This window comes from Notothenia rossii (genome assembly GCF_949606895.1).
Source record: "Notothenia rossii genome assembly, chromosome: 9".
In the NCBI taxonomy this organism is placed as follows: domain Eukaryota; kingdom Metazoa; phylum Chordata; class Actinopteri; order Perciformes; family Nototheniidae; genus Notothenia; species Notothenia rossii.
The window spans coordinates 4,281,317-4,353,405 of NC_136907.1; the positions used below are offsets into that span (position 1 = coordinate 4,281,317).

General features: G+C 40.4%; 3 protein-coding genes across 5 annotated transcripts in view; 1 reads left to right on the forward strand and 2 right to left on the reverse strand.

The window, feature by feature from the left end:
• Positions 1-2,681: 2,681 nt before the first annotated feature.
• vps37d (VPS37D subunit of ESCRT-I) lies at positions 2,682-40,238 on the reverse strand. Its single transcript, XM_079651678.1, has 3 exons — positions 39,985-40,238; positions 27,568-27,739; positions 2,682-3,883 (listed from the first exon to the last, which is right to left on the reverse strand). Exons 1-3 carry the CDS (start codon positions 40,105-40,107, stop codon positions 3,744-3,746), a joined length of 435 nt encoding a protein of 144 aa, XP_079507804.1. The 5' UTR covers positions 40,108-40,238; the 3' UTR covers positions 2,682-3,743.
• Positions 40,239-41,658: 1,420 nt separating this feature from the next.
• Positions 41,659-47,257, reverse strand: scimp (SLP adaptor and CSK interacting membrane protein). 3 transcript variants are annotated; one of them, XM_079651675.1, is made up of 5 exons: positions 47,104-47,257; positions 46,307-46,425; positions 44,224-44,275; positions 43,576-43,637; positions 41,659-42,625 (listed from the first exon to the last, which is right to left on the reverse strand). In XM_079651675.1, exons 2-5 carry the CDS (start codon positions 46,416-46,418, stop codon positions 42,078-42,080), a joined length of 774 nt encoding a protein of 257 aa, XP_079507801.1. In that variant the 5' UTR covers positions 46,419-46,425; positions 47,104-47,257; the 3' UTR covers positions 41,659-42,077. The 3 variants fall into 3 exon arrangements, with proteins under 3 accessions (XP_079507801.1, XP_079507802.1, XP_079507800.1); XM_079651676.1 differs by having other exon boundaries at positions 46,307-46,428; positions 47,104-47,256; XM_079651674.1 differs by lacking the exon at positions 47,104-47,257 and having other exon boundaries at positions 46,307-46,604.
• A 2,281-nt stretch (positions 47,258-49,538) lies between these two features.
• rabep1 (rabaptin, RAB GTPase binding effector protein 1) overlaps positions 49,539-72,089 on the forward strand; it is a 44,483-nt gene continuing 21,932 nt past the window's right edge. Inside the window, exons 1-12 of the mRNA XM_079651673.1 lie at positions 49,539-49,680; positions 52,680-52,808; positions 54,397-54,600; positions 56,913-57,073; positions 60,364-60,495; positions 60,664-60,799; positions 61,428-61,606; positions 64,205-64,315; positions 66,270-66,725; positions 68,687-68,791; positions 69,427-69,543; positions 71,758-71,856. Coding sequence (XP_079507799.1) covers positions 49,635-49,680; positions 52,680-52,808; positions 54,397-54,600; positions 56,913-57,073; positions 60,364-60,495; positions 60,664-60,799; positions 61,428-61,606; positions 64,205-64,315; positions 66,270-66,725; positions 68,687-68,791; positions 69,427-69,543; positions 71,758-71,856 — 1,875 coding nt within the window. The 5' untranslated portion in view covers positions 49,539-49,634. The remainder of the gene's footprint in view (positions 49,681-52,679; positions 52,809-54,396; positions 54,601-56,912; positions 57,074-60,363; positions 60,496-60,663; positions 60,800-61,427; positions 61,607-64,204; positions 64,316-66,269; positions 66,726-68,686; positions 68,792-69,426; positions 69,544-71,757; positions 71,857-72,089) is intronic.

Below are 72,089 nucleotides of genomic sequence, written 5' to 3' on the forward strand. Positions count from 1 at the left end.
GTGTGTGTGTGTGTGTGTGTGTGTGTGTGTGTGTGTGTGTGTGTGTGTGTGTGTGTACAGTAATCTTAAGAGTAATGTTCATACACCAAATGATGAGATGTCGAGTAAAGGCACGGATGAATATTTTATTAACGTTTCAGATTAATATTTAATTTAAGACCAACATGAACTTGTCGCTGCCAATTTTCACTTGTTTTAATAACAGGTTTTTTTATGAAGGAGACTAACATGGCAGATGTAACGAGAGGGAAAATGAATAGTAGTCAATTAGTCAGAAATGAAATGCCAACCAGTTGGATAATTGATTAGTCCGTTGAATCCGTTCTGATTCCAGATTTTTAAAATGTACTTTTGTCTTTTTATTTGTTTTGTCTTCAAACACCTGAATATCTGGGTTTCTTACAATTATTCAGGTATGTACACACAAACAATTTATGATTGAATCTCCAAAATAATTACAGTAATGCCCCCCTAAATGTATCAGAAAGAAATCAAACCCTCAATCAGTCGTCCAAGTTAGTTCGTGTTGTAAAAGGGTTTAATTGTGTCACAGTTTTTTTAAAAGTACAATTTCATTTAGTTATTACCGAGTTTATTTGATCAGATAATGTCCAAAACGATATCATATTTAACAGATAATTAGTATTTACTTATATTTGATGTGCTCTCTACTTCCTCAGTTGACTTTTTATTGCAGTAAATTGGTCCTTGACGCATATTAGAAACAAAAAACCTGGTTTCCTTGACATTATAAAAGAGAAAAAGAGAAATCTGGTGGAAACAGCAAGCTCTCTGCAGGAGAATCGTTCATCATTAAAATATAAGTATAGGGTTTTTTTTGTGCATGACAAAAAGCACGACGGGGGAAAAGATCATTTTGGCAGAAGAGCAGGCCTGACAAAATAATTTCCCTTTTGGCTTCAACCCGACATAATAATCAGAAGGGAAAATAAATCTGTGACTGGAGTTAAAACCCCAAAACGCTCTGCCCTCGGCTCAGCAGATACTGCATCTGCACACAGTCAAAACAAGCTTTCTTTAAAAGGCTGGAGGGACATTTGTACGACTGCAGACTCGTACAATGACAACAACATGTCAGATATCTGTTTTCATGTTGGTACCTGAATCTTAGCAAGAGAGCCGGTTTGACTTTAGGCCACAGAAGGAGAAGCTTGTCTGACATTGAGGCCAAAAAAGGGGAAAGCGTGATTTACCAGATTTTCAAGGTTGCAGTTCATCTCAATTCTGAAAGATGTTTTGCAAACGGCTGCATTTTTCTTGGAACTATCTGCAAAAAATCAGGAGGTTTTTTGTCCACTGAAGCAAAGCCCCTCTGAGCGCCGAATCCCAAACAAGATCAGAAGACAAGATATATCTTCGTATTGATTCAGGTCTTCTAAATTAAACATAGAGCTCTGGTAAGGCGTACATATATTCTAAAGTCTTTGTGTATTTATCCGGTAAATCGAAGGCGAAGATATAGCACACCTGAGGCAAACATCTAGTGAGGTGTGACACTAATAAACGAATGTACCGAGGCGGAGAGAGGCTGTTTGGAATGAGCTGGGTGTTGCTTAATCAATCAGTGGGACAGCAGCTTTAATGACTGAGTCATGGAGGTATTGATCGGAGCCTTTGAGGCGGGGGAGGTGATCAATCCCAGCTTGAAGCAGCCGTGTGGGAAAGAGACTCCTCCGCTATCCAGATTAAAGGCTAAAAGAAAACAAAGGACTTACAAAGGGACTGTGTGTTGATGCACCATGTTGACTAAAGTGTTTTTATTATAAGGGACTGTAATATTATCATGTTCAGGTGTATATCAGTATGTAGTGTCTCTACTTTAAAGAGTCCTCTCCTGCTGATGTTCAGGTGTATATCAGTATGTAGTGTCTCTACTTTAAAGAGTCCTCTCCTGCTGATGTTCAGGTGTATATCAGTATGTAGTGTCTCTACTTTAAAGAGTCCTCTCCTGCTGATGTCCAGGTGCATATCAGTATGTAGTGTCTCTACTTTAAAGAGTCCTCTCCTGCTGATGTTCAGGTGTATATCAGTATGTAGTGTCTCTACTTTAAAGAGTCCTCTCCTGCTGATGTTCAGGTGTATATCAGTATGTAGTGTCTCTACTTTAAAGAGTCCTCTCCTGCTGATGTTCAGGTGTATATCAGTATGTAGTGTCTCTACTTTAAAGAGTCCTCTCCTGCTGATGTTCAGGTGTATATCAGTATGTTGTGTTTCTACTTTAAAGAGTCCTCTCCTGCTGATCTTCAGGTGTATATCAGTATGTATTGTCTCTACTTTAAAGAGTCCTCTCCTGCTGATGTTCAGGTGTATATCAGTATGTAGTGTCTCTACTTTAAAGAGTCCTCTCCTGCTGATGTTCAGGTGTATATCAGTATGTAGTTTCTCTACTTTAAAGAGTCCTCTCCTGCTGATGTTCAGGTGTATATCAGTATGTAGTGTCTCTACTTTAAAGAGTCCTCTCCTGCTGATGTTCAGGTGTATATCAGTATGTAGAGTCTCTACTTTAAAGAGTCCTCTCCTGCTGATGTTCAGGTGTATATCAGTATGTAGTGTCTCTACTTTAAAGAGTCCTCTCCTGCTGATGTTCAGGTGTATATCAGTATGTTGTGTTTCTACTTTAAAGAGTCCTCTCCTGCTGATCTTCAGGTGTATATCAGTATGTTGTGTCTCTACTTTAAAGAGTCCTCTCCTGCTGATGTTCAGGTGTATATCAGTATGTATTGTCTCTACTTTAAAGAGTCCTCTCCTGCTGATGTTCAGGTGTATATCAGTATGTAGTGTCTCTACTTTAAAGAGTCCTCTCCTGCTGATGTTCAGGTGTATATCAGTATGTAGTGTCTCTACTTTAAAGAGTCCTCTCCTGCTGATGTTCAGGTGTATTTCAGTGTGTAGTGCTTATGTAAGTTGCATTGGATAAAAATAGGCTAAATTAAATGTAATTTAATGCATTGTAGAAAAAGAGACAACGGTCAGGAAAAATAATCTGCAGTAAAACAGATCATCCAGACAAAAACATTTCTTACATTTCTTTAAGAGATACTTGCTGGAAGAACGTTGCTTCATACCCTTAAACAAACAAACATGTCGTAGTCATATGCAGAGAGTGGTTGCTAGATACAGCTTGTACCAAAAGCCTTAAGGTGTCAAATGGAAATGCAGGATTGTGAGAACACGTGTACATTATGTGGAGGGATTTGTGCAGAGGTTGTGATGGTGGGAGTGGGTTGAGCTGCTTCAGATGTTGGACAGCCTCACTGCAGGCTTTCTAAAACCCTGTGCTGCCAGAGTGATGAAACACAGCTTGATTCTGATGGGAAAACACTGAATGTCCTCCTCCAATCTGAGAGTCCACATGATATCAAAGGTATCCCAACTGTAGCTGTGAACATGACAGGATGTGTGATTACCTAGAAGAGCATCAGGACTGTTTGAGGCATATGATAGCTATGTGATTAACATGATGATTCAGCCTCTATGGAGAGAGACATATGACAAGCATGCTCATTTCTGACGTGGAGCTAATCTGAAGTAAACATTGAATACTGCTTTCTATTCCTCCATCTTGTGACTGTGTAACTCCCTCTCTTGGATATCAGCATGTGAAGGACACTGTTCAGGAACTAGTTGATGCTCTGTATGTGATGACTACTTCCATTCTGGAGAGGATCACAGATACATGGATCCTGAGATTCAAGCTCAAGCCGGAGACCAGGGAGATTTTTCTAACAATTCTCCAAGAACAAGAGCTCCACATTAGGTGTGTTTTGATTTTTTTTTACCTCTGACTGCTCCTCCTCTCGGTCCACTTCTTCCTGCAGGAGGTTCTGCGCCGACTGCAGGCTGAGCTTCTGGCCACGAGTTCCTGCAAAGAGACAAGAGGAAGATGAGGCACTGGAAAGAGAGAATCCAGTAAACAGGAAACCGCAGCTGAGAAAAAATAATTTTTGAATTACAGAAGAGCCTTGAGGGCATGTGCTGACGAGGAGACGTTGGGGATGGGACGGACAGTTGTTGGCTAGAAAATAAGGGGCCGAGAGGGGTTGTGAATATTAAACTTTAAGCTATTCTTAGTTCGGTTTGACCACGAAACTGAAGTCTCATTTGTGCCTCCTACTCAGATTACACTCCGTCTATAAAACTTAAACGAAACACAATCCAAGCTCTCTTTCACATCTTCAACAGGAGAGCTCGGTGCTCATGTTCACACACACAAATCCTTTGTTTGAATTATTTATCTTCATGTCAATATGATACAAAATTCAACGAGCCTTCACAAATAGATTGCGGCAGGCAGATCTCAGATATGCATCGAACATAATCTTCCAGAGGAGATTGAAACAAGATAAGAATCAGCATTGCATGAGGATAAACAAAGCTGTGTTTTGTTCTTGTGAAGCATTTGGTCAGCAAACTGTCAGATGGTGCTCAGCTATGGAAGCTTTCAAGGGACATTTTTAACTGTTAACCCTTATTTTCTCTTGTTAATACAAAACAGAATGGTAGTCAAAGCTACCAAAAGAAGAAATCTGTCCAACCTTAACAAACAGCACGCAGATTTCCACTTAGTGTGGTTTCTACTTTACAAGATTATCAATATCTTAGTTTTCCTTCAGGCTTAAACACCCATACATCTGCTCAGACACAGAACAAGAAGCTCCTATATCCCAAGTGTTTGATATTTACTAGGTATCAAAGTGTTTCAATGTCAAAGTTGGGGTAGGTAAGTTTGAGAAACCGGCTCGAGGTACACTTTTTGTTATATTCCATGGAATGCTCTTAACATCCCGATAGCAATGAATATCTGAAGTGCTTTGAGAAACATATCATCTGTGGAAGCCGTGGTACTGTAAAAAGCACGACCAATCATCTGAGCCGGCCCGGCTAAAGTAACTGGATGTCCTACCTGCCTGTCAGCCTTCCATCTGTGCACAAACTTATCTCGTGCCCTCATTGGTCATGTGCGCGTTCGTGTGTGTTGGAGGAGGGGCTCTGTAAGGAAGTGGCAGATTTGTTCCGGCTGTGTATTTTCAAATTTTAGGGCATTCGAGCTGGTTTCTCCAAAATTACCTACCCCACCTTTAATGCATGGGTAAAATGCAGACAGGAAGTGATAATAGCCATGTTGGCATTCTTTTATTGGCGCTAAGTTTTAAAAATGCATCCAAATATCTGCTTTTTTCTTCAGTTTTATTGCATATTTTCTTTCTTATAAGCTGACCTCTAATCAATTATGTTTTCTTATATTCATCCCCTACACTGTGGAACACCCTCTTATTGGATCTTACAGTAGAACAGCAACCTCAATTGGCATTTCAAAAAGTAAATTAAAGACCTGTCTGTTTAAGTGTGGCTTATAATTTGGGATAATTGTAATATGTTTAGTAGTGTGGGGGAAACTTCTGTGTAGCAGCTGACCACCTGCTGCTGATAGTGCCCAAGACCAGGCTCAAAACCCGAGGGCAGCTGGCCCCAGGCTCTGGAACACTCTGCCCCTCCACGTGAGGTCGGCCCAGACAGTGGGGTTTTTTAAATCTACTCTTAAGACACACTTCTTCTCCCTGGCCTTCTAGTCAGAGCGGAGCACGACTCCTGACTTTTCCCTGTTTTTTTGATATCTGTTGTAATTTATTGTCTTTCATTGTGATTGTAGTAATGTGTTTTTAGTCATGTACTGTACAGCACTTTGGCTCAACCAAAAATTTCATTTAAATGTGCTTTATAAATAAAACTTGATTTGATTTGGCGATGCAGGAGGAGTCACCGACTCATGAAGGAGACACGGGGTGAGCTTTGATGTCAAACACTGACGGTTTATTTAGGACCCTCGGCCGGAGAATTCACAAAACAAGTCAAAGAGTCAGAGGTTCTGACTTCACGGTAGAGTTGCCACGTCAATTCTGAAGAACTCTACCCCAGACCCGTGTATTTAGTTCAGACAGAATAATCAACATGCTGCATAACAAGATATAATCATAACACCTCTATCAGCTGACGCCAGCAGGCAGGAACAGGGAGACAGAACACTGAGAGCACATCAGCCCAGGCTACAGGTGCGTGTTCTCAGTCAGGACAGTTTGAACTGAGGTCACAGTTATGGGCCTTGGAAAATATTTCCCCAACAAGTAGTATCACTGTTCATGTTTTATTGTGTTACGGTTCAGTGATATAACTTTCTGTTTGTTTATACCCTCACTTTTTATTGTCATTTTCTGTCGTACTCTGTAAAGCACTTTGGGCTGCGTCAAGTATGAAAGGTGCTATATAAATATTATTATTACTTATGTCTGTTCTACTGCTGCTGCAACAACAACCGTATTTCCCCTCTGAGGATCAATAAAAGCCTAACCTAAAAACAAACTGGCTCAAGCAGTAGCCACTATCTTCCTTATTGTATCATAAACACAAACTAAATGACCCTTGCTTACACACAGGAATGTTTACATACGAGGAGCCCCTCTAATGCAAAGTGACGAGCAACAGTTCGAGGCAGTAAAGGCTGCAGCCGGCTATGAATTGAGTTGCAGCGTGTCATTCGCAGCATGTGTTTCCCTCCTGGGGCTCGTGGTATGTGCTCATTGTGACCCAGAGTGTGTGTGTCGCTGCTGGAGACAGTGTGACAGCTCTGAATGGATTTAGCAGAGACTGGGGGGGGGGCAAACAAAGGTCAGAGATATGACTCTAATAACGCTAAGCCTCCGAGGGAAAATCTGTGCAGAGAGAGAGAGATAAACATCGTGAGCAGGCAGATGCGGCTACCATCACTACAGCGCCAATACATCGATATTTTGCTTGTATTTAAGGTGATAAGATGTTTTTATTTGAACAGATTTGCCGGTGGAGAATGAGATTTTGATGCTAACTTGTACTACTAAAACACATTGAGCAAATAAAGCCCAGAGTGTAATCTGGTGGATGAAACAACTTGTTTATGGAGTTTCAAAAGAGAAATGATTTAACATTGTAACTGCATTTTGACTTGTGTTGACAGGATATTCATTAGGATTTAATTCATTTATATTTCATTCATTTCCAACATCGTGTGCAGGCAGCTGTAGGTCTGGTTTCTCCCTTCTACCGTCACTACAGCGCCAATACATAACATATGTTGCTTGTATGAATGTCATTTATGGCGCTAACATCTTTTAGTTTAAACAGATTTGCCTGTGGAGAATGAGATATTGCTGCTAACTCACAAATTAAACCCCATTTACATCCATTGAGCAAATAAAGCCCAAAGTGTAATCTGGTGGATGACACCAGGTTGATTTGAGTCATCATTTCAAAATGAACGTAAATGCGTTCTTACTAGCGTTAACTGGATATTAATTAGGATTTAAGTACTTTATATATCACTTTCATTTCATTTTGTCCTAACCTTCTGTGATTATATAAGAATATATTTGCAAGTAGGACTGTTGGTGTGTAAAATACAAAATATTTGAAGACGATTTATCAACTTATCTATAAAAAAAACTGAATTATGGTGCTAACATCATTTTGTGTGCAACTAAAATGTTGTTTTTGAAAAGCCTAACACTAACAAATATCGATCGAAGCAGAACAAATGGTTGGATGAGAACATGTTGTGATTTTTGGAAATGATTACTTCCATCTTTTTGCAATAAATGTGGACTTTTGGACTTCACAATGCTTTGGAGGACATATTGGAAATGTTTGGATCGCAGCAGTAGGAAACAGTCCTACGCAGGAACCACTGGAATCTGATTCCAGCATAATAAAACTAATAGAAGTCTAGACTGATCTTTATCTGGAACTGTGAAGAAACTCAAGGTTGGAACAGGATGAATACACAAAGAAAAGATGAATAAAGTATTTCTGTTTTACTCTGTGTTTTCCTGTTTAGATGCTGCCCTTGCTTTGTGTGTATTTTTAAGTGAAAGCACTTATATGTGTGTTATATACATAAAGGTTATTAATATTACTAAAGCTCCAGCAGTTTGGCATCATTACATAAATGCCCTCTAACACGAAGATTTCTGAGGAAATAAACACATTTGCTCGACCAAACCTCACAGTACGTTGTGCTTCCTATAGCATTAATGTTCTGCTTTCTATAGCATTAATAATCCACGATGTGTTTCATGGTTCTGCCCATCATTGTGTGAACATCGAGCTGTAGAAAGCAGGCATGCATTAACTGGCCTCGTTCATGACCCCTGAGCAGGAGTAGGGGGAGCTGGGGGTGTAACGAGAGGTGACAACCAGGCAAACAAACACTCCTACAGCAGCTGGAAGTGACCTACATTTGAGGATGTGGAGAGTGATGGAGTAAAGGGGGGGGTTGGGGGTTGGGGGTTGGGGGATTGGACCTGGAGGCCACAGTAAGCGTACAAAGCGGTGAATGGTGGTGGTGGTGATGCAGCTTCACGTTTTGTCTGGGAGCCGACATGAGATGATTGGCGTCATCCAAAGTTCACGTGTGTGTGTCACAGGGCACAGACTGTTTATAGATGGACGCTGATGTCACCCCTATGTTACTGAAGAGATGCAATATTGACAATTACAACTAGAGATGTCCCGATCCGATCACGTGATCGGGGATCGGAGCCGATCACGTGATTTTCAAAAGATCGGAAGAAAAAAATCGGGGATCCGGATTTTTTTTTTTTTTTAAATACTTTTTTTTAAATAACTTTTTGTTATTTTTTATTAATTGTTACAAAACAAAAATGCTCATGTTCAAGTCTTAAAGTCATCCTGAGGCCTTAGTTTTGGTTTCAAACTACACAACATCATGTATGTGTTGCTTCTTTGGGGCTTGTTTTCATAGACCTGCTTATTTCTCTCAAATCTGGCAACAGAGTGGGCAGGGCGCAGTGTCTAATTGTAGCAGTAAGCTAACGAGTACTGAAAGCTTTATTTTGATCCAATGCTGCACAACTGAACTGATCCAATGCTGCTGTGAAAAAAAGAAGCTATATCCATGTTGGATAGAATATACAATTTAAATAAGAAAAAATAACCTTAAGGGACAACTTGAATGCTTTTTTTCTTTTTTCTCTCTTAATGCATTGCATAGCGATCGGATCGGGAAAAATCGGTATCGGCAAATTGTCAAAATCAAATGATCGGAATCGGATCGGGAGCAAAAAAGGGTGATCGGGACATCCCTAATTACAACACCGTTTTAACGCCTAGCTATTGTAAAAAAGGGTATTTTCGAAAAAATGTATGTGGGATTTTATGACAAAGTAGCTTCCTGTCCCGAATGCAAACAAGCCTATAATAACGTTTTACTTTTCGCCTTAAAAAGCATATAATTCGAATGTTCTGCTTTGAGATGTCCCGCCCCTTATCCTATCACGGACAATGTGATGGAGCGCTAGCCAATAGAAGCGTGAGTGTTACATAGGAAGTAAACAAAGGGGTCGTATTGAGGCGCTCCAGGTTGTGTGTGTGTGTGTGTACTTTTTGTAATTTTTTGTTATCAAATAACTAATCAAGAAAATACGTGTTAGTTGTGGGATTACATTACTTATTTTTTAAATAATTTAACAAGGCTAAAAGTGCTTATCCCCTGTTATGGCCCCTTGAAGCCTTAATGCTTATGGTCACTACAAAATAAACGTTTTGGATGGAACAAACATCACGTCATATTTCCACTGAGGTTAACAGATATCTGCAGCTCATTTCAAGCAGAAATGGAGAAACCCTGCCAGGGACCAGAGTGATATTCATGGGGGAAATGTATGACTTCATGCAGGAGATAAAGAAATATATCCCGAAAGATTCAGTGTGAACAGACGGGGGACAGACAGATGGACAGATGGACCACCTCCCTTTGGCCCTGCTGTTAAAGGGTCACTTCACAGACACATTTTCCCACTATAACCCCTGAAGTAGCGACTACCCAGGCAGATACACGTGTTCTTTCTGCCTGTACATATTCATTGGAAAAGAAACAACAAAAAGTATAATTTTGGTAGATAAAAAAATATTTGGGATTAGGACATTAATAATATATTATAATAATTGATTAATCACAAGCTCAGTCATTAATTCAATAGCAAGTATTTTCCTAACCCATGTTTTGATTGGATGGACAAAACGAGACATTTGAAGACACCACAGGTCCTTTGTTTTCTGACATTTAATAATTTAAGTGATTCATCAACTATCTAGAAACATATGTTCTTCTATCTAGAAAAAAAAGCATATTATTGGTTAATGAAAGTTATCACAGATTGCAGCCCTAGATATATTACTTGGGTCATTTGAGAACAATCGTAATCTTGCTCCACAGAAAATGTAGAAATTGTAGTTTCTTTTATTGAACATGAATTGTCGTGGCTTCCTTCCTTGTCTTTCCATCAAGCCACTAGACGCCTTAAACAGACAGTTCCAACTTGTTTCTTTCCTTTAAAGTACTCACAGTTTGAAGTGTTGCTTGGCCTCCGATGGTTTAGAAGATGTTGTGATGTGTTTGCTCAAAATAAAATAACAAACTTTTGCACATGCAACAAAGAAAATAGGCCTTTACAATATTCAAAGAAATAGGCCAAACTGAAATAAAATAACAAACAACTTAGGTATTCTTTCTTTCTTGATAATGCTTATAACTTCATAACTTAAAGGGTACTTGTACGATTTGTATGTACGGTACGTTACGGTTAAAAACTGTTCCTCGACGGCGTCTCTCAACAGGTTGCCCATCACTGTGGCGTTAGCACAGGCGCCGTGGGAATTGTAGTCCTTTATAGTGCGTTGACTACAGACGTCACAATTAGGTGGCCTTTCTTATAAAATCGAAATACTGGCTCTAACATGAATTACCTTTTGATGTTGGGTGGTTGGTCGTATAAAACAAATCAATAATAGACCTCAGGCTTGCCTCTACAGAATGTCAATGGCCACTTTTCACGATTTTCTAGCATTTTAACCAAACAGAGGACAAATTAAGGGATTATGACGAATAATAATTAGTTGCAAGGCAATATTGACAGTAGAGAGAAAAGATATATCCTCGTATGTAAAAACATTCGTGTTAATAGGATTCATTTCTGGCTCATCGTCTCTTTTCCCTTAAAGCTATAACCATCCACTAGTATCATATCACAGTCCTGGACTTGTGCCGCTCCCCCGGCTCCAGACTGGACCAGACAAATCAAAACATGTTTGTCCATCACGTTGTTGTGCTGTGACAGAATGGGAGTCATTAAAGAAATGAAGAGTGTGTTCCCACAACAAAATAATCCGATCTGCTGTCAGGAACCAGAACCCTGGAGCCCGGCTCATCAGAAGCTCTGCAGAGAGAAGCTAACCGACATCGTGTTGGAGGAAACGTCTTTGGCAAACAGCTGATGTCAACGTGTTAACGGCCACGCTGAAGCTAGCTGAGACCTACAGTCAAACGTGAGATGGAGTTCAGGGATATTCAGATATATACAGAACATGTCTCTGATTGGCTGAAACACTAAACAGATCATTGCAGCATTACCCATAATCCCCTCTGTTTCAGCTTTTTCCAAAGTGCTGATCCTCTGTCTGTTACTTTAGATGAAAATAAGGAGCCCCTCCCCACGCCCCTCTGAGAGACATTTGGTTACAAAGAACTCAATGGTGCTCTAGGAGGAGATTCAGGTGATAAGGGGGGGGGGGGGGGGGGGTTACCTTGGTTGCTGATTGGCTAATGGTTACACAAGACAAAACATCGTTATGACATCATAAAGTGGCCAAAATCTGATCAGCTCATTTTCAGACAAGTTTTTATAGAAATGGATCAAAAAGAGAGAGAATCTTTGTTCCTGAAACTTTCAGAGTCTCTTTCCACAGAGGGGACACATGTTGATGTAGAAGAGACATGAAGAAGAGGGGACACATGGTGATGTAGAAGAGACATGAAGAAGAGGGGACACATGTTGATGTAGAAGAGACATGAAGAAGAGGGGACACATGTTGATGTAGAAGAGACATGAAGAAGAGGGGACACATGTTGATGTAGAAGAGACATGAAGAAGAGGGGACACATGTTGATGTAGAAGAGACATGAGGAAGAGGGGACACATGTTGATGTAGAAGAGACATGAAGAAGAGGGGACACATGTTGATGTAGAAGAGACATGAAGAAGAGAGGACACATGTTGATGTAGAAGAGACATGAGGAAGAGGGGACACATGTTGATGTAGAAGAGACATGAAGAAGAGGGGACACATGTTGATGTAGAAGAGACATGAAGAAGAGGGGACACATGTTGATGTAGAAGAGACATGGAGAAGAGTGGACACATGTTGAGAGACTAATCTAAAACGTGTGATATTGAGCTAAATAAATAAATGTTGATTGATTGATTGATCTTCTAATAAATACTACCAGAAGGTGAGGTGTCATGAAAGGATGCGGAGACTTTTACAGAGGTGTGAAAGCAGGCAGTGTTTGAACTTCCTTTCTTACGCTCTTTTTTCAAACAACTGCTTCTTCTGTCACTCTCTGTACAACAGCAGCAATGCCTCCGAGCAGACACTGTGAAAAGGTTTGCTGTTATCCACGTTTGTACAATTCGTTTCGTCAAAACTACAAAGGCAAACAAAAGACACAGGGCCTTTGTTTAAATTGTGCAAATGTGAAGTTTGGATACTTTGGTGCATGAAGGTGCTGCAGCACGAAGCGTAAAAGGCCTGACGGTCACATTCTGATCTTTTTCAGGTTCACTTTTGTATTTTTTGCCTCTACTGTGACATGTTTGCAGCCCATTGACATTCACCTATCCTAAGGGAGTGCATGTACGTAGACACGTTAGTTTCGCTGCTATAGGCTTAGACTGTCGGGGGACACCTTACTTCTTCCTTCTGTCTGTACCTGTGTACTCTCATGTTCAGAATAACCCAGCTTCCCCCAAATCTCTTTTTGGTGTCTATCTACGCCGGGATCCGGAGTCCAGGCTGATCCTGTTGCTGGGCTCCTGAGTCCTGGATCCTGAGTCCTAGATCCTCTATCCTGAGTCCTGAGTCCTGGATCCTGAGTCTTGGATCCTCTATCCTGAGTGCTGAACCCTGGATCCTGACTCCTGGATCCTCTATCCTGAGTCCTGAGTCCTGGATCCCGAGTCCTGGATCCTCTATCCTGAGTGCTGAGTCCTGGATCCTGAGTCCTGGATCCTCTATCCTGAGTGCTGAGTCCTGGATCCCGAGTCCTGGATCCTCTATCCTGAGTGCTGAGTCCTGGATCCTGAGTCCTGGATCCTCTATCCTGAGTCCTGAGTCCTGGATCCTGAGTCCTGGATCCTCTATCCTGAGTCCTGAGTCCTGGATCCTGAGTCCTGGATCCTCTATCCTGAGTCCTGATCTGAGTCCTGGACTTCGAGTCGTGGCTGAACCTGTCTCTGCGGTCCTGCCTGACTCTCATCATACTACTTCCCTGATGGCTCCCAAAGGATTGTTGACATCCTCGTGGATTCACCTTCTTATTACAGACACATGCATTTCCAAACATCCGGTCTGCCTATGCTGTAAATGTATTATCTCTTTGATTTATACACGGCATCTATTGCACGTCTGTCCGTCCTGGGAGAGGGATCCTATCTGTTGCTCTCCCTGAGGTTTCTCCCATGTTCCCCTTTAAACTGTGGGGTTTCTCTGGAAGTGTTTCCTTGTACGATGTGAGGGTCTAAGGACAGAGGGTGTCGTGTTGTCATACTGATATTCTGTACAAACTGTGAAGTCCACTGAGACAGATGTAACTTTTGTGATATTGAGCTATATAAATAAACATTGATTGATTCACAAAAACCAATAAAACACACTATAGGAAAGCTAAACCCCCAAAAGGCCAAAAAGCCCCTCTTTAAATACACTATTCTCTAAGCTGGTCACATCACTGGTCTCATAGCTCGGTATGACAACAAGACTCATCAAATTAAAAAAGCTGCTTCGCCAGGAAATCATCTTGTCTGGACTGTGCAGAGCAGCACACACTGCAGCCACAGGCAGAAGCTTAATTAGTGCAACGACAAGGGAATGCATCATTTATTCTTTTGCATTCAAACTCAGGGCATAATTATACAGTATGTTCAGTTTGTAAATGGTTGCCTTTAGCAGTTTGCTGCACCCAAAGCTGGAACTGAAATGAAAGAAGAAAGGTTTGATACCCCCACTGCATGTAATAATCCACAAAGGACCTTTATCTTTAAAACATAATTAAAGATCTAGTGAAGTCCAGGTTGTCTGTGTGCAGATTACACTTTGCCTCGTCATTTATATTGGTAAAACTCTCATGCGCTGCAAATCCTGCGCTTGGTGTCCTCTGTAAAAAAGCTCAGCGATGTCAAATTGGATCAACTTGAATACATAAATAAATAAACATCATGTTGTGACTGATGTGATACAGCAATATGCACGATAAAGCATTTTAAATACATGTGAGACGAGCTCCGCTAATACGATATCTTTCGCATAAGCACACACAGTTATAACAGAGCAGCTTGGTGTCGTTTGCTTTTAATTTAATGAAGGTAAACACAGTGGGTGTGTGTGTGTGTGTGTGTGTGTGTGTGTGTGTGTGTGTGTGTGTGTGTGTGTGTGTGTGTGTGTGTGTGTGTGAATAGCACTACACTGTGACGCCTCACTTCTGAAACCAAAAGGCTGCAGACTTCTTAGCATATCTGATCTGAAGATGCCTGCAGGGGTTTAATGAAGTGAAAGAGAAACTTTTCATAAAGCACAAATCATCTGCGGACAACAGATAGAGTCAGAATAACTTATTGATTCAGATCCACGCACACATCCTGGCTTTAATCACATTCATTATTATTTGATGCCTTAGTTAACGCATCTACTGGTTGAAAGAGTGTTAATCCATTGCTGCATTACTAATGTACATTTCTCAAAGATATTGAAGTAGCTGTTATTTTGTATATGTTGATTGTTGTTCTTTTATTTATGTCTCAATGTGTGCATATAAATGTGTCTGTTGATTGTGTGTGTATATACACTGAACAAAAATATAAACGCAACACTTTTGTTTTTGCTCCCATTTTTCATGAGATGAACTCAAAGATCTAAAACATTTTCTATATACACAAAATAACCATTTCTCTCAAATATTGTTCACAAATCTGAAAAAATCTGTGATCGTGAGCACTTCTCCTTTGCCGAGATAATCCATCCCACCTCACAGGTGTGGCATATCAAGATGCTGATTAGACAGCATGATTATTGCACAGGTGTGCCTTAGGCTGGCCACAATAAAAGGCCACTCTAAAACATTCATTTTTGCTTTATTGGGGGGGTCTGGGGGGGTCCGAAAACCAGTCAGTATCTGGTGTGAGGGTTAGGATTAGGGTTAGGGTTAGGGTTAGGGTAATGTTGTGAATCGAGTGGCCTGTGTTCATCGTCCATAACATACGCCTGCCCATAACATAACCCCACCACCACCATGGGCCACTCGATTCACAACATTACCCTAACCCTAAGTGTTAAGTTTATATTTGTGTATATATGCGTTTATATATATATATATATATATATATATATATATATATATATATATATATATATATATATATACACACATATATATATTTGTTTTTTGTATTCGGGATTGTGGGAAACTGTATTTCGATCTCTCCGTCTGTACACACAAACTGAAAGATTGACAATAAAGTGGACTTTGACTTGTTTGGTTCAATGAGAGCCAATCAATCACGAGAGAGAGAGCCGGAGTCACTTCTGAGACGTATGCAAGCGTGTGTGTAAATATATGCTGATTTACTGTATGTCAAATGAAAAGAAATGTCAGCGCACAACAACCTTTCTTACAGCGTCGAGTAGGGCTGCTCGATTATGGCAAAAATCATAATCTCGATTATTTGGGTCAATAATTGATATAGCAATTATTGAAAACGATTATCCATTTACTTTGAAAACATCCATTTATTGGAGACAAAGAAATGTGAACAGTATGTTTTTAACAGTTGATTACTCTGAACTTTAAGCATAATTCAACTGAAAAACCAATACAAAATAATGTATAAAAAATAATAATAATAAAAAAATATTAAATCGTTATGTTTCGGTAACGTTGTTTTCGTAATCGGTGCAAGCCATAATCGTAATTGCGATTAAAATACGATGAATTGAGCAGCCCTAGCGTCCAGTCTTGCCTTTAAACACAACAGATTTCCACTTTCCACGCCTGACCTGCCGCTAACATCGGCTCGGGTTAGAGGCGGTGAGATATATCAGATGGAAACAATCATGGGGATCCCGTCGGTCGATAATAATGTATATCGGAAGGGGGGGAAAGCTGTTAAATCCACTGTACTTAATAGTTATGAGAAATCAAGTGAGGAAATGCAGTTTAACATGTCGGGCAGCGGCTGATTTTACACAAATAGGTCATGGCATTACAGATGGAGCCTTGCAGGGCATGATATATCCAGGGCTTGAAAATTAGCCAGCGAGTCAGCAGTGAATTACAAACCCTGCAGCACTCATGAAACTCCGCAATATGAAACGGAACACATTTGTGTGTGCATTGAAAAACACAAGTGTGGATCCTTCTGTGTGCATGTGTGTATTATGAGACTGTTCTGAGCCCATATAGGTCTGTGTGTGCGTGTGTGCGTGTGCGTGTGTGTGCGTGTGTGTTTGACTTGCTTCCAACACAAGTGTGATAACGGCTTCACAGCTTTGTGTGAGACAAACTGGGCGTCGCTATTTTGAAGTCCATTCATGAGTGTGAGCTAAATGCTGCCTCCGGAGAGAGAGACGTAACATTTGCTTTCACAAGATAACAATGTGCTTTTTTTCTCATCAGCGCGGTGTTTCCTCTCAGTCAAACGGAGGAGCATGAGATCCCTTTTCCTTCTGCAGTGGCTTAATGATCTTTGGTGCAGCTCATGGGATTAATGTTGGCTTTAATCAGCTGTCTGATGCCAGGGACTCGTGCTTCTACAAGGGAGAAGCTCTTCTAACAGCTTCATACTCGATATATTTCAGGGATTTCCCCCTGTTTTTATTCCCATTTGGGAAACAGAAGCCCCCGCACATGTGCATCCATGTGCTATTGTTGGTTATAGGAGGACTGGGTGGGATTTTCAAGCTATTCCACGGTACTATCGTGTCTATTTTTTACTGCAGTGAGAGTTGCCAAAGAAATGTTGTTGTACTTTGTATGATGACAATAACGATATATTATATTATATTCTTAAATTAAATCCCAACTAAACAAGTAGGAATTGCATTAGTGCAGCAATAAGTGCTAGAAAATCTTATTTTATTCTACAGAAATTATACTTTAATAGAGGGGTAACTTCATCTGTTTGGATCTCACATATTTATCTATTGTTACAATAAGCAGTATTTAATTTTGAATCCTATTTTTTAGCTAATTTTATTCTATTTCACTTGCATATAGTTAACTTCTCCTGCATTGCTTTGCACATTAGTCTTGCAAAGTTATCTTACACTATTGTATTTCTACTTTATGTCTTATATATTCATGTCGCATTGTGGGAGGAGCCTGTGACTTAATATTTGTAGTTTGATTAATAGTGTCTTAACAAGCTGTAGCAGGTGGTAGTTATAAAATAAGGATTACACTTGTTTAATAAATTGTATATAAACATGTAGACACAACTCTGGTTCGTTCTTAAGCTGCATTTCAAAACATGCTTTTAATCAAACTCTGAAAACACCCGTTCAATATTGTGCAGCATCTTCCAGCTCATGTCATAATGAAAACTGTGGCTGTGTTTACTCAGCTGAAGCTAATCAAAATTCTCTCTGTGAGAAAAACAAACGGTAACTATGCTCTCCGCATGCCGATGTCTGAACTGTTTACACTTTGACAAAGAGGGTTTTGCAGCAGTCAGAGTCTCCCGTTAATCTTCTTTAGGCACAACATAGTATCATGGCTTTAAGCTGATCAGATTAAAAGCTGTGAATCTGGACCGCGAATGAAGAGCTGTCAAAACACTGCCAGACGAGACTTAACCAGCCGTTTATCACCGCTACGAGGAGGGAGAAACTCCACAGCGGCTGTTACAGTGAGTGATTATAAGTGTGTTATTATATAATATTGTGAGCTAAATTGGTCAAATTGGACATTATGAGAGGATGAGATTTCTTGGAATGATCTCAACAAGAAAGTGCATTCATTTTACCCAATTCAAATAAAGTAATAGCAAGACAAGCAGGCTTAAAACATTTGTATAATACTATGTTGACCATAAGTAGGTTTGTGCAATGATGATGTCATTTTGTAAGTTTTGCATACTTTGTTCAGCAGGATAATCTCCACATATAAAATCACTTTTGTAACAATTGAGGCAATAATGCAATCTCCTTAAGTAAAAAGTTAGGCTATAAAGGAACCACAACACTGTCAAATGACTTCCAAATCACCACCACTAAGCTAAAGGCGGCTAATGTTGGGCTATAAAGGGAACTACAGCACGGTCACATGACTTCACGTCACCACCACTAAGCTAAAGGCGGCTAACGTTGGGCTATAAAGGAACTACAGCACGGTCACATGACTTCACGTCACCACCGCTAAGCTAAAGGTGGCTAATGTTGGGCTATAGAGGAACTACAGCACGGTCACATGACTTCACGTTACCACCGCTAAGCTAAAGGTGGCTAATGTTGGGCTGTAAAGGAACTACAGCACGGTCACATGACTTCACGTTACCACCGCTAAGCTAAAGGTGGCTAATGTTGGGCTATACAGGCAGTACTGCACGGTCACATGACTTCACGTCACCACCGCTAAGCTAAAGGTGGCTAATGTTGGGCTGTAAAGGAACTACAGCAGGGTCACATGACTTCACGTCTCCACCGCTAAGCTAAAGGTGGCTAATGTTGGGCTGTAAAGGAACTACAGCACGGTCACATGACTTCACGTCACCACCGCTAAGCTAAAGGCGGCTAATGTTGGGCTATAAAGGAACTACAGCACGGTGACATGACTTCACGTCTCCACCGCTAAGCTAAAGGTGGCTAATGTTGGGCTATAAAGGAACTACAGCACGGTCACATGACTTCCAAATCACCACCGCTAAGCTAAAGGCGGCTAATGTTGGGCTGTAAAGGAACTACAGCACGGTCACATGACTTCACGTCACCACCGCTAAGCTAAAGGTGGCTAATGTTGGGCTATAAAGGAACTACAGCACGGTGACATGACTTCACGTCTCCACCGCTAAGCTAAAGGTGGCTAATGTTGGGCTATAAAGGAACTACTGCACGGTCACATGACTTCACGTCTCCACCGCTAAGCTAAAGGTGGCTAATGTTGGGCTATAAAGGAACTACAGCACGGTCACATGACTTCACGTCTCCACCGCTAAGCTAAAGGTGGCTAATGTTGGGCTGTAAAGGAACTACAGCACGGTCACTTGACTTCACGTTACCACCGCTAAGCTAAAGGCGGTGAATGTTCAGTGTAATGCTGTTTAGTCGTTTCACTTATAGACTTGTTAGCAACCGCCATTTTTTAACCCACCAGTGGGGTATTTACTGACATTTTATGTGGTAGAACCAAAATGTGTTCAGCTTGTGTTAACCACAGACCTTATTTGAAGCTTTAAAGACCAAGAATACATTCAGAAAACCTGTTGTCCTCCAGCCGGGTTACTGGAAATGGTATAATGCCGACTTATTTCTGGGTTTTAGAAGTCTCATTTAATACAATAAATTACAGATGTTAGCTTTTAGAAAACAACCCTCTTAGGCTTCCCCTGCAAACACAATGGATTTTGTTTTAGTAGGTTTTGATGTAGTAGACAGAAACTTTAGCCCACACTTTGCTTGACAGCTTCACCAACTCCTACTGACTGTAAAAGTGAATCCGACCTGAGTGAAACACCTCGTAAATATCTAAAAGAAACGTACAACTCAAAGTGGAGAGACACGCAGAAACATTTAGATCTCTTGCATCCTTAAAAACCCACAAGTGAGTGTAATGTTTTATTCAATTCCTTAAATGGAAAGTCCCAAACAAAAAGCTTGGCTTGCTAGCATGTGTGCTTCAGTCAGCTGGGCTCCCCACAGGAAGTGAATACAAAAGCCTTCACATTCACTGAGTTTTGTTATGGTGGCAACGAACAAGCCCATAATCCCATTTTGATGACCGCACCCAATATGTGAAATACTTGAATAAGATAAAACAAGAGCAGTCGTGCAGTTGGATCGGATGTTCAGAGGATGACCTGTATTTGTTCTGAACTAGTGGGTGTGTGCAGGATTTACTCTCTGGTGGGAGGGTTAAAGTACAATTTGATATTATATTTCATGTTTTTTTTCTTGTTGTAATTTCATGCTATTTTACTGCCAAACATTGTCTGGCAAATGGATATCAAAAGAATTGTAATGGACAAAACTCACAGACCATATCCAAATTGTAGTGAATGCAATATTCTTTAAAGGAAACATATAGTATGGGAAAATATGGTGGACCTAGAGAAGTCCAGACCAACAAATGGTTTTCTACAGACCTTAAGGGTGTTTATTTTCAGGTGTATGTCAGTATGTAGTGTCTCTACTTTAAAGAGTCCTCTCCTGATGATGTTCAGGTGTATATCAGTATGTAGTGTCTCTACTTTAAAGAGTCCTCTCCTGCTGATGTTCAGGTGTATATCAGTATGTAGTGTCTCTACTTTAAAGAGTCCTCTCCTGCTGATGTTCAGGTGTATATCAGTATGTAGTGTCTCTACTTTAAAGAGTCCTCTCCTGCTGATGTTCAGGTGTATATCAGTATGTAGTGTCTCTACTTTAAAGAGTCCTCTCCTGCTGATGTTCAGGTGTATATCAGTATGTAGTGTCTCTACTTTAAAGAGTCCTCTCCTGCTGATGTTCAGGTGTATATCAGTATGTAGTGTCTCTACTTTAAAGAGTCCTCTCCTGCTGATGTTCAGGTGTATATCAGTATGTAGTGTCTCTACTTTAAAGAGTCCTCTCCTGCTGATGTTCAGGTGTATATCAGTATGTAGTGTCTCTACATTAAAGAGTCCTCTCCTGCTGATGTCCAGGTGTATATCAGTATGTAGTGTCTCTACTTTAAAGAGTCCTCTCCTGCTGATGTTCAGGTGTATATCAGCATGTAGTGTCTCTACATGTCTCCATGCTTTAATGTTCAAAACATTCTTTATTTGTCTCATTCTGCCTGTGCTGCAGCACCTCTTTTCAGTCTGCTCCAATTGGTTAGCTGACCGGCTCTGTTGTGATTGGTCAACCTCTTAGAGATGTCTGTATGAATATACCAAAACCGAATTAGCAAAGTCAGTCAATAAAAAAGCAGATAGGGCTGCAAGAAAAAAAATGAACTAAGTCAAACATCTGAAAACATTTGACGTCAAATGATCCGGCACAATTTACCAACAATAGTCCGACTTAATTGATGCCAGAAGTCAAACACAAGGCTGTTGTGCTGACAAATGCTGTTTAAGTTACAAATTCATGCCTCCTTTTCATGTTTAATGTGCAGGAAAAGTGGCCCCAAAGGAATACGGATTGAGCCATGGAGACGTGAACATATGTGTGACTAAAACCAAACAGCAGTTTGTGGATATATTTTGGCTTCAGTGCGTTACGTTCCGCTGAAGCTGCTGTCACCTGAAATAATGGTACAGTAAGCTGTTTCTACATGAGGTGCTGTCACACCGGAGTACTTTCCCCGTTTAGTTCCGATAGTTCCTGGGATTTTGCGTTCACACTAAAAAGAGAACTTAGTTCATGAGAACTTTTAGTGCCTGATAGAGAGGTGGTACTTTCATGGGGGGAAAAAAGATCCAAGTTCTGATTGGCTGGGCGAATTGCAAACCACGCCTCATAAAACTCTGAAAAGTTTTGTGAAGCCGCCATTGTATTTGCTGGCATTAGCATTATTAGCATTAGCATTATCCCCACGCACCAACGAAGAGAGAATAACTTTTGGCAACACAAAATAAAACATGGGAGCGGTGGAGATGAGGAGGTGTCGGCGTTCTGGCGATTTACTCAGAAGGCTTCAGTGGAAGCAGTCCCAGCAGCTTCTACTGAAGCCAGTCCCCAACTCCGGGGACTTCCGGCCGGGGACTTCGGGTGGCAGTATACGCCGTGAAGTTGTTTGCGGCCTGCCAGTAAACCCAAAGCAGAAGAAGAAGAAGTGACGTCAGCGGCTTAAATTTGCCTAATCCACCCTCAGGGAACTTATTTCGGTGTGAACGCGATCTGCTCTTAGTTCCATGTAATGAGGGTACTAAGTGCTGGGAACTAAGTACGGAAAAGTACTTGGTGTGAAAGCAGCTAAGGAGATATATCTGTGAAAAAAGCTAGCTCTTTGATTCAACGCCAGAACTGACACTGTGTGTGGTGTTTTAAATAGCACTGAGTGGCTGTGATGAAAATATCTCCCTTTGCTCCGATTATGTCAACATTTGACCTATTACCCATCACAAATATAACAAATAAAGACCTCAAGACATTCATAGCAGCGTTGCTTTTTTAAGTATGTGTCTCAAAGGGTGAGATTTCTTCTTTTAAAAAGGTCACACAATGTTAAAATCTTTCATTATTTACTGGCAAGCTTGCTTTTCTCTACAATATCTTCTCTTGCAATACTTAACAAAAAGGCTTTAAGCGTAACAGCATGTCAGTTATTGAAAGTTTTTCTCGGTTAAGAAACACACGTTGCTCTTGTTTGAATATTGAAAAGATCGGAAAGGGCTTTTAAGTGCAAGACATGTTTTCTCCATTAAACATTACATTTTAAAACAATGGCAACGTTTAAAGGGAGATTAAAAAGATCAGTGCAGATGAATTATTAGCAATGTCAAAGATGAAGGGGGGCTAGATGAGATTTTCTGCAAAGGGCGAGTGTCTAAGTTATTTATTCATAGCAAATGGAAATAGTTTAAGTTTTAATCATTTCCTTAGCTAGAATAGTGCGATTTTGGTGATCCGTACGCTGATTTGAGCTATTAATAATACCATTTTGTGCTTCTTGGCCTCCTAAATAAGTAATTGTTCATACATTTTCCATCCATGTTGAGTTCTTGAGGGAAAACTGAAACTCTAAGATGTCAACATCAATTTTAACCAATAAAAAAGGTTTGGAAGTGAGAGTGAGAGCACAAAACTAGCCAAAAATAAGATCCAGTCCAAGAGGTTTTTCAAATAATCCTGTTGCACTGATGGATGGAGCAAGTCAGGACAGTTTGCTTCTAAGAAAGAGTGTAAACCTAACCACACGCAGGACTCTAGTGTCAAATTCCCACCATTTTTACAACCCGCCATGGGCCTCCAACTTAAAACAATGTCACTGAAAACAAACCTGAAAGCAGGGACATTTCTCTTTTGTTCAGATGTTTAGATTTTAGGTGGAAAGCACGGGTTGCTTGAAAAGAACAGGGTCACCTTTGTGTGTTTATCTCAAAACAAAGTCAGCGCTGGAGATTAGCATCTAGGCTAGCAGAGGGAAATAAATGCCAAAAGTATGTGTGAGAAACGGTCTGGAGCAGAGGGTTATGAAACACTCAAGGTCTAAACTCCACCCGGGGAACGAAGCACTCTGCCCGATTTCTCCGGATGTATTAAACAATACAGCTGTCCTCCTCGATCCACTCCAAACACAAGTCTCTGATAACTCATTCATCCTTTTCTCTTATCCTCCCTTGTTGCAGCAAATAAGAATCAGATGTTTCACAGAGGAAGCTCAGACCGCCCTCCCATCCTGCTTTGCTGGGGAGGAGGGTTAAGCATCTGTGTAAAGCACACACACACACGCACACACTCACACACACACACACACACACATTGACAGGAAGTTTAACATTCCTCCTCACTTCCATCACTGGCCGGCAGCTGAGGCTGTGCAGCACAACATCTCTTCATTAAACCACAAACTGGGCTCGCTCCATAGAAACTAAACACTCAAAAGGCATGAATAAGCAGGCTTTGGGAGTAAAGGATGACATGTAACGGGATTATCAGGATACGAAGAAAACTGTACTCCCTTACAGTTACATTAACACATCTGATTACTTTCTAAATGTGTGGATTACCAGCAGGATTACAATGTTAGTCAAAACTTAAAAAGAGCTTCTAGTGTTTGTTGTAAAAGGATCAGACGTTATCGCTGTTCTGTTCTGTTCTGTTCGATAATACTTTAAGTGTGAATCTGCTTCATGCTTTTCACTTTCTTTGCTTCATTTGTTCTGTTTTTCATTCAGCTGTTGAACCGATATGTTCATAAAAGAGTGTGTGTGAGCTTGACTGTGTGTGTTAAACTAAAACAGAGCATTTCCTGTCAGCTCAGATTTGATTTCTGCTCATGTGTCTCTCTCTAGGTGGTCCTCAGACGAACCCTCCATCGTCGCTTCCAGTCATCCCGGTTCTCCATACATCTGGCCCGTTCATTGGAACTTTGTGCTCCTGCGTCATTCTTGAGTACGTCCACGTATAATGGTGTGGGACGTCCTCGTGACCGATGCCCGTGTGTTGGTTCCCACAGCACCAAAAAGTGCACTTTGCATGATAGGCCCCCTTTAAGTGATACCAGAAAACAATATTTCTGTTCTGTCAAAAACTGTATAATTTCTCCAAAAATATTAAAACCGTGTCAAATAGACACAGCTTTGCTTTTACAGAGCTCCGACGTCACGTTGTTGTTTACGTCCGCGGCGCCATCTTGTATACGGGGCGGGCGTCACATTCTCGCCAGAATTGATATATCTTATATACAAGATCAGCGCTAGGGATGCCAGAAACTGACCATGATCAAATTCGAGAATCGGAAAGCCCTGGCGAATATTATTCAATTATTCGATCATTCGCCCCCCCCCAACACAATTTATTTTTTCATTTGCACCTGTCAGTTCGAAGTAGTTCCACGAGGAACTCTTCTTTGAACGTACCGTTTTGTTAATCTTTAGTTGTGTTGTTCTCACTGTTCTGTATATCACCAATAAATCAATCGCACAATGTGACGGAGAGGGAGAGGGGGGGGGGGGGGGGGGGCGGGGTCGGAGTGCAGCAGTCTGCGCAGCCTGCGCTGCTGGCTTCCTCCAAGTTTACAGTAAAACAAACTGGTGGTGTGACCAATGGCCATTTACAATTATTAATACTATTATTATTATTATTATTATTATTAATTAGCCTATATTTTGGTTGAAACTAAGTCAAAAAAAAAAAAAAAAATAATAATAATAAAAAAATATATAAATGAAATCGAATTTTAAAAGATAATTTTCGATTATGGAGACTGCAACGAATATTCGAAAAATCGAATAATCGCTGGCATCCCTAATCAGCGCCACAGTATTGCCCTCCTACTGTATTTTTCTAGATAATCCCCAGCTTGATGAAAGGCAGCTTTTCCTATAAATACAATCAGTTTTTATCCTAAATATCTTGTAAGTCAAAAGGAATGGGAAGTAATTAGGTTACTTTCATATTGAGATACTCAGATTAGGTGACTAGTAATTGTAACAGACTACATTTTTAAAGTAACTCTCCCAACTCTGTATATAATTAAATGAATGCAGCAGGATTTGATGTTATCACTTGCTCTTGGCTCGGCTCTGCACCCTGGGACGAATTGTTCTCAAAAGCTCGCACCATGAGGCTTAAACATATGAAGCGAGGCTTAAGGAGACATCCTCTGCTCTATCGCCTTTCCGTCAAAAAGCATGACTCGCCCCAAACAAAGACAAGAGCCCTTTCACCCCGCAAATTCCTTGACAACGGCTGCAAGCTTCCTGCTGACTGGCATTTGATATGCTCCATTTCGTTCCCATGACCAGAAACTCCAGTCATGCTGAGGCTTTTTTTCGCTGAGCGGTTGAAGGCTCGTCGTCTCACTGTCGCTCTGAAGCTTCTCTGTTCTCGGATGTGAAACGTCCCTTATTCTCCGCACCAGCGAGGAGTGTCACAGCGCGTCAGAACTGATTACATTTCTCAAGGCGTGCAGTGAACACTGTACATTTGTGCCGTGGGAGACTGTGTGTAATTAGCTTTAAGAGCCTAGGATGCAAACTGTTCTTTAGTTTTATTCTTTTGGTTTGTTTTTACTGAAGTCTACATTAAACCGGAGAGAGCTCAGTGGTCTTTTGAGTAAATAAGGACGACAACAATAGTCTGAAAAAGGTCGTATGGTAAGAAATGCTCCGGTGTGAAATGTTAATGCGTGTCCAAACTAGGGATGCATACTGGTATCCGGTATTACCAAAATACCGGTTACTGGTGGCTACGGTATACCGTACCAAAATCAGATCCGGTTTCGATACTTTTTTTTAAATATTTTTTTTTCTTTCAAATTTTTTAAAGTGAGTCCGTGGCCCGTGATGGCGGGTGTTATAAATTAGATTGCATAATCGTTTTTCTTCATATTTTATGTATTTTTCATTGTTTGTTCAATACTAGAAAGGTAAAAGTCCCACAAATGAACTCTGATGGGATTTGTTTTCTCTCACCAGTGAAGGCAAATGTTGATTTTAAAGATGAGATTTGTTTGTTTGTGCAATGCAGAGATCTCATGACCTTTATTCTATTATGTATTTGTTCTCTAGTCGAATCTCAGGTTTAACATGAATTATAACGGTGCTATAACGGTCTGTTTGCATTGACAAGATGTGCTATTCACGCGGCACACCTGATGGCGGGTGTTATAAAAGATATTCCATAATCGGTTTTCTTCATATTTTTAATGTATTTTTCATTGTTTGTTCAGTAGCCTACTAAAAGGTCCAAGAAGTCCCACAAATGAATGTAATATTCATTTGACATGTTAACTATATCGTAAAGCGCTTCGTGGGAGTAATTGTCGGATGATACATTTTCAAAGTATCACGATATGTATCGGTTGAGTATCGGTATCGTTCAGTGGTATCGGTATCGTAAAAAAGTCAACGATATGCAACCCTAGTTCAAACTGATTGAATTCCTCTCTCGCTGCGTCCCAAAGCGTTCAGTACAGTCTCTATGTAGCTGCAATTATAAAAGGAATGACACACTGTGGGACATTCTGGGTAATTAGCTTTAAGTGGTAAGGACGCAACATTTTTCTCCAGTTTCTCTTTTGGTTTGTTGTTACTGAAGTCCACATAAAACCTTAAGAGGGCTCTGTGGCCTTTGAAGTAAATAAGGACTAGAACAATAGTCTGAGAAAGGTTGTATGGTAAGAAATGCTCCAGCGTGAAATGCTAATGCGTGTCAAAACTGATTACATTTCTCCCTCTGCGTCCCTAAGCGTGCAGTTAAGTCTCTGTGTAGCTGCAAATATAAAAGGTAGGACAACAAGGAGCCACTGTGGGACATTCTGGGTAATTAGCTTTAAGTGGTAAGGATGCAACATTTTTCTCCAGTTTCTCTTTTGGCTTGTTGTTACTGAAGTCCACATAAGAGCTCTGTGGCCTTTTAAGTAAAAAAGTACTAGAACAATAGTCAGAAAAAGGGTCATATTGTCTGAAAAACGGCAGCTTTCCAGTGCTTCACTTCCACTTAGAAAGGCCATATTCACCAGTGACCTTGAACACACTCCTCGTATGAAACCAGAAACATCACCCCCCCCCCTCCCCTCTTCCTCCTCGTCCACTTTCTCAAACTCACCCAGCTGACTCTGTTTTTCCCAGCATGTGGTTGCCAGGTTGGACAGTTCCCGGTATTTCTCCGCCAGTTGGACTTTGCCGTTATTAAGTTGCGGTTGCCGGGCGAGACTCTCCTCCGCTACGCTCCGATTGGTCGACAGCAGCATCTCCCGGTCCACCTGCAGACCCTGAAACTAAAACAGAAGCACAAAGTCAGTGGATCAGTCTTTCAGGCATGTGGGACAGCTGTGTGTCGCCTTTAATTACATCATCAAATTATATGTGGGCATGGATCAGAGAGACTTTTATTTTGAAGGGGACACTTCTCTCACTTTTATTAGCCTCGTTCTAATATAATTTTCTGTCAATAAAAAAGGTTTTAATGCAGAATGTGTTGACTTTTCTACAGAATGTAATGTACTGTGTTTTAAGAGGAGGTATTGCACTATTTTTAGATAGACACACAGCACGGAAATCACATATCCTGTCGAGTCTCGTTTGCTATTTTTACTGCTATCTCCATTGTTGTTTTTCTTATATCTCGATTTAACAGTTTGCTATCCCCATAATAAAGTCATATTGTTGTTTGGGAAGTTGTGATGGAAGCTTCTTGCTGTCTTCTTATAGACACCCTCTTCCTGTTTGTGGTGATGTGGAGGCACAGAGGGACATCCTGCAGGAGAGAGACCCTGAATGTTTCGTTCCTCTACAATTACAGGAAAGTTCTGCTGCAGTAAATAGCTGAAGGATAATCCCAGTGGTTCTTGTTTCCTTTCAAACACAGCGATGGACCCACTGCAGCTGCATGAGTTCAAACACCCTGAATCCCCCTGAGCATGGAGGAAATCAATGGACGGAGATTCTGTGTGTTTCTGATACAGTAAGTGTTTAAATCACTGTTGTAGGCAAAGACTTTTTATTTTGTGATGCTGTCGTGTGTTATGTAGGTTTTTGTGCATGTAAATGGTCTGCAAAGGCTAAAATCCCCCCTGCCTGAAACACATTGGACTCCTTTGTTTACAACACAGGAGACGGCCAGCTAACCAATCAGAGCAGACTGGGCTCTGGTTTCAGACAGAGGGTGAAAAGAGGAGCTACAGCACAGACAGTATGAGAAAAATAAAGAGCTTTTTGAACATTAAAGCATGGAGACATGTAGAGACACTACATACTGATATACACCTGAACATAAGCAGGAGAGGACTCTTTAAAGTAGAGACACTACATACTGATATACACCTGAACATCAGCAGGAGAGGACTCTTTAAAGTAGAGACACTACATACTGATATACACCTGAACATCAGCAGGAGAGGACTCTTTAAAGTAGAGACACTACATACTGATATACACCTGAACATCAGCAGGAGAGGACTCTTTAAAGTAGAGACACTACATACTGATATACACCTGAACATCAGCAGGAGAGGACTCTTTAAAGTAGAGACACTACATACTGATATACACCTGAACATCAGCAGGAGAGGACTCTTTAAAGTAGAGACATTACATACTGATATACACCTGAACATCAGCAGGAGAGGACTCTTTAAAGTAGAGACACTACACACTGATATACACCTGAACATCAGCAGGAGAGGACTCTTTAAAGTAGAGACACTACATACTGATATACACCTGAACATCAGCAGGAGAGGACTCTTTAAAGTAGAGACATTACATACTGATATACACCTGAACATCAGCAGGAGAGGACTCTTTAAAGTAGAGACACTACACACTGATATACACCTGAACATCAGCAGGAGAGGACTCTTTAAAGTAGAGACACTACATACTGATATACACCTGAACATCAACAGGAGAGGACTCTTTAAAGTAGAGACACTACATACTGATATACACCTGAACATCAGCAGGAGAGGACTCTTTAAAGTAGAGACACTACACACTGATATACACCTGAACATCAGCAGGAGAGGACTCTTTAAAGTAGAGACACTACATACTGATATACACCTGAACATCAGCAGGAGAGGACTCTTTAAAGTAGAGACACTACATACTGATATACACCTGAACATCAGCAGGAGAGGACTCTTTAAAGTAGAGACACTACATACTGATATACACCTGCACATCAGCAGGAGAGGACTCTTTAAAGTAGAGACACTACATACTGATATACACCTGAACATCAGCAGGAGAGAACTCTTTAAAGTAGAGACACTACATACTGATATACACCTGAACATCAGCAAGAGAGGACTCTTTAAAGTAGAGACACTACAAAAACAAAAATTATTTAATTCTGATGTGTCCTTTTGAAAAATGCAATGTTCGTGCCAAAATATTCTGAAAATAATTGGTTGGTGAAAAGTTGGTTTGAAATGTACCTTAATGAACATCGTGCGATGAGACTGTTCAACTCTCACATTGGAGATAATAGACCTTCTGATAGTCTCCTAAAGGCTGTGTTGCAAAACCAACGTGACACAGATGGAGGAAATTGACTCTCCGTGGGACGTCTCTTTTCCAAAACACAATTGGATTACACTAATGTCCTTACAGTCACACGGCTGCGTCCCACTGTCACCATCAATAGTCAAACTACACTTTGAATTTGAAAAGCCCAGACAAACAAGGGGGCTGAAGCAGGAAACAGGAACTGGGACAATATTTACTTTAGTGACCACCTTACCAAAGAATAGGTCATAAACTGTGTTAGTCACATAAATGGTCTCAGCTGTGGTGAAAAAGACATGAGACAGAATCAAGAAATCGACTGTCAGTGTCTTTTCTAAACATGCTAGTACACTATAGTCCTTCCTCTACTTCTTAAAGGTCACCTATCATGCAAAATCCTCTTCTTCATGTCTCTTCTACATCAACATGTGTCCCCTCTTTTTCGTGTCTCTACTACATCAACATGTGTCCTCTCTTCTCCATGTCTCTTCTACATCAACATGTGTCCCCTCTTCTTCATGTCTCTTCTACATCAACATGTGTCCCCTCTTCTCCATGTCTCTTCTACATCAACATGTGTCCCCTCTTCTCCATGTCTCTTCAACATCAACATGTGTCCCCTCTTCTCCATGTCTCTTCAACATCAACATGTGTCCCCTCTTCTTCATGTCTCTTCTACAACACCACGTGTCCCCTCTTCTCCATGTCTCTTCTACATCAACATGTGTCCCCTCTTCTCCATGTCTCTTCTACATCAACATGTGTCCCCTCTTCTTCATGTCTCTTCTACATCAACATGTGTCCCCTCTTCTCCATGTCTCTTCTACATCAACATGTGTCCCCTCTTCTTCATGTCTCTTCTACATCAACATGTGTCCCCTCTTCTTCATGTCTCTTCTACATCAACATGTCTCCCCTGTTCTTCATGTCTCTCCTACATCAACATGTGTCCCCTCTTCTTCATGTCTCTTCTATATCAACATGTGTCCCCTCTTCTTCATGTCTCTTCTACATCAACATGTGTCCCCTCTTCTTCATGTCTCTTCTACATCAACATGTGTCCCCTCTTCTTCATGTCTCTTCTACATCAACATGTGTCCCCTCTTCTTCATGTCTCTTCTATATCAACATGTGTCCCCTCTTCTCCATGTCTCTTCTACATCAACATGTGTCCCCTCTGTGGAAAGAGACTCTGAAAGTTTCAGGAACAAAGATTCTCTCTTTTTGTCCTGATCCATTTCTATAAAAATCTGTCTGATCAGATTTTGGTCACTTTATGATGTCATAACGATGTTTTGTCTTGTGTAACCATTAGCCAATCAGCAACCAAGGTAAACCCCCCCCTCTTATCACCTGAATCTCCTCCTAGAGCTCCATTGAGTTCTTCGTAACCAAATGTCTCTCAGAGGGGCGTGGGGAGGGGCTCCTTATTTTCATCTAAAGCAGGGGTGTCAAACTCAAGGCCCGGGGGCCAAAGCCAGCCCGCGACTTCATTTTATGTGGCCCCATAAGAACTTGCAAAGAATATAATATGTTTGTTATACGGTTACATGGCAAAGCACGTTGCCCATAAACTACATGTCCCACAATGCATCTCAAATTTGACTTTTTTCTCAGAATTTGTCTTTTTTTTCAAAATGTGATGTTTCAAAATGTAACTTTTTTTCCAAAATGTTAATTTTTGCCCCAACATTTCACTTTTTTTTTTTTTCTAGAATGTGGCTTTTCTTTTTAAATCATTTTGTGACATTCTCACTGAAGAGACTTGCAATTATTTGCCCTAGACTTCTGCTTTCAGACGTAGTTAATGATGAAGTTATTACCCTATCCGATAATAATCCAATGCAGAGGCAATATTGTAATACATTATTTTATATATATTAAATATTTTTATATGTATTTTTATATAGTCTTGAAGTTACAACTGGCCCTTTGAGTGCAACCATAATGCTGATGTGGCCCGTGATGAAATTGAGTTTGACACCCCTAATCTAAAGTAACAGACAGAGAATCAGCACTTTGGAAACAGGGCTGAAACAGAGGGGATTATGGGTAATGCTGCAATGATCCGTTTGGTGTTTCAGCCAATCAGAGACAGGTTCTGTATATATCTGAGACCTGTGATATATTGATGAGAAACAGTCTGATAGGGGACCTTTAAGCCACTGTTACTATAGGACTCAAACTAGACTTTGACTTCCGAAGAGCGCAGACAGACAAAAAGACTAAAGATCTGAAGTAGGAAACAGAAACAAGTGAACACAAGTTCTTTTGGCAGCATCTCCCCAACAAACCTGTCCCTTTCTGTTATGAAAGTAATGATCTGTAAGGGATACAAACCACATCAATCGTAAGAAACTGACACCTCCTCCCTGATATCAACTGCTGCCTGTCAGTTCATCCCTTTAAAGTAGGACACGCTAGAAAACTGAATTATTTGTGTCTTAGAAATATCAATTGTAATCAAAGTCAAAGCATGTTGGAACAAAACCCTGTGAGCATTTGTGTTTTTGAGCCTTAAAAGTGTTCTGGTTTTATGGATTGTAATGTGATTTTTCAAAATGTCAACACTTAGATAAAACAAGTATATCAGTGACTAGGGTCAACGAGTACGTCGTCTCTTGATAAGGTACTTTGAATGTTTTAAGGAGGCTTGAAAATGAAGCAAAGGTCATTTTAAAAAGAGGTTTTTTACATTTGTGTTTGGCCTATGAAAATGTCATGTCACCATTTGTCCCGAATAATCTTATCTCAAATAAAGGACGAATAAATACGTTGAAAAAGCAACATTGTGAGCGTCGGTTCTTTCTTACAATTAAGATGATTATAACTGTGATCATTTCTGTATTCTTTCAAATCAGACTGTATTTTCCAGCAAGCACGGCAGCTTTTTCAAGCCGCTCGTGAAGATCATGATGATTATCCTGATAATGGAAAACCCATATAAACAACTTCTGAGTGTTCTCTATCCAGATCCAAGATGAAATCCGACATTGTCCCATCTTTAATTTATGTAGGGATACTTTTATGAAAAGGATCCAGTGAAATACAAGCCTTTTCTGTGTCATGGAGCCCCACTGACACTTAGACTAGTATTTCATTCATTAAAACTTAACAAGTGCAAAAACCTTAAAGTACTTTCTCTGTAAAGGTCCCAATTCGGGTTTTGTTTTACGGCTTCGCTATGCTGCTGGGGGATTGCGAGCTGGTGGTCTGGGTTTGCGTATATATGACGCAGTAATCGCTGTCTCTAGACCGTAAGAAAGCTATAAATTATTAAAACGAATGCCACTCCCATCATCTCTCGCTGAACAATGCTGTCACGGCATCGCTGTGAAGGAACAGTTGGTGTTTCAAACGCTGACACAAAGACACATTGTGAGCTGCCAAACTCTGAGTCCTCTCTCACTATCCCACCAAGTCGCAGCATTCCCAGCCGGATACTTTTCTTTGCTCAATTGCTCTCTTTCAGCAGTCATTCATTTAGAGCCTGAGGGCATCTCCATTGAGCCCAGTGTTGTACCATGCATCTGTCTCACATTTAACGGGTCGTCAAAAGGATACACCAGTCCCAAGTTCAGAGGAATTTGCAGAATGTGCCCCGTAGTCAGAGCTGGAAGAAGGACTCAGACCTTATACTTGAGTAAAAGTAATGAGATCTTGTACTTGAGTAACAGTAGAAGTACTCAGATCTTTTATTTGAGTAAAAGTAGAAGGACTAAGATCTTGAACTTGAGTGAAAGTAGAAGGACTCAGATCTAGTACTTGAGTAAAAGTAGAACTACTCAGATCTTGTACTTGAGTAAAAGTAGAAATACTCAGATCTAGTACTTGAGTAAAAGTAGAAGTACTCAGATCTTGTACTTGAGTAAAAGTAGAACTACTCAGATCTAGTACTTGAGTAAAAGTAGAAGTACTCAGATCTAGTACTTGAGTAAAAGTAGAAGTACTCAGGTCTTGTACTTGAGTAAAAGTAGAAGTACTCAGATCTAGTACTTGAGTAAAAGTAGAAGTACTCAGATCTTGTACTTGAGTAAAAGTAGAAGTACTCAGGTCTTGTACTTGAGTAAAAGTAGAAGTACTCAGGTCTTGTACTTGAGTAAAAGTAGAACTACTCAGATCTAGTACTTGAGTAAAAGTAGAAGTACTCAGATCTTGTACTTGAGTAAAAGTAGAACTACTCAGATCTAGTACTTGAGTAAAAGTAGAAGTACTCAGATCTTGTACTTGAGTAAAAGTAGAACTACTCAGATCTTGTACTTGAGTAAAAGTAGAAGTACTCAGATCTTGCACTTGAGTAAAAGTAGAAGTACTCAGATCTTGTACTTGAGTAAAAGTAGAAGTACCAGAGTGTAGGAATACTCTGTTACAGTAAAAGTCCTGTATTCAAAATGTTCCTCAAGTGAAAGTAGAAAAGTATTCTCATCAAAATATAGTGAAAGACAGTAAAAGTAGTAATTGTGCAGATTGGTCCATTTCAGAATAATATATATGATATGTTTTATAATGATTGATCATGAAAGTGTTCTCAAAGCTGGTAAAGGTGCAGCTAGTTTGAATGACTTTGTATACTGCAGGGTAGCTGGTGGATTTACTCCAGGTGGAACTAAAGTCTGATTCAACACTTGATTAGATTTCACATCATTCATCCACAACTGAAAAGTAACTAAAGGTATTAAATACATGTAGTGGAGTAAAAGTACACCATGTACCTCTGAACTGTAGTGGGGTAGAAGTACAAAGTAGCAAAAACTTGAAATACAAGTCTCTCAAAATGGTACTTAATTACTGTACTTGGGTAAATGCACTTAGTGACTTCACACCACTGCCTCAAGTCAAACAGAAACAGATACAACAGATCTGCCGTTGTCGATGAATGGACGCCCTGTTTCCTGCGTTGGCTCGTCCACCGCCCGTATATCATGCAACAAATGCTGCTGTCTCCACGGAGGGCTTCTTTATGTTTTGATGCACGGGCAGTAAAGCCGAGCTGACAGTGTTTACTATCCCTGACGAATGACACTGTCTGAGCACTCAAGTGTCTTAGTTTTAAATCAGGGGGCGAATTGAAGCAGCCGCTCTGTTGTTTTCTGTGGTTCAACAAGTCTGACCGCATGAAATCCAGTAAAATATGTGTTTTTCTCTCATCTTAAATGAGGCCTGAGCTTAATGAGGCTCAGAATCAAAAAGCCTTTTAACATTCAGTCTGAGGAGAAATTGACGTGTGGCAAAAGTGTTTTCCATGAAAGAGAATTATACATTTACCACCAGGCCTGAGAGAAAAGAAGGACCAGCTTGATGTCTCTCTTTGCTCCATTTGGGAGTTTAAAGCAGCTGTGATCAATATTTTGATAAAGACATTGGATCAAACAGATAGGTGTAACCTGGGAAACGTGTCCGATTAACCATCTTTGCTCTATCTGCTAAGCATCAAACCATAAATACTCAACGTTTGCAACTACTTAGTGGAGCATTAAGCAGCTTAACGGCCCGTCCACACACAGGCATGAAAAAAATCTTGAAAAATCTTGATGCTGGGCGTGTCTGAAGCTTGGCGATTTCACGCGCCCAAGGCGACCAACAACCAATCAGGAATCTCGCAGGAATCTCCCGCCCGCCCACACATACAAACCAAAAAAAAAACGGGGATTTTATGCGAGCAATATATATATATATATATAAAATCCCCAAACAGGCGAAAACCTACCAGTTTCACCCACTGTCTCTGCCACCTCCCTCCATGCCTGGTTCCTCCGGTTTGTATCCCGGTAAATAGTTCTGGTCGTAAAGAACCGGGTGATTTGCTACCGTAATTTCTCGTTTGGAATATGAGGAAATGAACTGCGGTCTGGCTCTCCCAGCTTGCACGCGGTTTGATTGGCTAGCGCTTGCACTGGCGGAATTTGCATAAATGAGATTTGATTGGCTGATGCCAGCTTCGAAAGCATCGGGAGCAACAAAAGTTGAACATTGCTCAACCTTTGATGCTCACGATGCTTGCAAAGCCATGCTCCCCACAATGCAGTTCGGCGAAGATTACAAATCTTCTACGTCACCCCATTCAAGTGAATGGGCGAAGCTTTGAACGATTTTTGTCATGCCTGTGTGTGGACGGGCCGTAAGAGTCAGATGTTTTCTGAAGCGAGGGTGGAGACCAAACCAGAGATAAAAATATTGAATACACGTTAAATTTTGCTTTTTATATTTGTTATTTTTTAGGTGGATTTATTGTCCTCAGGCAGAGAAAGGCTAGTTTTCTCCTGTACGCCGTTTTTAAGCTGAGCTAACTGGGTGCTAGTTACTTTTGACGGATGAATACAAGAGAGGTAATGATCTTCTTTAAATGTTGTCTAAAAACAAGCAGTTACACAAGGACTTTGCCCAAATAGATAGTCTCCAAATGCCAATTCAAACTACCTGATCAAAGACTAAGTAAAGAAATACGAGTTTGTCCAAGCTTATACACCAGCTTCGTTGCTTCTTGTCCCTTTTTGATGACTTTGTATACCTCAGTTTTCTGTTGTGACTCTCAGAATGACCTCCTTCTCCTGGAGTCTTCTTGATGTTTCAAATCATTGCACTAGAAATATCATGACATGACGTGTAGCTTGTTCAGAGTGCAAGTTATTAATGAGAATATCAAGAGCGCTGCACCAACCAGTGCTATCAGCCCAGCAGCACAATGACTCATCGTGAATGGATAAACTCATTTGGATTAGATAACATTCATCATTATTAACAAAGGATTAATGAAGCGTAAACTGCTTCCAAGAACACGTATGGAGATGAGATGTGAAACCAGCCAGCCGTGATGACATAGTACACGTTTTAATATATGTTATGTACAGTAGAGTAGACTAGGAGACGGGCTACTCTCAGGATAAAAAGGTCCTCTGCACAAACAAAGGATCTGTGGTATTAGTTCATGACGGAGAAATGGAGGTCTGGATAAATAGTTGCTAGAACACCCCCGAAGCCCGAAATGCTCTGATCCCTGGAGGTTTTTTTTCCGGGGGGTATTGTATGACCTCTTGGTGATATCCAACCACTGCGGCTCCATCATTTCAATTCATTCTCAGAGCCAGGTTTCAAATGTCACCGCCTGGTTGCCAAGAACAAGGCCAATGAGCAATGCCTTTCTTTGTTTCCTCAGCAATGTACCTACTTTTTAAATCACATTTCTGAACCTTTTTGATGATATACCTTTTTATATCTTGATCTTTTTTGGCTATATTTGAACCGGATGATGGATTTAAGCCATCAGACGCCTGGATCTTAAGTTATCAGAGAAACATGCTAAGCGAATTAACCGAGAATCTGAGAACTTGAAGGAATGTTTGTGGACGTCAAAGTGTGTCATTCAGTGTTTTTTAACCTGGTCCATCTATTATGGACAGTAGGAGGCATACTGGATAATTCAGAGCCTGGTTGCCAAGAACAAGGCCAATGAGCAATGCCTTTCTTTGTTTCCTACGCAAAAAAAAAGTCACAAGACATTCAGCTTTTGGCGTCTTAAAAATGGTAAGTTAACTGCATTAAAAAGACGAAGAATTACGAGGCCTGTGTTATGCATTTTAAATGTATTTAAACGACGTTCAAACCTAGAGAAATCCAAAATTGTAATCGATGTACTGGTCTGTTTCACTTGTCTGTTAGTAATGCTGTTTTATCCAATTTGAAAATGTGTCAATGTTGTGGTTGTTGGCAAAAAATGTAATAAATTCCCCTTTTTTAACAGTTTTTCTGGCATTTTTTATCCTAGATCTTGATCTTTTTGGACAATAGTTGGATATTGAGTTATCAGAGGACTCAAAGGACAGTTTTTTTTTAACGTGAAATTGTGTCATTTCGTGTTTTTACCAGTTTTAACCACATGTTCCATTTATGTTGCACAGTGGGAGACATCTGCGGATAATTCAGCTCCTGATAAGCTGTAGATGTTACAATGCCAGCAACAACAACACCCATAATCTCCCACTAATACTTCCCACTGCCACCAAACTATCTTTTGTTATCGTTCAAAATGTGTGACCCCTAGCAGAAGACAAACTGTACTGTACTAAATCAAAGAGAAGTATAGCTGAAGAGAGCAATGTAAATGTGGTTCTCACAGTGGGAGGTCCAACAATATCAATTGTTGAATTTCTTAATTATTTAACATCCTGCAGTGCACAATCCCACTGAGAACATGTATGACAATGACAATACCTCCCAGGTTATGTTTGACTGCATGCATTGTTGTCAATAATCCACCCATAGCTGTGAAAGACATGCATTTCTAAAGCATGTTGAATCCTTGCTGAGACTCTTTTTCTGTTTGAGCACCCCCTCCAAGGCAAACCTAATCAAAATGGGGCCCAAAGGAAAGTTTGGGAACCACTGTTACACCTTGTGTGTGTGTGTGTGTGTGTGTGTGTGTGTGTGTGTGTGTGTGTGTGTGTGTGTGTGTGTATATATATATAGTATAAACAGTTGTATGTACTCGTGTCATCATTTACATTAAGTGCAAGCCCTCTAACGAATGACAAACACTTAGTTTCCGGATTTGTAAGAGGAGTGCTGTGTGTGTGTGTGTGTGTGTGTGTGTGTGTGTGTGTGTGTGTGTGTGTGTGTGTGTGTGTGTGTGTGTGTGTGGGGGTGTGGGTGTGTGTGTGTGTGTGTGTGTGTGTGTGTGTGTGTGTGTGTGTGTGTGTGTGTGTGTTACTGAGTGAGTGGCAGAGAGAGATATTTAGAATGACTTCACTTCAGGAAGGTCATCATGGAGCAGAGGAACGTGCCTCTTGACATGGTCAGCAAGACACGTGGAAACCCCTTTAAAAATAGGTTTTTTTTTATTTCACATGTTTATACTCTTAGCTACACTCGTGAAAGAAAAAGTATCCAGGTTTTCTTTATTGTCATGAAGCAACTGCTTAATTCGGCTTGAATCCAACACATCAAAAGTCTATTTTATGAAGTCGAAGTACACTTTAAATCAGAATTACAGAATTACCTCTGTCTTGTATGTATCTTTCGAGGGAAAAGGACTGAGGGCGACCAGTTGTAAAAGTTGAATTTCTATTAAAAGATGTATTTCTTTAAAAACTAAAGTAGAGCCGAATTCAGTAGTAACTACTAATAACTCTTTTATTATCTTAAGTTATCTTTTACCTTATGGGCAAGTCCTCTAATGGATGAAAAACACTTAATTGCCTGATTTAAAAAGGAGGAGTTCTGCGTAAAGACTCAAACCAAACAGGGGCGCATCTGGGGGTCTTTAACACCTCCATATGATGCTTCCTGCACGATAATCTTGTGATATAAAACAATCAATTGCATAAACCACATAAATCAATAATACAATACATCAATACTAAATGTTAGGAAATAAAAGTACACTTTTATTCTGAATTCGCCTCTGATCACCAATGTATCTTGGGAAGAGGGCAGAGCGTAAAGTTGAAATTCTATTGAAACATGTATTTCTTTATATACTAAAGTAAAGCCGAATTCAATAGTAACTACAAATAACTATAATAAGCTCTTAAGCAATCTTTTCCCTAATGTACAAGTTGTGTAATGGACAAGAAACACTCAATTGGCTGGTTTTTTAAGAGGAGTTCCGCGGAAAGAAGGGGGTCTTCAACACCTCCATGCGATGCTTCCTGCACCATAATACTGTTGGGGTAAGATATAAATCATATAAATCAAACCATTTTGTGTTTTGTCTTTGATTCAGTAACTAATAATTCACCGCAGATATTAGGGGGACCTGGGTTCATTCATAAAAAAGGAATTGGAAATCCGACCACTCGCCACGCAGACAATCGATGATGAGCCACAAAGCGGATTTACACACTGCACATTAAAGAAAAAATGACCTAAACCCTAATTTCCAGCCACGAAAAAAAGGGTACAGAAAGTGCATGTAAGAGCATGTGTAAGTAAAAGAGCAGATGTGTAATGAAGCATTAAAACAGCGCACATTCCTTATGCTACTTTGTCTCTTGTAGGGGGAACAGATCCTCCTTACCTTTTCATTGAGTCGAAGGATTTGGTCCATTTTCTCGTCGTTTTGTAAAAGCTCCTGCAGCTCACTGGTGCTTAAAGCCCTGTACCCGTCAGGACACGTGTTTGCCTCCTTCAAAGTGGACATTTTATTCCTTTTTATTCCTTCAAATAAGCGTCAGGAAACGGTTTTAGGAAACATGAAGTCCGCACAGCGGTGGTTACATTTCGCTCACATCGGAATGCGATCTGCCTGCATACAGCAGCAGAAGAAGAATAGTCAAGCGCCCAAAACTGACCGTAAACCAATACACTTCCGGTCTACGTCTACAAAATAAAACACATTTTTTCTTCCCGCCTCAATGCTCTGAAGAAATGTAGAATATATGTATTGCTTTTCTTTATGACATGACATTATACAAACAAATAATTGAACTTTGCAAAATTAAAAAAGCCCAACCGTTTTACACATTTCTAAACATCTTAATTCCTGAGTGGACACTTATTTTGTTTTGTTTGTTGTCTGTCCATAATAGTTAGATAGATAGATAGATAGATAGATAGATAGATAGATAGATAGATAGACAGATAGATAGATAGATAGATAGATAGATAGATAGATAGATAGATAGATAGATAGATAGATAGATAGATAGCTATTGCCCATTTCTAAGTCTTTATTTCTAAGTCTTTATTGTTATGATTTTGTATATATAGTACAGCTACTCTACTTTACTCTACCCAATGATATGCATTCAATGTAACCGCCTATAATGTATTACCATGTGCTGTATGCTTAGGCTGAATGTTTGTAATTTCTTGGTTATTTCTTCCGATGTATGTGTGTGAATGTTGTTTGTATGTTGTACTTGTTTGTTATTTGTTTTCTTGGGACCCCCTTGAAAACGAGGTGATTCACCTCAAGGGGTTTATCCTAATAAAGAAATTTGAATATAGATAGATAGATAGATAGATAGATAGATAGATATACAGATAGATAGATAGTGGTAGGTAAGAGTTTTTTCCACCACTAATCTCCTGTTGTTAGGTCCCAACACTTTGACTTTAACCAGCATGACAGCACATTTGACTCCTGAGCATTCAGGAAATTAACTCTTGTTCTCTTTTCTCCCCACAGCTCCACTTCTGCTGACGGCTGCAGCATTTGTTAGCAGACGGCGGTCAGATGCGTAAACTCTGGTTGCAGTGGAAAAGGCGCCTTCTCTTTATTGTGGATTGAGGAAATGTGTCATATTCAGACATGGAGAAGGTTTTGCAATATTATCCCTCCTCTAAACTCTCTTTAAGTCTGGAGTAGAGTAGGGGGTATTTTCAATCCGGGGGTATACCATTTCTCAATTTCAATACAATTTCAAAGTACTTGGACTTTAGAGTTTTTTCATACTCTATACTCTACTAGATCTCAGATATAAATATTTCACTTTTTAGTGCACTACATCTGTCTTGAGTTATTTTCAAATGACATTTTACTGAACATTCCTTATTTCCTTTATTAAGATTTAGACATTTCTTCGGATTAAGAAACATGAATCAAAAATAAACTCTTTTGCCAGGCTAGCTGCTTTCCCTCCAATTTCAACCATTAAGCTATGCTAACCTATGCTTATTGTTTTCTTGCTAAAAAGCTTTGTGTTTAGCATATATGAGACCAATATTCTAAAAACAACAATCTCAGGAATACAATGTACAGTAAACTTTATTTATAATTTTTGCATCTCAAGTCTTTAAAATCACACATTAAATACAAACATCTCTCTTATTTTCTTTGCAAAAACAGTGCAGGCCATTTGTGTGTTTTCAATAGTCTCTGGACAACAATGGAGCTGTCCATAGAGTATATGTTTCCATGTAGATATACCATGTCGTGCAAAGCCAGGCTAGCGGTTTCCCCTCTACTTTTAGCCTTTATGCTGAGCTAATGCCTCCAGCCACAATAGCCTCTTATTTTCTGAAAAAACATGGATAATATGAATAATACCACAGTCAAAGTACCTTTGTTCTGATCTCTCTGCTCAGCAGGGTACAGATATGAAAGTAAAAAACTCCAATTAAAAGTCATTATTTAAAAAGGATATTCTCTCCCCTTTAAACGCCATTTTATCCCAAGTCGTCATAATCCTCTTCACCATCGTCTTCACCATCGATGTCGTCGTAGTCCTCAGTGGACACATCGTCTGTTTCTTCATCTGTTTTCCTGTAAGGTGGAGGAAGAATCCTCACCTCAGCCTCCACCTGTACATAGTCGAACGGTTCAGCTGTTCGATTCTCGTAATCGGGCAACGCCTCCTCGTATCCGTCCGACGCCTCCTCGTATCCGTCCGACGCCTCCTCGTAATCGGACATGGCCTCCTGGTATTTGGGCATGGCCACCTGGTACACAGGCTTGGACTCCTGGCATTTGGACGTGGTCACCTGGTACACAGGCTTGGACTCCTGGTATTTGGGCATGGCCTCCTGGTATTTGGGCATGGCCACCTGGTATTTGGGCATGGCCTCCTGGCATTTGGGCATGGCCACCTGGCATTTGGACGTGGGCACCTGGTACACAGGCTTGGACTCCTGGTATTTGGGCATGGCCACCTGGCACACAGGCTCGGCCTCCTCATAGTCGTGTTCGTCAGCCAGATTTTCATAGCTTTGGGCCGCTGAAACAACATATTTCAAATTATGCCAGCTTTCTTTTTATATTGCAAAGTTATAATATATGTATGTAGTAGTTTGGTAGTTGATTGCAGCAGTAATTGTCAGGCCAAAGAGGTCATACTATTAGTTTGTATGTAAATAACGGTATGGATAAAGATACTGATTATTAGTGTTATGTAAATATGATTTGCGGAAGTCTGATGGGCACCATTGTAATTATTTTATTTTGTACATTGATTGAATTTCTTCCAATATTTCCATAAAATAAAACCTCTAATAAACTAAGCAAATAGGCTAAAATGCAAAAACCAACGAAAAATATAAAAAAAACATATATACACACTGATACTATATCAAGTTTAACCCCAAAAATAACTGATTTTTTCGTAAAAATAAATACAGCAAATAGACTTTTTCGTGGAAGAAAATGACCCATGTATTTTTAAAGATAGCTGGTAGTTAATGATTTTCAAAAATGCATCAAAAGTTGACTAATAGTCCTTTAAAGCTGCTGTGTATCCATTACATTACATTACATTGCATCCACCCACATGTTGCTTTAAAAAAAAAAAATATTTTGGTCTAATTTTACACTTTAAATGGCTTTACGGTACTTTGTCTCCACATCTTTCTCAGACTGGTTCAGTTATGCAATATCTGTGGTTATGTTTGGGATCTGAGTCTAGTTCTTTGGGCTTTGGAGAAAAACAGCCACAGAAAAAAGAAGATATTTTCACAGGCCTTTATGATAATTGAACTGTCACCAGTGGTTTGGTTTTGTCAAGACAAATGCATGTCGTAGCCTACCACAGATAAGACAGTGGGTTATTGTCAAATGGTAGATGGGATGACATGTAATGAGGTTTTGTGTACGGCCATTGTTACAATGTGGTGTAAAAAATGAGTAGAAGACGTGCGGTTTAAAGAAGAAGAAGGAAGGATTTTGTCTTGCCTGCTATGAGAAACTGTGTCCGAGGAGGTAAAGGCGGCGTCTCAGCCTGGTATTTGTTGCTTCTGACAATTAAAGAAAACGAAACTGCATTTTTCTTTAAAACTATGACATAAAATAAACAGTTCCACATTTCAGTGAATAAGCTTAATCATGTTCTTGCAGGGAGTTAGACGAGAAGATTGATACCATTCACATGTAGTTATATTAAATGTGAAGCTACAGCTGGGTTAGCTTAGTTTAGCATGAATGCTGCATTCATGGGGTGGAAGATTAATCGGTTTATTCCAGATACATTTAAAAAAAAAAAATCTATATAATAAAATAAAATACAATAAATTAAAATGAAATTGAGAAAAATAAATAAAAATTCAATAAAATAAAATACATTCTAAGATTTGTCTAGAGCCAGGCTAGCTGTTCCCATCTGTTTCCATTGCTTATGCTAAGCTAAGCTAACTGCATCATATTTAAAAGACAGATTTAAGTTTGGTATCAATTTTCTATTCTAACTCTCGTCAAGAAAGATGATAGCTGTGTCTTATGTAATGTAAATCTTTCTCGTTTACAGTTTACAAAGATCTTACTTTGAACAATACATGAATTTAATATCAAATATGAAAGATATTAAGTAAATAAAATGTACATTACTTGATAGTTAAGTCAGACTTGTTCCTGTGAAGCTGTGTGATTCTGAGTCTGCCTGTGGAAAAATAAAAAGGACACGCAGTTAGATTTACTCACATTGAAAATGATCAATCTTTAATCAAATGTAAATGCTTTTTAATGAACTCGCTGCCCAAGGATATAAGAATGGCAGGCTCTTCTTAATTTTCAAAGGAAATTAAATACTTTTCATTTCATGTCTTTTCATTGTTAAGAAGATATACTTTATTCATCCCTTACAGGGACATTTCTTTCCCCGCTCTGTTGTGTTTACACACATTACAGACGCAGGGGAGGATATACATGCACACACACAACCACATGCAGATAGGAGAAGTGGCAGAGCAGAGAGGCTGCCAGATACCCAGCGCCAAGGGAACAGTTTCGAGTTTAGGTGCCTTGCTCAGTGCCTTGGAGGTGAACTAGCACCGCTCCAGCTACCAGCTCACTCCATATTATGTTTTGTGGTCCGAGACCAAGTCCCTACAGGCTGAGCCACTGCCGCCTTAACCTCCAATCATTGATTTTTACATTATTTATGTTTACTCTTATTTATTATGTATAGCGTGTATGTATTATAGCCTCTACTGGCTTCCTGTCCATTTTAGAGTTAATTTTAAGTTTCTATGGTTTGTTTTTAAATCACATGATGGTCTGGCCCCAGAGTACATCTCCTTCCTCTTACAGGTGTACACCCCCTCAAGGGCTTTGAGGTCGGCTGATCAGCTGCGGCTGGTAGTCCCTAAAACCAGGACAAAGACCAGGGGAGACCGAGCCTTCTCAGCGGTAGCAGCCAGGCTCTGGAACGACCTGCCCCCTCATGTCAAATTGTCGCCCACTCTTGAAGCTTTTAAGTCCCGCCTAAAGACCCACCTCTTTTCTCTCTTTTACGAGTCAGTCTGAGCTATAGTATGTCACTACCTAGTTGTATGCTTTTATTTTCTGTCCATAGCCTTTATGTGCCTTGTATTTGTTTGGTTCTTTATTTACTTGTAGCTCTCAGTAGGACATGAGGAAACCTATAACAATATTGCAAAAATTCTTAAAGTATTCACGGTTTTATTATGAACAATCCTCTCTAATAATTCTCAGTTATATTCTTCCTGCTTTATTTGCTCTGTGTTTATCCACATCCTAAAATCAGCTGGTTTCTGTTCAGGGGTTATTAAAGTCAGGCTGATTAAATCCACCATTACAGTAATAATAGCATTTCATTCAATTTTTACAGTTTTCCTTCTGCTTTGCAATACCAGGTTCTTTCTTAAGGGTTTGGTTTCTCTTCCTGTCATGGGTTTTAAATTCCACTTATCACATATCGGTTTTTCAGTAAACAAAAAAAACAGGTAGTTAACAATATCAAAAGTAAAACGTATGTCTTTTGCAAACTTGTTTTTAATATAAATGTAACTTTTATTAGTCAAATCTTTTTGAACATAGCTTTGTAAGCATGTTTTTATGCTGGCAAAACACATTTACAAGTATAAAACTTCCAATTAAGAGTGAAACACTGTACTTATACTGTAAATATGACTTTACTTTATTATTGATCTGCTTTATTTAGGCTACTTTAACCATATGGACATGTATAAACAGCACATTAATCAAACTATCCGAAGACATTTTTAAAATTAGCTCCACTTTGATCGACTTCAACTTTAAAACGCTAAAGTTAGATTTTTAATTAGCACTCTCGTAATTAATTGATTACCTGACTACTTAATTAATTATTCATGACTCAGTGACTTCATGTCTTGATTGAGAAATTAAATATTTGAGTGCCTTAATGATAGGTTAATTAGTCGATGGATTTCATGATTGTTTGATTATTCCATTAATTGTTTACTTTTTATTTACAGAGTGTCCTTGGCATTTTAGGCAGCGTTTAATATTTTAAACTTACACTTCTGCTTCTGAAGAAAAAATATCTGAGAACATCTGGATTATATCTGATACAGAGGAAAACAATTACGCTCATTAAATAAAAATCAACTGGTTGTTATCGTATAATAAAAGGCAAAAAAGGAGGTTTTGAAGAGCAAATGATGCCATGTCTGAACATATCACCCACCTTGTCTTGATAACCATTGGTTGATGCAGAAGAAGACGACGGCGATGAGCAAAGACACAGAAACACTCCCAAAAATCACCCACAACCAGAGGTACTTGCGTAAAAGCTCCATGGACGTTCTGCTGGACACAACAACAAGAAGTATTGGTTTTTAAAAATCACACTAGAGGTGTTGGAAAGCTGAGAACTATGTTTGAAGTTGCTGCTTTTCAGTTTACAGAACTGTGCATCGGAAAGACACCACTTCACCACTTCCCCTTTTTGCGCGTTGACTAAGTCTTAAAGTTATTTTTGTGTTTACTTTTGACACTGACAAGCAAATCAGCTTTTTGAGAATCTCTAGGGAGTTTCTTTCTTGTGAAAAGGAGAGAAATGTGACAGCTCAGGATATCTGACCCCGTGCTGGACATTAACAGGCGTTTATTAACTGTATTGTTTGTAGCTAGACAGACTTTTTTTTTTTTTTTTCCCTATCTAAATTCACACAAGCAAATAAAGGCTATTATTTCCTGTGTATCCGTGTTCCACATATCCTCTCTTTGCAACAGCTTCCTGTCAACTCTTAATAAAAACACGGACCAATACTGCTGGATGGATAAAGTGATATTTAACATTAGATTATGTTCCTCAAAACCAACCAAGTGATGTTTATAGTAGACGTGAGGCCAAATATAAGCTTTTCAAACTAATTTATCTTGCGTTCACATGTCTTAATTGTCTCTCAAATGACTTTATATTCAAAATATTTTGACTGAACATGAACTTTTTCAGTTTGAAATAGTCAGAATGTGCCTTACCTTTTCAGAAAACAGTCTTTAAGGCTTTAGAAGTTCCTTAAACAGATCATGAAAGCGGATGGCGGGATGTGAAAATAGTCATCTTGGGTGGTATTTGCATGACAGTTTCAAATTTTCTGAGTCAATCAAAGAAACTTGAAGGCTAGGATGGCATTATCCCCTCCCCTCTCTCTCCCTCGCTCCAGTGACTACAGCGTGTGTGTATGTGTGTGTGTGTGTGGTGTGGTGTGGTGTGTGTGTGTGTGTGGTGTGTGTGTGTGTGTGTGTGTGTGTGTGTGTGTGTGTGTGTGTGTGTGTGTGTGTGTGTGTGTGTGTGTGTGTGTGTGTGTGTGTGTGTGTGTGTGTGTGTGTGTGTGTGTGTGTGTGTGTGTGTGTGTGTGTGTGTGTGTGTGTGACTGACAGTGAAACAACCACATTTATAGCCATACTATACATCCTCTTGAAGACTCCTTCTGCAATGTGTATGTTTATGTGAGAGATTAATTCTGTTCTGTGATGTTAAATATATAGAAATAACATTTTAAGCAAGTTATTTTTCCCTGTTTAGTCAATGATGTCAAAGCCAGAGCAGAGCATTTCTGTACATCCATTTCCGAGTCTCTTTATGTTTTCATAAATATGACACTGTGTTCTCATGAATCAACATAGTGTCACACAGGTGTTTGCCACTGTGTAGGCGATGGAATTAAGATTTGTAGGTTTTAAAATTAGATTAAAAATATGTAAAAAAAAATCCATTACTCACATTCACACACAACTCTTCTTCCTTATTTGGTATTATTTTTTCAAAACCAATTGTACTGTGTTTTACTTTAACTATTACATCTAATAATTCAAGCAGAGGCAACATTTTTATTTTATTGAATTGTTTATAAGACATACAGAGGTGGGAGAAGTACTCAGATGTTGTACTTGAGTAAAAGTAGAAGTACTCAGATCGTGTACTTGAGTAAAAGTAGAAGTACTCAGATCGTGTACTTGAGTAAAAGTAGAAGTACCAGAGTGTAGGAATACTCTGTTACTGCAGGGTAGCTTGTGAATTTGCAGGTGGAACTAAAGTCTGATTTAACACTTGATTATATTTCACATCATTCATCCAGATCTGTAAAGTAACTAAAGGTATTACATACATGTAGAGGGATAAAAGTACAAAGTACCATACAATGGAAATACTCAAGTAAATACAAGTATCTCAAAATTCTACTTCAGTACAGTACTTGATTACATATAATTAGTAACTTCCAACATTTGATACATTTGATTTGATACATCGTATACTGTAGATATAGCTGGCAAACAATTGTGTATATGACTTTCTAAGTTGCTGAATCTATAAAAAGAACTGATGAAAAAGAGAGGAAGAGAGAGGAGTTACATTTAGTTTAAATGTGGAACTTGATACTCTCCACTTCTCAGAAACTGAATTCAAAGTAAATTGCTTTTATTTTGAAGGATGAGATCGGTCTCACACAAGCTAGCTAAAATCAGTCAAAAGGAAATGGGCAGTTTTCTGTCAAAGTAAAAGCGCATACAATTGTAAATTGGTGGGAAAACAATGTAGGAGGTGAATGCAACGTTAGCAATCATAATACATGGAAACCAAAGTGTAATTCTTTGTTGTGCAATTGTATTTATAAGTATGGTTGGAGTACGAGACCATGGGACCCAGGGCCCCCAAGTCCCTCATAGTTGTTTGTAAAAATGTTTAGTTTTCTGTTTCTCTTCTCGGTGTTTGATGTCTCTTTTTTTCTCTTTATAGTTTCTTTATGGCTTTCTGTGGTTGCTTTGCTTCCCTATGCAGCCATCGGGTGTTTTAATGTGGTCATATTTAGTGTCTTTTTGTAATCATTGTGTGTCTATGTGAGCATTTTGACAGTATTTTTTATTTGTTTCATCTTTTTGTATTTATATCTGGTCTGTGGTTACTTTTAAACCTCATTGTTGCTGTTTTGTGCCTATCTGTAGTCATTTTGTGTGTCTTTGGTAGCCTTTTTCTATATATTTAGTCTTTTAAAATCTTTGTAGTCACTGAGCATCCCTTTACAGGCATTTCTTCTCTCTTTTCGTACTCATTGTTAGTCACTTTGTTATTGCTTTAGTCTCATTTAGAGATTATTTGTGTTTTGTTTCGTCTCAATATCGTTATATTTGGTAGGCTATATGGTTATTTGTACACCATCCTGTTGTTGTTCTTGTTTTGTGCAGCTTTTTGTAACATCTTTAATGTATTTTTTTGTCATTTTATGTCTTCTTATAGCATCCCTTTTCAGTCATTTTTTGTCTCTTTTTGTACTCATCGTGTCTTTGTTATTGTCTTTCTTCTTTAATTTGTTGTTTTTTGTATGCAGTTGTTTCGGTGTGTACTCAATGACAACATAGATTTTATTTTGAAAGTGTAACGGGAATACACAATCTTCACTCCCCCTTGTTAGCTTAACACTAGTTGTGATGTTAGCCTGTTTTCTTGGACACTCCTAGCGCTTTATCCCACTAAAACCCTGCTAATTGCCTCAAGCCCCCCTCAAGAAACCATGGCCGATCAGGCCTCTGGACCCCCTCTGTCGTCCCGACATGACGGTAAATGTGTTGTGTTTGTCGGGGGTTTTTATTAGGAGTTTTTAGGGGCTTGGAGACCCGAAAACCAGCGGCCCGTTGGTGCATCTCTGACAACATTAGCATTAGCATTAGTTAGCATCATCAGGGCGACGTGTCACTGGCTGTCACTGCCCTATAATGAACCTGTAACACTACGCAGTTAGTGTTTATACAAAGATAACAACGTGCACATGTTTTGGGGGTTACTAAAGCTTTATATGGCTGAATATAAGCTGTGATATTGTATCCTTATAACGTTGTTGTGTCATTTAGCTTGTTAGCTTTAAAGCTAGTCTGATTGAGTGTGATGTATCAGAATCAGATGTCCTTCATTAGCATACATGTACAACGTTACAGCAAAGGTGACATAGCAGATAAAAGGCAAGCAATAAAAGTAGGAAGGCTGTTAAAAATGGAGGAAAAGCACACATTGGAAATACAAATAAAGGGTCGGTACTAGCTCCTGTTAGCCTGGCCTTGTCAGTCTTTTAATATGGATCATATGGATTATATCGGGCAATCACAAAGTGCTGTAAATGGCCTGTGCACACGTTGGGGGTTGGACCATAATACAGGAGGGTATAACGGCTGTTTCTCAAACAGGGGTACGGGGACCACAGTGGGGTCATGCAGCGAATGCTGTAGCTTTAAAGGTGCAATGTGTCAGATATGCACATAAGTCTAGTTTAAAAAAAAAAATGTAATTAAAATGTTCAGCAAGATTCAAAGAGGTTATAGTCTTGGTGTTTGTTAAAGATGTTTATGCATTGTGGTGCAGGGATGTTTGCAATGGTGTGAAGTAACTAAGTAGATGTACTCAAGTACTGTACACGTTTGAGAGACTTGCACTGTCTTGTAATACCACTTGTTCCTCGAGAAGCAATATTGAGGCACTGTCTGCACTCGTAGTAAGATGAGAAAACACGCCACATCATTTGTTGAGATTGGTCCAAATTCCAAATCTGCCATGTAAATTTACTTGGACAATTATCTGACAGCATAACTTTACAATGTTTTCCATTACAATATAAAAATATCACACTTTCAGCAATCGGCAAAAGTGAGAATAACTGAAAAGTAATCCCGTTGAAGTTACCCTGTACATCTCTATAGCTTGTTCATAGGATTAAAGGTGGGGTAGGTAATTCACTTCAGAAACACATTTTGTTAATCCATGGAATGCTCTTAACGTCCAGATAGCAATGAATATATTAAATGCTTTGACAATAAATACATAAATAAATATCATCTGTGGAAGCCGTGGCGCTGTAAAAAGCACGACCAATCATCTGAGCCGGCCCGGCTAAAGTAACTGGATGGCCTACCTGCCTGTCAGCCTTCCATCTGTGCACAGACTTATCTCTTCCCTCATTGGTCATGGCTGTGTTCGTGTGTGTTGGAGGAGGGGCTCTGTAAGGAAGTCTGAAGGAAGTGGCAGATTTTTTCCGGCTGTGTATTTTCAAATTCTAGCGGACTCGAGCTGGTTTCTCCATTCTTACCTACCCCACCTTTAAGTCAAACGTGGCAGAAATCAGAAAACTGCATATTTTTGCTGCTTGCTAAATTAGATTTGCTGCAGTTGCTAAAAGACGGCCAGTTTCCCTAAACTGACATACAATCTTTTTCTGGCCAAACGGTAGCGGGAAGGGGAGGAAGCTGTCATTTTTGCCACTTAGGACTCAGTCCGAAACATACAACTGTCAATGAAACTATCAAATTCAAAATGTATATGGACAGTACAGCCCGTACAGATACAGACAAACATGCTGACAAATCACGCAGCTAACACAATTGTGGGATGTGTTAAGAGATGCAGACATATTATATTAATAGGTTCCACTTAGCACTCAGCATTAAGCAACAAGGATTATTCCACATGCAGATTGGGGACTAGGGTAAAATCACATATTCATGCAGTTACACGTTGGGGAAACAAACAAAAAAATCAAATGTTCTGGCCGCTTTTTTACAATTGAAGCAAGTATTAGAAATAAGTCACTCTTTGTGTGTGAGTGTCAAAACATGTTCATGCCTATTTATGAACCATTCCTTAATTTGATCCTGAGAGAAAGCCCTATCCAAGACAGTGTGAGTGTTTAAATCACATATGCCTCATTTAGTAATACCATCGCTCGATACATTTCAATCAATATTTGTAAATGGAGCCGCTTGTAAATGTTTTAGCGTGGAGTAGCGCAGGTCAGGAGAAGGCTTTCTGTTATTGATCTGCAGAGATTGACTGACTATAAATACTCTGAAGGTTTGAAGCTGAGGCTCTTTTTACACCCATGTTTTAGTAGTCGTGGAAATCTATCCCTGGGCTTAACATACGAGTACATTCACAGAGAAACTATGAGCTTAATGTGTTGCTGGAATTTCTGCTTTACAGTCCGTTCAGCTATCACATGATCCCGCTGGACTTTGCTGCTTGTGTTGTAAAAGTTTCCACTCGCCGTCTGTGTTTCTGCGAGGGGATCTTCGTCTATCTCCTCGCTCCAAGAGGAATAAAATGCAAATGTAAAAACAACACTAGATAGAGGAAACTGTCACTTGTGACTTTATTCAGAATAAGGTAGGTTTTCACACGCAATAGAAAAGTGGCGCGGTTAAACGAATTTCAAAGTGGAAGAGCTTTTTGAATCCAGTTTTGAAGACTGTTGTGATTCAGTTTTGTGAAGATGAATAAGTGAACTTACAAATCATTAATAATAACTAGTTCAATAGAATTTGACCTGCTGGTTTTCTATACTTTTGAATGGCCCTGAAAGTCAAAGCTTAGTGTAAAAACGAAATGGCTGTGGAAAAATACTCGAACAATAAGTTGACTTAAAAAGACTTGTGTGTGAAGACATTCCCTTTTTTCCCTTTTAACATTTAACCTGAGTTAGAAAGGGGAAATGAATCGAAGTTGAATTCTCAGTTTTTCGATGTGATCAACAGATGATTACTGTCTTGTTTGTGTTTTCCTCTCCGTCACCCAGAGGTGCTCCAGCAGCGAGTGGAGGCTCTGGAGCAAGAGCGAGCCGAGTTCATCAAAGTGAAGCAGCAGCTGGAGGCCGAGTTCAACCAGAAGAGAGCCAAGTTCAAAGAGCTCTTCGTCTCCAAGGAAGGTAAAGACATCACTAACATGCACGCCCACTGGAAATGTGCTTACTGAACTACTCCTAATGCACAAGTAAAGCTGGCCGAGAACTAGTATTCAGATCCTTTAATTAAACATCCTTAGATAATACTTCATTACACGTACGGGTGGTGAAGCCTGAGTCCATCCCGCAGAGTCAGGGTTTGAATTTGACACTTTACTCCATATTGTCTGATTTCTCCACGCCTTTCTTGTTGCTATCAGCTATGCTATCATATCAAGGAAATACATTTCAAAACGATTCATAAACAGTTCATTTCCTGCCTTTTATAGTTTACAAAAAACACCCGAAAAATTCTTAAAAAAATCGTCCTGCTTTCCATTAGACTCCAGTCATCGTATAGTATTATTGAGAAAATTTAAGTATTTAAAGTAAATTTCCCCAGTGACTATTTTACTAATATATATTGTGTCATTAGATTATTATTTCATTTCAAACCTTTATTTAATCAGATTGGTCCTATTGAGATCATTGATCTCTTTTTCAAGGGAGACCTGCAGCATATAGGTTCCACATGAAACACAAAACAATAAAGGACTTCATACATTATATTTAAGGATACATTTACATAGTTATAGACATTTACAAGTGCCCATAGTATCAACGAGCATTTCATTTAGCCTAGCTTTAAAAACATGCAGAGGATTGATCAGTTTCAATTCTTGCTGAAGATTGTTCCAAGCAAGTGGAGCTGCGCACATAAAAGCTGTCTTACCTAAGACAGTCCTTGCTCTTGGCACATCTAACAATACTACACCATGCGATCTCAGACAATAGTCTAACCCGCAGCTTTTAAAGCAGGTTATTATATATATTATAACTTATACATTAAAGGTGCGGTAGGTAATTCACTTCAGAAACACTTGTTATATTGCATGGTATGCTCTTAACATCCAGATAGCAATGAATATATTAAATGCTTTGACAATCAATACATTAAAAACATATCATCTCTGGAAGCCGTAGCGCTTTAAAAAGCACGACCAATCATCTGAGCCGGCCCGGCTAAAGTAACTGGATGGCCTACCTGCCTGTCAGCCTTCCATCTGTGCACAAACTTATCTCGTGCCCTCATTGGTCATGTGCGTGTCCGTGTGTGTTGGAGGAGGGGCTCTGTGAGGAAGGGGCAGATGTTTTTCCGCTGCGTATATTCAAATTCTAGCGCACTCCAGCTGGTTTCTCCATTCTTACCTACCCTACCTTTAAAGTACAAATTGTAATCTATTTGATAGAAAAACTGCATCTGATTGTTTGCTTTTCCACAAATGTGTAAATAGTGGTAAATGTTATTAGAGTACCCAGAGCCCAAGGTCTGTACAAAAAACTGTAGTTTAATACAGTACTTCAATAAATGTCTGTTGTTACATCCCACCATAGCTGAAAACAGACCTTTATTTTTGATATCCCTTTTATTAAACATTATTTACAAAGGGCTTTACATAGAAAAAATCAAAACAATATATATATATATATATTAAAGGAGGAAAACATACAACTAAACAGAGATATAAGACAAGATGCAATTAAGTACAGATGATTCTCTCTTCCCCCCCAGTGGAGCTGAAGAAGCAGACGTTGGCTCTGGACGGCGCTCAGGTTGAGATCAGCTCCCTGCAGGCTCAGCTGGAAGAGGCTCGCTCTGACATGGAGAACATCAGGACGGTGGCCACCGTGTCGGAGAACACCAAACAGGAAGCCATCGATCAGGTCCGCAGCCAATGGCAGGAGGAGGTGGCGTCGCTGCAGGCCATCATGAAAGGTAACACGGAGCTCTAATGCTAATTATATGTATTTCATGTTGATATTTAAAGGTCCTCTATGATACTGTTCTTCATCAATATATCACAGGTCTCAGATATATATACAGAGCCTGTCTCTGATTGGCTGAAACACCAAACGGATCATTGCAGAATTACCCATAATCCCCTCTGTTTCAGCCCTGTTTCCAAAGTGCTGATCCTCTGTCTGTTACTTTAGATGAAAATAAGGAGCCCCTCCCCAGGAGGGCAGAAGCAACAAGCTTCAGGTTCAATAACCCACGTTGGCTTAAATGACTGGGGAGAGGCGAGCTCTTCTTGGGGGCTGTTGCATTTATTTAGCTGTTCTTCTGTTTCACAAAATACATCACAGACCTCTGTTTTTCTGCTTCCTCGTTTCACTTCCAGAAACATACACATGTTCCCTCACTGTCGCTCTACCATCCACAAACACACATGCACAAGCCACACCCCTCTTTCTCTCTCTCTCTCTCTCTCTCTCTCTCTCTCTCTCTCTCTCTCTCTCTCTCTCTCTCTCTCTTAAAGGGACAGCGATCTCATCTCACTCTGCATGACCCTAATATCATAACATGTGTGTTCTGGAGAATCACAGAACGGACGATCGCCCTTATTATAATGCCGTTTAAACCAATTATTTAAATGTGTTGTTAAATTCGGCATCATGTAAGTTTCGTTGACAGGTCCACACACTGCTTCCCCGCAGCGAGACTCCCCCCCCCCCCCCGTTGATAATTCTCGATCGTTGGCACGCTGATAACAATTTTTTTTTAAAATGGCACTTCATATCAAAAAAGTTGCCGACCCCTGATCTAAAATGTTTTGCTGCTTCATGTATTTTTTTGTTTTGTAAACGGATTACCTTTGGATTTTTAAGAGATGATCAAAAAGTAATAAGAGGACATTAGAGAAACTGAAGATATCTTGGGATAAAGAGATAAAAACAACGCTATATCTGAGGCCTGTGCTATTAAGCCGGATTTTCGCTTGGCGGGCTATCTTCAGGGAAAACTCGGGGTTTCCGGTCCTACGACGCTGGTTCACTTCTCAGCAGGCTAGATCTCCATGATAACTTATGCTGAACAGCTAGCCTGGTCCAGAGCAGGTTAGGTTCCAGGACAAGAGATCAACTCAGTGAAAGCACTGCCTGCTGACCAATCAGAGCTCCGTGTGCAGAGTTTAAAGCGATCAAGTCATATTACAGGAGAAAGGAAATACAGAAAAGCTGCCGTTGCAGGAAAGACGGCCGGCAAAAATCCCCGACTGTGTGAACGTGAACATTAATAGAATATCACCTCCCACCTTCAGAGCAATCTGACTATTATAACATTAGCGTTAAGAAAGCTTACTTAAATATCTGCCACAACATAAGTAACCGGATCAGAGTAACATTAAGTACAGTCCGCGGCATATCACATCATAATGTATCATATCTCCTTATCTGAGTCAGCTGAGCCGTATCTGGCCGTGCAACACTCACAGTGTCACATACTGTATGCAGAAGTATTATTTTAAGCAACACATGAAGTTGACGAAACACTTGAGACAAATGTAATGAAAGTCAGATGGTGTCTTAGACGGGGCAGTGATATCATAAACCTGTTAATGTAAGCATTCAAACACTTGTTCTGTTACCAGCTGTATTCACCTTGCAGGTGCAGCTATGTGGCTTTGATCCTGGATAAAGTGTTTAAGTCATGGATGTTTAAAGTTTAACTTCTTCATATGTCTAATATTATAGTTCACTTTTCATTCAGGAAGTATGACGCTGCGCTGTCAGTACGCTTCTCCATGTTTGTGATTGGTCAAATGTTGCTAGCCCCGCCCCTTTCATGTGAACGCGCACTCAGCCGGACAGAGAAACCCTGGCTTGAGTTACCGAGTTGATAACCAGCGTCGTTGGACCGCTTAGCGAGAGTGCGTTAGTTTTGGATTAGGTAAGCCGGGTAACTCAAACATATCCAGGGTCTGTTGAACTGGATTCGTAGTACAGGCCTCTGTTTTTCATTTTAGATAAATAGATAGAATCCTTTATTGTCATTATACAGGTACAATGAGATGAGTAGAGCTACTCCTTTTTTTTAAGGTGCCATCAAAAATACAAGAAAACAAACAAGAGATGAACAACATTCAGGAGAAGACAACAAGCATTCATACTTCAATACGCAGATACAGTTAAAGTGCAGGAATATATCGGTTTCAGTCCATTTAAATATGTTTGAATGTGTTTTGATGGCAAAGTGATATGGTTTAGTTCCCTGTTTAATGTACTGCTTCCTCCCTGTGGTTTGATCAGACACAGTAAGTGAGTACGAGGTCCAGTTCCACCATCGCCTGGAGCAGGAGCGCTCCCAGTGGAACCAGTACAGAGAGTCTGTGGAGAGAGAGCTGGCGGAGCTGAGACGCCGCCTCACTGGGGGCCAGGAGGAGGAGAACCTGGAGGACGAGATGAAGAAAGTAGGTGCTGATTTATGTAGGACTTTAGGAGTGGACATGTCTACTGTTAAAGAAGCCGTAAAAAAACACACACACACACACACACACACACACACGCACGCACGCACGCACGCACGCACGCACGCACGCACGCACGCACGCACGCACGCACGCACGCACGCACGCACGCACGCACGCACGCACGCACGCACGCACGCACGCACGCACGCACACACACACACACACACACACACACACACACACACACACACACACACACACACACACACACACACACACACACACACACACACACACACACACACACACACACACACACACACCTACATGCACACACACACACACACACACACACACTGCTACTTAAAAAGAAACAAGACCTTTTTAGTTATTGTTATTTAGAACTCCTCCGCCAACAGATTGAAAGATTGGTTTGACCGATGTTTATATCGATCTTTCCATTTTCCTTTTCCCTTTACAAAATGTCAGTAAATTGGAGAAAAAAGTGGATTTGATCAATGGTTTTATTGATGTTTTGTCAATCCAGCAGTGAAGCACAGCACAGTGCATTTTACAGATTATTTTACCTTATAATTAACAGAAAAGTGTTTTGATAAAATGCTTGTTTCTGTAAATAATTGTTGCAGCTGTACCAAGAAACAAAGCATTTACAAAAATGCTTTGTTTGCAGCTGCACATCTCTTTCATTATCTAAAGCAGGGGTGCCCACACTTTTTTGGCTGGTGAGCTACTTTTGAAATGACCAGCTAACCGAGGTCTACCAACCAAAAATAAAATCCCAAATTGCAAGGGTTGCTGAATAACACGTTTTATTTTTACATGGGATAACTACAATGGGGCTGCAACAAACGACTAATTTGATTATCGATTAATCTATAGATTAATGAAACGATTAATCGACTATTCGGACTACTACTGTGTGCCTTGCACAATTTCTCAAACGCTCTTATTTAGCCATCAACTTTTAGATTTAGTTTGAGGTTGTTTTAGGCATGTGGAAACTAACAATGAAGACAATAAAGATGAATACTTGATTCAAAAATACATATATTATTAAATTAACTTAACAAATTGTGAACAAAATTAACATTGCTTTTTATTTGAATTAAATAAATAATATTTCACATCAAAAGAAACAACAATGTTTTAACAAATCTTATTAAATAATCTTATGACAGAACTGGAAACAGAATAGCTGAAACTTTAACAAAATAAATAACTCAGTTACCTCTAATCATTAACCCATGTTTGTATAATGTAGTTAACTCCGTGTGTTGCTGCTAGCATACATAACACCTGACGTGGAAACGTTACTCGTGGATGGGGCCACAGAGCTACTAGAAAGACAGTGGAACCCGGTGCATTCCTCCGTCTGGATGTGGTGCACTTTTGCTAAATGTTTAGACAAATTGCTCGTGTTACCGCCCTTACATGCTAAACTCTTTTGGTGACGAGCATTGTCCACTTCAAGACGGGTAACATGTAACCACACCTTGGAGCGCTTCTCTCCACCATCTCCTCCGTGTGTTGCTGCATGTAGCAGATGCGTGTGTGTAAACTGCCCCGCCCCCTTGCAAATTGACGGGGGAGAGAGAGATCTCTTCTGGATTGGAAAGATAGATAATACACCGACCATAGACGCATTTGTTTGTCTTTTTGCATGTTAGAAACGAGTTGGCGACACTGAGACTAAGAGATAATGTTTGTGTAGCAATAATACATGACCTTTCTCTTTCTCAACTCGCTACTCGGAGGGAAGTCGCTGTCATATGCCTTGTGAACACTCCGATAATGCCTCTCCACGTTACCTTTCTTTGGCAGAGCGACGCTTGCTTTACAAATAAGGCAAATAACCTTTGAATGGGACATCACAAAAAAGATTCTCCCTCCCATTCTGTGTGGAAGTGGTATGTCTTTAGCTTTTTGCTCGTTCCCGCACTCATTTTGTTGTTTGTCTCTCCCGGCACTTGACTGATTTTGTATCGCTTTGCATTCTGGGTTAACAGACTGGAAAGCAATAGGTCGCTTTTTCTGTCAATCAAGTCAACTCCTGAATTAAGTGGCAGGGAGGCCAAGGGAGGAGGGATCAAAACCTGTTTTGTCTATTTTAACGGAGCTGGATTTTTTTTTATTTATGAATGACTCGCGATCTACCAGCATTGCCCCCGCGGTCGACCGGTCGACCGCGGTCGACGTACTGGGCACCTCTGATCTAAAGGATGCTGTAAAATGCACTGTGCCTCACTGCTGGATAGGGCTGATCAATTCATCGTATTTTAATCGCAATTACGATTTTGGCTTGCAACGATTACGAAAACATCGAAATAAAACGATTATTTTTGTATTATTATTATTTAAAACAAATTATTATTGATTTTTTTTTTTATTGGTTTTTCAGTTGAATTATGCTCAAAGTTCAGGTTAATCAACTGATAAAAACATACCGTTCACATCGTAAATGGATAATCATTTTTTATAACCCTGATATCAATTATTGACCCAAATAATCGAGATTATGATTCTTGCCATAATCGAGCAGCCCTACTGCTGGATTGACAAAAACATCAATAAAACCATGAATCAAATCCAGTTCAAAGGACTTGAAAAGGGATTTACAAATTCTCAGTTAATTGGATTAAAAAAAGCTCCTAATAATTAACAGAAAATATGAGAAGATTTTCCGAATAACAGGCGGTTTCAGTAGCGAATTGTTGCAGCTGTAACAAAAAATGGTTTGTTTGTATCTCTACATCTCTTAAAGGGGACCTATCATGCAAAATGCACTTTTGTACGTCTTTTCTACATGAATATGTGTCCCCGGTGTTCCAGGGAACTCACCAAGTGTCAGAAAACACAACCCTCTTTATTTCCCTCCATACCCAAATCTCTTAAAAAGGGGCTGCAACAGATCTGATACAGACTGATCCAGATTTGAACACTTCTATGACATCACAGAAGTGGAGCTACGGCTATTGGGCCAACTCCACCAATCAGGAGGAGACAGCCACGGACATTGCCGTTGGAAAGCGCTGGAGACGCTGTAGTACATATGCCAGGCCTGTAGATGGTGCTGTTCTCACAGAATCAGCCCATGATACAAAGACAGTGTTCAATTGAGCGAAATGAGGAATGGCTAAAATGCATGATCTGTTTGGTATTTTGAAAAATAAAAAGTATAAATATGCCTTATATAGGTATGGTCATACACTATATTATTCAAATATAGCATGATAGGTCCCCTTTAACTGATGTGTCCGGTCCCTCTGAAGGCCCAGGAGGACGCGGAGAAGCTGCGTTCAGTGGTGATGCCGTTGGAGAAGGAGATCGCTACGCTGAAGTCTTCAGCCGAGGAGCGGGCGAAGGAGCTGGAGGCCTCTAAGGTTAACAACACTCCTTTTTTGGTGATTACCGGTTCACCAATACTCTGTGTTGCTTACCCCCATTCTCCAGAAACCTCCTACGGTACAGCTACCACAGGGGAACAGATACTACTCAATATACAGATGAGTTGACCAGTCGCACATTCATGAAAGAAGTTTGTGTTTCTCATGAACTTCTGTCTTTTCCAGGTCAAAGAGCTCAATCATGTTCTGGAGGCGGAGAAGTCGTGTCGTACGGACCTGGAGATGTACGTCGCCGTGTTGAACACTCAGAAGTCTGTGTTGCAGGAAGACGCAGAGAAACTACGGAAAGAGCTCCACGAAGGTACGCAGTTATAATGTCCTTTTGATAAGAATAAGAAATGCGATTTCGAGGCGAAGACTTCAGAGGAAGCAGCCCTTTAACATGTAGTGTTTATTTCTAGTCTTAATTTCTCTCATGTGCAATGCCTTGTCTTTCTACGCTGCTGCAACGCAGACATTCCCCAAAATGGGATCGCTAAAGTTCTTCTTATCTTATTTTTAATCTGATATCCTTCGTTATTTAGTTTAAGGATTATTACAGGATTTCATTTTTTTCAATAAGAGTGTGTGTTGCTGTTTAAGCTGATGGGAAGCATCCAAGTGCATGGCCTGTGCTTGGAATGGAGTATTTTAACATGAATATAGTACTTTTACATTATAGTATAGTCTCTTTTGCATTATGTAGGACTTTGCATGCAATGGACTATTTTTAAATTATAGTAGTTTCTCTTTTACTGAAAAAGCATTTGGATGCATGACTTTGAACTGTAGTGGAGTTGCTGTACTCTATAGTAGTGGCCTACTCTTAAACGATTCCTCCACCACTGTCTCTCAGGATACTTTCTAAATCCCTCTCTCTCTCTCTCTCTCTCTCTCTCGCTCTCTCTCTCTCTCTCTCTCTCTCTCTCTCTCTTGTTGTTGTTTTTCAGTGTGTCACAAGCTGGAGTTGGAGCGGCAGCAGCACAACCAGCTGAAGCACACGTGGCAGCGAGCGAACGACCAGTTCCTCGAGTCTCAGCGCCTCCTGATGAGAGACATGCAGCGGATCGAGAACGTTCTGTCCTCAGAACAACTGCGTCAGGTGGAGGAGATGAGGAAGAAAGACCAGGTACACACACACACACACGCACACACACACACACACACACGCACGCACGCACGCACGCACGCACGCACGCACACACACACACACCTACACACACCTACACACACACCTGCACGCACACACACACCTGCACGCACACACACACACCTACGCACATGCACACACACGCGCGCACTAGGGTTGCCAGAAACTGACCATGATCAAAATCAGACAGCCCTGGCGAATAATAATCGATTATTCGACGCCCGCCGCCCCCGCCCCCCGCGGGAGAGAAAAAAAAAAACTCTTGTATTTGACCTCATTTGCACTTCTCAGTTTGAAGTACCGGTAGTTCCACGTGGAACTCTTCTTTCCTTTGTTCATCTTTAGTTGTGTTCTCACTCCAATAAATCAATCGCACGTGTGACCGAGAGGGAGGGGGGGGGGGGGGGCGGAGGGGTCGGTGTGTAGCAGCGCAGCCTGTGCTGCTGGCTTCCTCCAAGTTTACAGTAAAACAAACTGGTGGTGTGACCACTGGCCATTTAAAATTATTAATACTATTACTATTATTAGCATTAGTCTATATTTTGGTTGAAACTAAGCCAGGAAAAAAAAAAAAAACATAAATAATAATTAAAAAATATATAAATAAAATCGAATTTTAAAAATAATTTTTGATTATGGAGACTGTAACGAATAATCACTGGCATCCCTAGCATGCACACACACACGCACGCACGCACGCACGCACACACACACACACACACACACACACACACACACACACACACCTACACAAACCTTTTCCTGTCATATTATAATGTTAAATAATTGAACGGTGTCTCGTCCGTGTCTTCTAGACAAGTTGCCCTTATCTTACTTAGCTTGAAGCTGTGGGAATTGTAGTCCTTTTAGCTTCCATGAACTACAAAAGTCACGACTAGTTGGCAATAATATTTTGACCTTATCACAGAAATCCTTTCATAGGTTTGTTAAGGTACATTATACTAAATCTACACATCATGCATTTTAATTGTGAATGGGCATTTGTCATTAAAGGTGATGTGGACTTCTTGTTATTGACTTTATTTCAAGTAGCAGGTCATGATAAATGTCCTTACTCATCTGTACTTTGTCATTTTGATTGTACACTTCAACAAGCTTATGTGAACAGATAATATAATGCACTCCAGTTCAACACCACTGCAACTGATCCCTCAATAACACAACTATAGTTAAATGAAGACATGTCTGAAAGTATTGATCAAATTTGAACCTTATTATCTTTGAAAAAGTAAAATGTATGGCTAAGTCTTTCTGTGTTGCATTGTGTTTCTCACTTCAAGAGCAACTTGCAGGTTGTGCGAGGTGCATTGTGAGAGAGTGTGTGCCTGCAGCACACACTCTCTCCAGAGGCCGGCATTTCCCACACAAGCACCTATCAAACAAAACGTTTATCAGGAAACCGTATTACATATCCCCCCCCCTTCGCTCCTCTCTTTCTCCCCCCCTTCGCTCCTCTCTCTCTCTCTCTCTCTCTCTCTCTCTCTCTCTCTCTCTCTCTCTCTCTCTCTCTCTCTCTCTCTCTCTCTCTCTCTCTCCCCTCCGGCACACAGGCACCGTAGTGTGGAGTTGCATTAGGTAACGCGAGATACGGCTGATACTTGCGCATTAGTTTCTGTTATGGATCAGTATCAACAGTCCTTCCAGTAACGTTACTATATTATCAATGCTACTTTAGTTATAGCCTGATATATGTTAGCTAACTTCACAATGTTGTGATGTGACGTTAGCTAACATTCTGTAGCTAACGCCGGTCACTCACCAAGATAGCTGCCCAGTTCTCCACTGGTTCTCCTCACACCACAGCTCAATTTCTCTCCGATGGCTGTTATTTCTTCTAATCCTTGGCTGCTCCTGGTCTCTTGGACGCCTAGCAGGCTCATAATTATAAGGTTGTGGTCCGTCATATGCATTCGAATATACATGTTCAACTTCTTCTGTGTCGAAACTAGCATTGGGATCCATGTTTATTCACACGTTAGACCGGCCGCTCTCCCCATGTGACGTCACACGCGGGTGGTCTTTTTAATGCGGAAGTAAAAATGTCTTACAAAAACGACGCCAGATGTCACCGTAGTTTACATTTCTGTATATTATTTTTTAAATCTAGTGCATACATCTTTTTCCTGCACATTTATTCACAGGGGGCTCTAACCTGCAAGTTGCTCTTTAAACCTAATAATAAAGTGGAGCAAACGTAAAATATGGGACATTTTTATGCATGGATTTGTTAAGGTACATTATACTAAATCTAAACATCATTCATTTTCATTATGAATGTGCATTTGTCATTTAAAGGTGATGTGGACTTCTTGTTATTTACTAAATGTCCCTACTCATCTGTAGTGTGTCATTTTGATTGTACACAAGCTTCTACAAACAGATAATATCCAGTTATACACCTCTGCAAACTACCGCCTCATAATACAAATATAGTTAAATGAATACATGTCTGAAAGTATGGATCAAAATGTAACCTTATTGTCTTTGAAAAAGTACAATTTATGGCTAAGTATTACTGTGGTACATTGTACAACCCCTTTTGACTCTGCATGTCAGGAGGAGGATGAGAAGGAGAGGCTGAGCCAGGTGAACGATCTGCAGGAGGAAGATTTTGGAGACAACACGGAGCCTCTGGAGGATTTACTCCTCGGGCTGAGCGTCGGGGAGGTAGGAAACATCACGTAATGAGATACGTCCCTCAGAGAGAACAGAGAGCCATTATCGTCTCACGTCAGATTATATTCCCTCTCTCTGGTAACTCGAGCTGCACACAGACAACACTTCAGTCCTCCTGTTAGTCCTCCTGTTCCTCACACGGGGAGAAGCATCTTGGTGTGGAAGAAATGTTAAAGCAGGGAGGATTTGAAACGTGTTTTTGAGACTTTGAACTAGGGCTGCTCAATTCATTTTGTTTTTTATTGAAATGAACAAAAAAGAGTTTTGATAAAATGCTTGTTTCTGTAAATAATTGTTGCAGCTGTAACAAGAAAGAAAGCATTTACAAAAATGCTTTGTTTGTAGCTGCACATCTCTTTCATTATCTAAAGGAAGCTGTAAAATGCACTGTGCCTCACTGCTGGATAGGGCTGCTCAATTCATCGCATTTTAATCGCAATTACGATTTTGGCTTGCAACGATTACGAAAACAACGTGATCAAAATAAAACGATTATTACTATTTTTTTATTTTTGTATTGGTTTTTCAGTTGAATTATACTTAAAGGGTAATCAACTGTTAAAAACATACTGTTCGAATAAATTGATGTTTTCAAAGTAAATGGATAATCGTTTTTAATAATCGTGATATCAATTATTGACCCAAATAATCAAGATATATATTTTCTTTTCAACATGTGTCCCCTCTTCTTCATGTCTCTTCTACATCAACATGTGTCCCCTCTTCTTCATGTCTCTTCTACATCAACATGTGTCCCCTCTTCTTCATGTCTCTTCTACATCAACATGTGTCCCCTCTTCTTCATGTCTCTTCTACATCAACATGTGTCCCCTCTTCTTCATGTCTCTTCTACATCAACATGTGTCCCCTCTTCTTCAAGTCTCTTCTACATCAACATGTGTCCCCTCTTCTTCATGTCTCTTCTACATCAACATGTGTCCCCTCTTCTTCATGTCTCTTCTACATCAACATGTGTCCCCTCTTCTTCAAGTCTCTTCTACATCAACATGTGTCCCCTCTTCTTCATGTCTCTTCTACATCAACATGTGTCCCCTCTTCTTCACGTCTCTTCTACATCAACATGTGTCCCCTCTTCTTCATGTCTCTTCTACATCAACATGTGTCCCCTCTTCTTCATGTCTCTTCTACATCAACATGTGTCCCCTCTTCTTCATGTCTCCTCTACATCAACATGTGTCCCCTCTTCTTCATGTCTCTTCTACATCAACATGTGTCCCCTCTTCTTCATGTCTCTTCTACATCAACATGTGTCCCCTCTTCTTCATGTCTCTTCTACATCAACATGTGTCCCCTCTTCTTCATGTCTCTTCTACATCAACATGTGTCCCCTCTTCTTCATGTCTCTTCTACATCAACATGTGTCCCCTCTTCTTCATGTCTCTTCTACATCAACATGTGTCCCCTCTGTGGAAAGAGACTCTGAAAGTCTCAGGAACAAAGATTCTCTCTCTTTTTGATCCATTTCTATAAAAACCTGTCTGAAAATGAGCTGATCAGATTTTGGCCACTTTATGATGTCATAACGATGTGTTGTCTTGTGTAACCATTAGCCAATCAGCAACCAAGGTAACCCCCCCCCCCCCCCCCCTTATCCCCTGAATCTCCTCCTAGAGCTCCATTGAGTTCTTTGTATCCAAATGTCTCTCAGAGGGGCGTGGGGAGGGGCTCCTTATTTTCATCTAAAGTAACAGACAGAGAATCAGCACTTTGGAAACAGGGCTGAAACAGAGGGGATTATGGGTAATGCTGCAATGATCTGTTTGGTGTTTCAGCCAATCAGAGACAGGTTCTGTATATATATCTGAGACCTCTGATATATTGATGAGAAACAGTATGATAGGGGACCTTTTTTAAAGAGGGTTTCATCCTCCAAATCTATCTATAAAAATAAACTATAAGAACATATTTACTCTTTCTCTTCCAGCCTAACCTCAGCACCCACGGCTCCCTGCACTCTTTAGACACTGACGTGGTGGCAGGCTGCCTCCTGGACCCCTATAAGGAGAATCTGAGGAGAGTTCAGTCCACAGACAGCCTGGGGTCCTCTCTCTCCGTGCAGCAGGGCCTTGGGGGACACAACCAGAAAGCCAAGTCAGCCAGCAACCTGGACGAGTCTGACTTCGGACCCCTGGTGGGGGCGGACTGCGGGGCCACGGACAGCAGCTTTGGGGACACGTTGTCCATCAGCTCCATGAAGCTGACGGCCAGCCACTTCCTGCTCACTAAAGACCAGGAGAAAGCCATCAAGGCGATGACTCCGGAGCAGGAGGAGACGGCGTCGCTGCTCTCCAGCATCTCCCACGCCCCCGACAACGCTTATCTGCCGCCGGGGGGGTACAGGCTCGTCAGCGACAGCGAGTGGAACCTCCTGCAGCAAGAGGTGGGTGTGTTTTCACTCTGTATTTAGATCTATTGTTGGGAGAAGACAGACATTCAACTTATTAATGCTCTAAATCAGGGGTGTCCAAACTACGGCCCTCAGAAAATTCTAAAAATATAATCAAATATAGCCCACAAATTAAACTTGTGCTTTTCTTATATTGTACTTCTTAAATACATATGTACAAATATATTACACAGTAGCATTCATGTGTTAAGAAGACCACTTTTAAAATAAATTCAGTCAATGAAAGTTGGAAACATTTTCAAACAAATCTTAGTTGATAAAAAAAAGCCCAGTGACTTATTTACATAACAAGCTTGAAATACACCGTTCACATTTCCCCTTATTGATGATTATATGAGCTGCAAACACATTACATGAACCCTATAGAGAGCTGTGATGTAGGCTGTTGTTTTCTTAAAGCATATTCATGTATCAAGCCTAATTTACCTACATGTCGCTAATTTATAACTTAATCTACGAGGCAATGTACCTCACCTCTAGATGTGGCTCAGCCCTTCGTATGTCTTTCTGTATGTGGCTGTTACGTGCCGCAGTTGATGCTTTGTACCCCCTAGATTTAGAAGGGACCGTAACAGTGGCCCTCGGTGAAAAAAGTGTTGACACCCCTGATTTAAATAAATCGTCAAAATGCCAGACTCAAGATTTACACTACTAGATAATTATTGTTAAAGCTGTTGCATGGTGTGTTTGCTGCAGCGAGAGGTGGGTTAACGAGGATGAGTTTAAGGCCCCATTTACACGGAGAAAAAGTCTTCCGTTCACACGAGACCGCTCGACCCGCTGCAGACGCTGTAGTACATATGCCGGGCCTGTAAGTGGCGCTGTACTTCCGCCACAAAATACACCTAAAGCAGCGAAGAAGACCTCCCAAGCATGGTTGCCATGGTTGCCTGGTTGCCCTTCTGTTTTTTTCGCCGGTCAACATGTCCGTTAAAGTGCCGGTCAAAGGTCTTCTTTGTTATTTATTGAGCTTTAAAACAAATTGATAACGACTCGATATAATAATAATAAACGGAGCCTCTCTTCCCCCCCCCCCTCTCCTGACAGCCCGTCAGTCTCCGTGGTCTCATGCAGCTGGCTGATCCAGTAATGAGTGACCCGACAGTAAAAATAAACATATTTATAACTAGTTTAGGTAGTTTGAGAGGTAATTAAAATAAATTCATCATAGCGGGCGGAGCTGCAGGCGATCATGCAGAGCTGCGTGTCTCCGTCAGCAGCAGCAGCTGATCTGATCTCTCTCTCCTGTCCGATTAGACTTCACTCGCGTTTATGTCCATCTCGATCAGATCTAGCTGGAGGCTCCTGCTGTCCTGCGATTGTCGAAACACATCAGCAATGCGTGGCTGACGCGGGTGTGACACGGGGAGAGGTGGGGAGAGGCGGGGCTATGGCGTATCGGGCGTACACACAGAGCCGTTTGGCCCCCCAGAGTGTTCCGGACGCATATCTACCCACCTTGGGACCCGTTATCGTTTGAGGGGTCGGTTTCCGCGGTTCTGTTACGGCCTCGTGTGAACGAACGATAGAAAAAAGTAGCAGATACAACTCGAACCGTCTCCATGTAAACGGGGTCTAAGAAAGATGAGATCAGATAAGAGGGGCGTGTGGCGCAGTGGGTTAATGCGCTGATCTTTGAATAAGGAGGTAGCAAGTTCGAGTCCCACTGCAGTCAGCATGTCGTTGTGTCCCTGAGACACTTCACCCCAAATTGCTCCTGTGGGGATTGCACACAGTACCGAGTGTATGTAAGTCGCTTTGGATAAAAGCTTCTAACAAGTGACATGAAACAAGAGAGGACTTTATTTATCCCGAAGGAAATTGTTGTGCCAGAGTTACAAAAATACAATAAACAAAGCGGCATAAGAGAGAGTTTGAATGTTTTTTAACCAGATATTTTTAAAGTTGTTTCATGGTGTGTTTGTGGTCACTAGGTAAAAAATGCTGGCAGGCAGCTTGGCAGACGCTGTGACATGTGCTCCAACTACGAGAAGCAGCTGCAGGCCATCCAGGGACAAGAGGCCGACACTCGAGACCAGGTTTGTTTCTTTGCTCTCACATTATTTACTTTATTTACTACAATAAAATACAACCAGGGATGTTTTAGGAAGCTTTGTGATGTGTGGATTTCAGCAAAGAGACAGTGTGAGAATCTGTTTAAAAGATCCAATCCAATCCAACTTTATTTATATAGCACTTTAAAACCTTCAGACCAAAGTGCTGTACAGAGAGATCTGCTCACAAAACATCAAATAAAAGATACAAACACAAAACAAACCAGAATACACGTAATAATAAAAAAATAAAAAACAGCCATATAATAAAAACAATAGACCACTGAAAGCAAATGAAAGCTACAATCTACTTGTTTACGAATGCGAAGGAGAATAGGTGGGTTTTAAAAACAGACAGTGTGGGAGCCTGTCTGATTAACAAGGGCAGGTCGTTCCACAGGTTAGGGGCGGCAGCAGAGAAAGCACGGTCCCCTCTGCGCTCAGACTTGGTTTTTAAGTCTAAAAGATAGACTACACACAGCTGCATTCAACCTTTCAACATATACAAACAAACAAGAGGAAGATATATTGCATTTTGCTGATGCTTTGTAAGAGAACTCGATGACCAATCAAGCGTCAAAATGGTCATTCTCGTAATTTTCCGTCTCGGTGTCCCGCAGGTGAAGAAGCTGCAGGTGATGCTGCGTCAGGCCAACGATCATCTGGAGAGAACAATGACGGAGAAACAGACTCTGGAAGACTCGGTCAAAGTGGGCAACGAGGAAACTGCTGCTAAGGTTAGGACACAGGGAATGCATTAAAGAAACTGTGAAATACATGATGATGATGATGATGATGATGATGATGATGATGATGATGATGATGATGATTGTTGACCCTCCCGGAGCCGTTTTAAATCAACTTTAGGAGTAAGCGAGCACGCTGAGACCCAGAGATACTCACTTTGATCTGATTTAAAACATTCATTTGGGATTTTTCTTTCATTCTTGGCAATTATAGCAAATAATATTTGACTAATTTTCGCATTTTAAGTTATTCTACAAATCATGATTGCACATAAAATGCAGTTGTAGCTCTCTCCATGCTTCAAACAAGGAATATGTTGTTATATGATTATTTCCATGTGTTGGAACTTTTTACTTCTCCAATTCATCCGAGAGGCAACTATTGTTCTTGTTTCCTCCACTCCATGTATGTAATGTTAGAGCTGCATAGTGAGTACTTTATGTATATTTTGATGCCAATACTTTTGTATTTTCATTTGTATTTTAAAATGTTTATGCATTTTAACGCTTGTTACCTAAGAACAAGACTTCATTTACCTCTGAGTATTTCTGTCTTTAATCTCAGACACTTCGTTTTTATTGTGTTTCGTTTTTGTTACAATAATGAACCGACAAACAATATGAAAGCAGACAGGGTCATCCTGGGTAAAAAGAAATACTGCCTATGTTGTAGAAAATATTATACATAATATACAAACTAGGGCTGCCAAACGATTAACATTTTTAATCAGATTAATCACAGCTTAAAAATGAATTAATCATGATTAATCACCATTCGAACTATGTCCAAAATATTCCATTTCTTTATGTATATTGTTGTGGGAATGGAAAGATAAATGAAAGAAGGCGGATATATCCATGTAACGTGGGGTCTTATTTCATTACGTGTTGATTTCTATCAACACGGGGGGGGGGGGGGGGGAGACCGACTCTGTCGTCCGGTGATCTATCCGCCTTCTGGAAAAGCTTCACAAGTACGTCGGTACGCAAATGCGCTTTGTGACACAAGTGACGGTACGCATTTCAGATTGTTACCTGCGTACCAGTTATGTGCACCCCTGTACTACAGCAAAAGTATTCTCCGTCGGGACTTCCTCCAACAACACCACGCCGTTATCTTGATTCTGATTGGCCAGAAGACATTATCAAAGATGTTCTATTGAGAAGACGATCACTACGTGACAAAAGTTTTCAAAACCGTTTCTAGTCTTCGGTATTTCCAGACAAGTGGCTGCTGAAATCAATCTTACTAACTGCTGTCTGTGCAATTCTCTTTATTTATTTTCTTTTATTTTGTTTACTTTAACATCATTTTTCATGGTGGGGCTAAGGTGGGGCTAAGCCATTTCTTGGTATGGCTGTAGCCCAGCGCTGCCACTGGTGGGATGTATGGGGCGGGCCATTCTGCACATGCGTTAAATGCGTTAAATATTTTAACGCAATTAATTCAAAAAATTCATTACCACCGTGAATGCGATAATTTTGACAGCATTAATACATACATAAAATACGTACTTGCACACAAATCTATACAATCGTATACACATTTATCTCCTTAGATGCTCCAACAGTATATGCATATGTGTATAGAAGAGAATTGGGAGGGATGAAACCCTCTGTAATGGTCACACATGCAGAGCACACACAGTGTTTGCATTTAACCCATCCTAGCACCAGGAGTCTATTGGCAGCTATTGTACAGCACCCGGGGAGCAATGGGAGTGGGGGGGTGTCCGGTGCCTTGCTTAAAGGCACCACGGCAGGGCAGGAGGTGAACTGGAACCTCTCCAAGTAGCAGTCCACACTCCATATTTTAGGTCTGGTCTGGGACTTGAACCGGCGACCCTACAGCTCTCAGTCCAAGCCCCTACTGACTGAGCCACTGCCGGACATATACACATTTAGCGTGTAGGGCTAACAAAGGCAGGGTTACATCACACTATCAGGGTTACATCACACCATCAGGGTTACATCACACCATCAGGGTCTTTGGGCCTCCTTTTAAATTCTAGGTCTATGATTCTTCCATTCGGTTTATTTGGTCTTACTACATGGTTAAGTAAAGGACATCTTCAAAACACAGCAAGTAGGTGATAGGACATCTCAGACCTTTTTCAATGTATTTGAACAAGACTTCTTCCACCTCCGAGTACTCCTATCTTTAATCCCATTCTTATTTTAGCGATGTTATTGTCTGTGTTGTAGGTGTCCGCCCTCATGCAGCGGGTGCAGGATTCGGAGACGTTGCTGTGCGCGCTGCAGCAGGCCTTCAGTGACGCTAAGAGGATCACACAGCAGCAGATGGTGAGCAGCGTCTTCTCCCCGCCTCGTCGTTGCTTGTTCTCGCCAGCTGTGTTTGGATCTCCAGTTCCTCCCTAATGTCAGTCTGATAATGTTGGCGAGGCTGAAGCTCTTCTGAAAAGCATATCAGGTTTTTGTTTTGACAACAGGCTCCTGCGCTGTTATCTGACATGCAGCCAGACTCATTGGAAGCGTGTTCGTGGTTTGGATTTACTTTTCTCTGCCTCTCTGTTGAG

Excerpts from the sequence above, each read along its gene's own strand:
- vps37d (XM_079651678.1), bottom strand. The coding sequence starts at position 40,107 with ATGTCCACTTTGAAGGAGGCAAACACGTGTCCTGACGGGTACAGGGCT. Across the intron at positions 27,740-39,984 it reads TCCTTCGACTCAATGAAAAG|TTTCAGGGTCTGCAGGTGGA; the intron begins GTAAGGAGGATC and ends CTTCTGTTTTAG. Across the intron at positions 3,884-27,567 it reads GGAAAAACAGAGTCAGCTGG|GAACTCGTGGCCAGAAGCTC; the intron begins GTGAGTTTGAGA and ends GTCTCTTTGCAG.
- scimp (XM_079651675.1), bottom strand. The coding sequence starts at position 46,418 with ATGGAGCTTTTACGCAAGTACCTCTGGTTGTGGGTGATTTTTGGGAGT. Across the intron at positions 44,276-46,306 it reads CCAATGGTTATCAAGACAAG|GCAGACTCAGAATCACACAG; the intron begins GTGGGTGATATG and ends ATTTTTCCACAG. Across the intron at positions 42,626-43,575 it reads GACACAGTTTCTCATAGCAG|CGGCCCAAAGCTATGAAAAT; the intron begins GCAAGACAAAAT and ends ATGTTGTTTCAG.